Source organism: Haliotis rubra, unplaced genomic scaffold (assembly GCF_003918875.1).
Source record: "Haliotis rubra isolate DU_JTF1 unplaced genomic scaffold, ASM391887v1 Scf13, whole genome shotgun sequence".
NCBI lineage: Eukaryota > Metazoa > Mollusca > Gastropoda > Lepetellida > Haliotidae > Haliotis > Haliotis rubra.
In genome coordinates, this window is record NW_025765225.1 from 1,789,602 (window position 1) to 1,861,690 (window position 72,089).

Here is a 72,089-nt window from a genome sequence, read left to right on the forward strand (position 1 = left end):
TAATTTGGCCAAATCCGGGTTACAGTTTCCTGAAGTTGATTTATTTAAATTTCAACCAACCCCTAAAGATTATGAAAATGTTTTATCGAAATCTGTTACAAGGAGTTGGCAACAGTTGTGGGATACAGGTACTACCGGCCGACATATGTACAAACTTAGACCATCACTAAAATCTGGTCATAAAATTCGTCGTCGTAAAAGGCGTGATGAGGTTATTCTTTCACGTCTAAGACTTGGACACTGTGGGCTAAATGCCTACAGGAGTATTATAGATAAGACGGTCTCTTCTAAATGTGGCCATTGCAATTTGGAGACGCCTGAAAACATCGAACATTATCTAATTACATGCCCTGGGCATAACAACATAAGACAAAATCTCAGAAGTGCTGTACTTGAGGTTGATGATGTATTCTCATTAGAAACAGTTTTGGGCCCCAATATCATGTATGGGTCTGTGCAACGGGCAGTTTTAGATTTTGTCTCGTCATCTGGAAAATATGATGTAATCTAGACAGGCTCTCGAATGGCTTAGATAGATTTAGTTCTGTGGTTTTAAATCATTTTAACACTCTGTCATCTGAACCTACTGCTTTTTTATTGAATGAGTATTTCATGTTTCAGAAATGGAAGTGATTACTTAAGGTTTTTAATCCGTAACACGAGGCAGAGGTTATTCCATATATGTATACATCTATCCAAATTAATAGTGTTGTCGTTTCTTCTATCTTAGCTAAACAATTCCTTTTGGCGATGAAATTACATATGATTGTTTATTAAATCAAGTCAATGTGTTGGGCGCAAATAGGCCTCTTATTGGCCCACGTCGCCCTAAAACTATAAAACCAACCAACCATCGACATACTCAGCCCTATGTTCTGTTGATAACTAGTGACCCGGATACACGACGCACCTAGATTAGACAGGTGACAGTTGAACAGCGGCTTAATAATGGGGCTCTCTTTCCCAGCACTCCTGGTCCTGTTGGTCAGTGTGACCAGGTAAATACTTACAAAAATGTATCTAAGTAGCTATGGTATTGCCATTCTATCGACTAATGCCCTTCGCGGTCGACTAAACTCTATTCTATTGACTAATGCTGACGACTGAAACCTTGTATTTCTGTCTTGTCGACAGGTCACGTTGGACACCTTGATATATCTATTCTTTAGGGGCGGTGGGGTAGTCTAGTGGTTAAAGCGTTCGCTCGTCACGCCGAAGACCCGGTTCGATTCCCCACATGGGTACAATGTGTGAAGCCCATTTCTGGTGTCCCCCACCGTGATATTACTGGAATATTGCTAAAAGCGGCATAAAACTAAACTCACTCAATAGATTATGCGTATGTGGATAGTCCAGGTATTAATGTTCTATGGACCAAATCGACATCTTCGTAGCCAGCTGGTTACATATGCCACATCATAATGCACTCATTTTACCAGAGTCGGTCTTATTTGCTTATCATAGGACCCCACTATGCCCTCATTTCAGAAAAAAATACAGCTCTGGATTACACATGTTCATTTGCAGTTCACAAATACAAGACATATCTTGTCACCAGATGCATAGACAATATTAGCAAAGTGTGTCGTAAAACCCTTTACCTCGGGCGTGTGATATAAGCACTTTTTCTGAACGTTACACAATTATAGTGTTTTGAGCAACTATGCATCTCACCCATGTTTAAGGTTACATAGAAGTAGTTAAGGTTATTGTCCACATTTGCATAAAACGGATCGTGTTTCCAAATTCAGCAGATTGGATTTTCTCATCGATAGCACTATTGATAAAGTCAAAGATGAGCAAGATAAGTCATGAAGCCAAAATGTGTCTTTTTTCGTAAGTAGAATACTGTGTCTCGAAGCTATATTTTACATACATTGTACGCTCTTTATAAACATTATGAAAAGAAAGGAGCTTATGACACTACCCTCACCCAAACTAGCAAAGTCAACAAAACTCGACTTAAGCATACCCTGACCTACCGCCATTGAAAAAATTAGAATTATTCCAGCTATATGGCAGCGGTCTGTAAATAATCGAGTCTGGACCACACAATCCAGTGATCAACATCATGAGCATCGATCTACGCAATTGGGATACGATGGCATGTGTTAACCCGACCCGATCCCGCTAGTCGCCTCTTACGACAAGCATGGGATACGGCAAATCAATTCGCACCCGGATATTCTCGGGCTGCTTCGTAAATGAACAACACACAAAAACACACCAATAATGGTAATTGAAAATTAAGTGGATAGTACCTGCATCGTTCCGTAACAACCTTTACCATGAAATTAATGGGATGACGTGTCTCTTCTTTCGATGAACCTTCAGCAGCAGCAGCTCTTACCCACGACCATTACAACCTGAAGAAACAACTGATCACTTCCTAGCTGGGGCCCTACTCAGTTACTCTGTCAACCTGACTGGCTGCAAGGTGGTGTCTCAGACATCCCCTCCCATCAAGACCAACGACTTTGGAGACGACATCAGACACGGCCGCTACGTCATGCACGGCCCCCTTAACAACCTCACGTTCTGGAGACAGCGTTTTGTGGATGACAAACACTCCACAAGAAGTGGTGGGTAGCATGTTCTGAATTAGCATTATGCATTTCTTCTGCCTTTATTAAGTTATCATAAACATGTTTATGTCGCAGACAATCTCAAAGAGATTCAAATTGGTATGGCAATAATATAATTTGAAGGTTATTTTAACAATGCTCGAGTTTATTCTTGTTTTCATAATCTGTTCTAAGGCCCCACGTCCCGCCTCACTGGCATCCAGATGGACGCCACTGGCTACGCTTACGTCTACATACACGACTATGACCCGAAGACGTTGACCAGATTGGCTTATCTACACATGGAGTGTTGGGCCATGACAGGTATATTCGACATTGCGTATCATAACGTCTTAAGTTCTTTTGTTGTAATGAGAAGACAGACAGATGTTTATTCACGTACAGGAGCCACCAGCCTATTATAGAGATACAGAGCATGATCAACACTGTTTCACATGAAACGAACAAGACTTAATAGTACAATGACGGTATTTGGATAGAAGCAACGCAATCAATCAATACAAGATGTAGCTATACGACAGATATTTCTTCGAAAGTGGAATTACGCTTCTTCAAACGAGAAACACGTAATTTGCAAGGTATTTACAGATATTACGTTTTTTACTGGAAAATAATGAAAGCATTTGTCAAGAGTTGGAAAGGTGATAATATTGAGGAAGCATGGAGCACAATTGTTGCAAGAAGTGGGCACAAAACAAAAGTGGTATTAATCCTCAGTTGTTGGGATAATACGCATTGGGCATAAACGTTCATATCTTGGTACTTGGTACTATCTGCTCGTTTCTAAAACAAGACTGTCTTTTAATTTAAATTTAATAAAATTATAATTTGAAGTATTTGAGCAGCTGAGCTGGATATTGGCGCTATGCAGATATTAGCATAATAAACAAGTGGCTTCCACAGCTTCGTTTGTCCAACAGGACGGTCCGAAATCCCCGCGATTGGCCAGACGACCTATCAGACGTCGGTTGTTATTCCAAGAGCACGAAGCAGCACGACGGGCTTGATGTCAAGCTCGACGCCACTTGAATTTAACAGCATGGGGAAGGGCGCACTCGTCGGACGAAAGTCTATTACTTTTGTTCATGACAAAATTGTGTTTGGCGCCGCAGAAACACTGCATATGTACAACAGAATAGCTTGGAGCAAGTACCGTTAGGCGGGGGTTCATTGATGGTGAGGTTCTTCTCACATGACTGTAAAGTTGACCTTATGACGATCAGACAAAATCTGAATGGACAACCGTTCATCACTGACATCCTGGACAGGGTTGTTGTGCCACATTTCTATAAACATCCTCTGAAACACAAAGCCAGCCTTCATGGACGACATTGCTAGGCCACATCTTCCACGTACCGTTGGTGATTTCATGCGTAATTTAAAGGCGAGAGCAACTCGACCTTGGCCCGCCAAGAGTTCAGGTCTCAATCCCAGAGGACATGCTGAAAACGCCAACGAAATACTCCAGTACAAAATCTTGCTATTGAAACAGGCCCTCCATCAGGAATTGAACGCAATTCCTGAACGTCAATTTCAACGTCCATTACAGTCAATGAGGAGTCAGATATTATTGCATTTGGCAGAGGTTACACCAGATACTGAAGTTGTGCTCAGTTATTGATACTTATGTCATTTCTTGAGGGTTATGTGTCAGAATCTTGTCGAAAACGACCGCCCTTATTAATGTCATACGGCCATAGTTATCAACACTTCAAAATGAGTCATGCTTTTCTTTTATAAATAAACTATAGTTTTTCGTTCTTTCTGCGTTCGTATTTTGCTATTTAATTATTCCTTGAGGGTTAATTGTCACCAGATAGTAAGTTCAATTAAGGTTTGGATAAGTTCTTTTGTTATGATTAATTGAAACATATTGATACCATGACAAGCATGGCGTGTTGCGATACCTTTCTCCATGTGTATATTTCAGGGTTTACTCCAATTGCTCAAACGCCTAAAGGAAAACAATTACCCTTTGATGACATCAAAGCAGAGTTGCTGAAGGGATCTCTGCTCTCGTACAGCATCTACACCACATATTGCGAACCCAGGCCCAAGAACTATACCCACCTATATGTGGATGCTGGGCCTATTGATGGTGAGTATGTTCTGCAAAGTGATGGAAAGATTCTGTCATTTGTTAATGATGAGGATATTTCTTGGGACAACCGTAAAGCGACCTCCGGTTTATTACGATGGATGTTGTCAGTAGGACCTGAGTAGAATGGTAACTGTTTTCACTACAGCTGATGTCATCAATGAAAAGCGGTTATTATATCTGTGTGTTATTGTTACACGTTTCTGCATCCGTTCCGTCTCTGGGATTTTGTGAATTGCTGTGATGCCAAAGCAATAGCGTTTTTGTTTAAGAACCAAAACCTCAAATATTGCGGAAGGACTGAAAGTTCCGATCATATCCTAAGACATAATAGTGCATAAGCCCCATAGGTAAAATACACAGACACTTCTGCTCAGGTACTACCTGATAAGACCTGTTAAGATCCGGGTTTGAATTGGTCTTCAGCAACCGATGCTTGTCGTAAGAGGCGACTAACGGGATCGGGTGGTCAGGCTCGATGACTTGTTTAACACATGTCATCGTATCCCAACTGTATAGAGCGTACCTTACGATATTGATCACTGGCTTGTTTTGTCCAGACTCCATTATGGACTAGACAAACAAACAAACTACCTGATGGCTAACTGGATGTTAACGACGTTTCAGAGTATCGACTGGACCAGGACGGCAGCGTCGTTTTCACCTACCGGGTTGTGGACAGTGACTTATCAATGGATATCATAACAATCAAGATGACATCATCAGATGATATCACCTTAGAGAAATACACGTATTCACAAGTAAAGGGGAATCCGAGTCAGTTAGTTACAAAAACTTGCAAGTACACAATAGGAACATTTGGTTTTAGTGTGTATAAAATAACGTCCCCACAAACTTGATACAGGAAACGATATGTATGAGATTCCACAGTGTTGAATAAAACACTCTGTAAATGATCTGTCAATGTCTTTCTGTTTAGCAAGTATTTTAAATAGTTTATTTTATGTTAGTTTGTAGTTTGCCTAATATTGTTCAGTATTGAAATCATGTGCTGGTCATGTAGCCATTATTGTCTTACAGATTGATCAGTCTCATAAGGATGTATACAAGAAAGAGTATGTGAAGAAAGGACCACATATATATATATATATATATATATATCAACTGTGAGTAAGTGAGCTTGAGTGAGTGAGGGAGTGTGTGTGAGAGTAAGTGTGTGTGTGAGAGAGAGGAGAGAGTGTGTGTGAGTGAGAGAGAGAGAGACAGAGAGAGGGAGAGAGACGAGAGAGAGAGAGAGAGAGAGAGAGAGAGAGAGAGAGAGATTGAGGGAGATCAACAGACTAACCATTCCATATAAATGTAAAACGTCAAAGCCAGAGATAATCTGTCTCAGTTGCCTGCCAAAACAGATTCCATTGTACATGAAAGGTAAAAAAGCAATCACAATCCACAAGCGTGAGTAAACAGTGGAGACATGTTCTGTGATACTAATGTGAACACGATCAAAGTAATCTTGAGGACTATGTGACTATCAGATTGTGCGTAGTCATGGTGACCATACTTTCCAGCAATTTTGATGGTGTTGATTGTGTTTTCCTCTCAGATTGCAGGTAATAAGGTGTTTTTTCGTTTTAGTAAGAGTAAAATATGTTACAATTACCATTTTAAAACGCGTAATTTCGTTTACAAAGCATACACAACAACATATAGTATTTTCCTATCGACATAAGAAAGTGGGCGGTGCTTGATTAATGGCTATATGTATGTACACTAAGATCACTGCAATTCGTAATATCGCATTTCTAAACTCCTTGTGCATCGGCTTTGCTATACACATAAGCAAACAATACCTAAACACCAACACCAGAAAATAGGTTAGTAGGTCGTTGCAGAAATCAGATTAAAGCTGATCACCTGCTGTCGTACACGAAGAGGCTAACATGATCCCACCTTGTAGTTTTGCCATTCTTTTGTTAAGTATTCATTTGGGGTATGTTGAACGTTGTATAAGTGATCATGATGTGTTTTATCGCATTTTCGTTCATTCTAGTAGGTAATCATGCTCATTTGACTGAGGTATCGTTTGTTGGTTACTGGAGAGGGTTAGTAGATAGAACGTAAAGGAGTGGATAGGTGAAGAGTGGGTGTCACAAGATGGAAGATTTGCTGTGAGGAAGGGGTTAGGAGTTTGGCTGGGGTTTCTTGATGGAGAGGATGGAAGGGGCATAGAATACGATTAACTTAGTTGAACAAGCTGCTGAACTTTGCTGTCACTCTGATGAGTTGTCTTGCCCAGCTAACTGAGAGTGTTAGTTTAATTCCTGTTTTTTTAAAACTATTTCCATTGTTGTAGATGTCTTATTTTGATAAACCAAGTGAGTAAGTGAGTGAGTGAGTTAAAATTTAAAGTCCCATCGGCAGTATTTCAGTCATATGGTGACTATGAAAGTTGTAAATTTGTATATGTAACCATGAAATATAAACAAACTTATATGCTTACTTGTCTGCGAAGGACAGTAAAATAACTATAGGCTATAGCAGATTTATACTTAAAACTAGCATATAACCATAAAACACTGTTTCTCAGTTTAACGGTACAATTTTAAAATGGGTTATAGATTGCCAACAACTGAAGGTAGATCACCATAATAGGGACCATGGGGACTTAGAGTACATTTGCTTCCTGCATTGACTCTTGCTGGATTTACACCATCCCTTCAGTTGTAAGAAGATAAAGCAAGAGTGGATATGGTGCAGGCAACCAGAGGAACTAAAAAATCGGAGCAATATTGGATTCTATCTTGATCATTAGATTTTGCCACGAGTAAGGGGCGCAACTGTCCATAGCGAATACTGAAACCTTTATCTCCAATCAATCACTCACTTTAGAAGTCTTTAGTAGAACAGACATCTCTTGTACATCTGTTTCACCTAGTAGATGTGTGTCTGCCTGGGCGCCCAAGCTCTTAAATCCCGGGGAGTTCCTTGACTATTACACCAACGCCGCAGCTCTCAGCTACTTCGTGAACATCAAGCAATGTACCAAAGACATCTACAGCAACATTACAATGTATTCGTATGGGGACGTCATCACCAATGGCTACGTGATCAGTTACCCCACGGGGAAGTTCATCCTGACGTACAGCTCAGACAGAGAGGTAGATGGGAGGCACCTGAACCTATCTGGTTAGTTCTAACATACACCATAGACAAGAACCCTAAAACAATCTGAACACGCGTACACACGTCTCAGTCCTCACTAACAACTAATGAGTGAGTGAGTTTAGTTTTACGCCTCCTTTGGGTAGCAATGTGCCAGCAATATCACGGCGGAGAGCACCAGAACTGTGCTTTACACATTGTACCCATTTGGCGAATCGAATGCGAGTCTTCGGTGTGACTAGCAAACGCTTTAACCCCTAGGCTACCCCATCGCCCCAAACAACTACTAACTTAACGTGGACTGTGTGGTAATATGTATGTGAAATCGAATTTACATTTGGTTCTTTTCAGGTCCTGCTATCAGATCAACAGGCATTGCTCTTGGAGACTCAAGAGATGTGATTGTTGATATGAACGACCTCAACCCCGCTACCTGAAGTGTAATGGACCAATCAGAAGTTATCTGCAAAAACGACGGAAACGCCCAAGGGTGCTTATAAGTAACTATAGAGAAACTGTTCTGCGGATGGTACATGGATAGACATAACTATTACATACCTACATGTACCCGCGTAGATCCGGATCTTCAACAACCCATGATTATAGTAAGAGGCGACTAACGGGATTAGGTGTTAAGGCTGACTTTATTCATCGTATCCAGATTGCGTAACTAGATGTTCATGCTGTTGCTCACGGGAGTGTCTGGTCCAGGCACGAATATTTACAGACAACCGCCAAATAGCTGGAATATTGCTGAGTAGCGCGTTAAAAACAACAACAAAAAAGACATACATATATGTGTATGGACATTTGTTTCAACTAAAGCTGAATTTGGTAAAAACAGAATGCATAACTCTTCCTGACTATTCTTCAGTGGTTTCCAGTTGTTTGCTCAGACGCCCAAAGGAACTCTACTGACGACCTTGAACGATGTCCAGATGTCGCTTATGACTGGGGAGATTGTATATTACGTCTTTGATATCTATCATTGCTTACCAGTCGAACCGTTAGATGCTAAACAGTACTACGCTGGAAGAATCGTTGGTACGCAGAATAATTTAACCACATTTACATAAACACATGCAGACGTGTTTCCAAATACTTAACGGACTATTATGCATAAAAATACATTTTAATGGGTGGAAATTATTAACATAAATAACCAATGCTGTATGACCCTTCGTACATCATTATATTGTCGATATAGTTATCTTGCCCAGCTAATTGAGGAAGTGATAACAGAATATTCAGAATAGTTTTCGATGTCATCCATATATGTTTTCATTTAATTTGTGGACAGATACGTCTACTTCATAAGCTATTACCATGGACAGATATGACCAGTTACCCGTGCAGATCTGGGTTAGAATTTGTCTTCGGCAAACAATGCTTGTCATAAGATGCGATCAGGTGGTTAGGCTGGATGACTTGGTTAACGCATGTCATCGTATTCAAATTCAGTAGATCGATGCTCATGATGTCGATCACTGGATTGTCTGGTCTCGATTATTTACAGACCGCCGCCATGTAGCTGGAATATTGCGGAATGCGGCGTTACGCAACAGCCGATACTGCACACTCAGAGTGAGTGAGTGAGTTAAAATTTTACGTCACATCGGCAATGTTTCGGCCATATAGTGACGAGAAACATTTGGTTTAACTATCAGAAATATCTGTCGCAAAGGACAGTTAAACATAAGCAAGATTGCACACTCAGAACGTATATAGATACTGGCTCCTACAGGAATCCCTACAGTCGAGCGGGTAGCTGCTTCAGCCATTAAGGGAAGATATAATCACCTTATGTCCAGACTCAGTAATTAAACAATTACCGGATAAATCTGTGATTGAAACAGACGAGTACCGTGTTGAAATAGGCCTTTGCCTTGCTGAATATCACAATGTGGATGCTTTAAATAACAGTGCGACAAGACATCCTTCTTTGGAAGTATTTCAGAGAACTTCACGCGATATTATGGCTCCATATTGCAAAAATACCGCAATCATATCCTGTCGTGTGTGCCATGGTTATCCGAAACTGTGTCGCTTTCCTTCCGCAATAATCCTGTGTTAATTCAGTCATAGTATTTCCGCAGCATTTCAACACTAATTCCGCAACAACTGTGATTCTGCAGAAGTAAGATGATAATTCCGGAATCATGTGTACCGTACTGAAACGGGGGCCGTAGTCTTGATAATACTGTTGGATTTGTATGGACCTTTACAGAAGTTAAGTAATGATATATTAGTTAGTTTTGAACAGTTGGTTATGGCATTTAATGATATTTAAGTTATTCAGTCGTTTTATTTTCAGATTTCCGAATCAACAAGAAAGGTGCTAGGGTGTTTTCTGATCGTCTCCTTGGTCTCGGTTTTATTACAGTCTTCAATGTTGAGCTGACGTCCGAATCTGACATCACGATTGACATGTACATGTACTCCAGACAAACATCGGAGTCAACCCATTTGGCCAACAAAACGTGCACATATGGCGATACCTTCAAAATCTACAAACACTCTTTATAAATATAGTGTTGACACAAAGCCAATGGATTAATAAAATTACTCGTTTCCCTATTAGTTTGTCCCAACTTTTTTGTTACTTTGACTGTACTTGTGTTTCGATTATTGTCATTCGTTATTTTGAGAATTTGATTCAATTGCAAGAAGTACGTTTTGTTCCTTCCTTTAGAGCGAGTAAGTGAGTTTAGTTTTACTCCAATTTTACCAATATTCCACCAGAAATGCGCTTCACACATTGCATCCATTGGGGAATCGAACCCAGGTCTTCGGCGTGACTAGCGAACGCTTTAACCACTAGATTACCCCCACCGCTCCACCTCCTTAGATTAGGGTAATGTCCTGTGTACAAACCTCGGGGTTATTACACGCCCAATGTACCTATGTACCGTACGTATAATTGTATGAAACAACAACATGCCTTCATTTGAACATGCCTTCTTTTTGGACGTGGATCGCACTCCCTTTTTGGAACTGGCAACTATGTTAAAACAGCAATAACTCCAGACCATAGGATTTGCCTTCATTGTGTCAGTTGCTTATAACGAGAACATTCGACTGTATTACATATATTGACAGTGTATTGGTTTTCAATATTCACCAACCACAATGCAATGCTATGAAATGTCACCGTATGGTCAAAGTTACCCTGTACACAAACAATGATCCATATTCACCTTTGGACATATCAAATCGTCTTCTCATGACGAGTCACGAGTCACAGCAGGTTGTATAGAGTTCTCGATATAAACAACTCACTGCTCGAGAGGTCAAAGATACGACTGGTGTATACAGAAGCGGCTCATTATATCGGGTTGTCTGACACAAAGGACATTAAGGAAAAGTGTTGACATGAAAACCTTCCTGTTGGTGATCACCATTGGGCTGATGTATGTACAGAGTTGAGCATTAGACAATGTTGTATAATAGAAATATGTTTACTGAATTAGGAGCCATTGTTATTGACCAGGGCCTAGATTTTCGAAGCTCTCTTAGCGCTAAGATAGCTGTAAGTTAATGTTAATGTATGGCACTTACAACCTTTCTTAGCGCTAAGAGAGCTTCGAAAATCAATCTGGGCAATACCTGTGCCCGTATTTCGCAACTGATTCATGCATCATGCTTACGTCCCACCTCGTGCCCGTACACCGTTTCATAACTGTAAAGTGGTGAACGACTGAGTCAGTGCTTTGTCATTTGCTTTCGTCCCACATAGAGCTGATACACCGTTACATAACTGTAATATTGTTCTAAGCGGCATTCAAACTTTTAACAAGTCCGTTTGATTTCATTTGAGACCGATGAATTGCTCACTAACACAAAATCTAATAAATACAACAAAACCAAATTTTGCACAGTCAAATAAAATCGACAGACCAACTCTGATATTTTGTCTCATAATTTTGGTCACAGAAATAATACAAGTTGTTTAACAAACGATCATTATTTTGTTGTCACTTTTCGCTATTTCTTACGAGGGGGGACCACTTCCTGGTTGAACAGCTAGGTAATCAACAAGCATGTGTAGTGAAATTTCAATTTCACATGTGGTACCCTCACCTTTGGCTGTTCTACCAGCAAGTGGTCCCCTTCGTAAGAAGAGTTGGTCTGTCGATGTCATGTTACTGTGCAATATTTGGTTTTAAAATTCTTGTATTTATTAGATTTTATATGTTAGTGAAGTCCAAGTTCATCGGTCTCAAATCGTCATCAATTCCCGGGTTCGAATCCACACTTGTTAAAACTTGTGAAAAATTTCTTTGTCTATATATGATACACTGGAATTTCCTATATGTTATTAACCCAAAGTCCAAGGGTACTTAGGTACTTAGTGAGTGAGTGAGTGAGTTAAAATATAACGTCACAACGGCAATATTTCAGCCATATAGTGACGAGAACAAAGTTAGTATATATGATAAATACCTGTCACGAAGGACAGTACAACTTTAGCAACGTATCACAGAAGTCTAAAAAGTAAATCATTCAAAAAATGCAACTCGATATGACATATATTAACATTAAAACACGGTCTATGTACCACCAACAACCAAAGCTAGGCCACCTTGCCGGGCTTCATTGGAAGAAGGGTATTTAGTGTTATAACGCTTTCATTTATAAGAACCTTATTGTAAGGTTAGTGTCGGTTGCTGTAGGGAGGGCAGATTATGTTTACCTTTGTCCCGAACGTATTGTGTCATTCTTTTGAAATATTTCCCATCAATTTTTGTTCTAACGGCTGGATAGTATTATCTTTAACATTAAATCGAAACTGTTTGTTCTCTGGCGTTATATATGTACCACATTTCGTATTACACACATGTAATAAAGTTAGATCGTCGTAAATCATACGTAACAACATGAAATAGTTCGGGATAACGAGATTTCAGTTTATGATTTTTGAAAGAAGGAAACTTTCTCAACTAGCATTGCCTTAGCAGTAGATATATTTCACGCAGTTGATACAGAAACACGAGCCCTATAGAACGCTGTGGTGTCGTTGTGCTAGCGACAGCGTTGGCGTGAACCTCCATGTATTTACTCACTCGGGGCGGTGGTGTAGCATCACTCGTCACGCAGTTCGACCCGGGTTTGAATTGTAATTATGTGTTAGGCTAAATCTGGTGATCTCGGCAAGATACTGCTGAAATATTGCTATGTGCTCAATTCCCAAATTACCCACATTGCTCCATGACTTTTGGAGAATATTTAGGATCGGTGTGAATAGTTTCACATCGATCTTCTATGGATGAATCGCTGATTTTATGGCTATTTGAACGATATATGCTAATGAAAGATACAAACGGTTGATACGCTTTTTCCTTTTTTTAACAAGATTAGCCGGGTGCTCCTGCAAACCATCACAGCTATCATTTGGAGATGCTGTCAAGTTTCTCAAAGTCGGGGGTCAGATATCCTACGACTTGAATATCAGCAAATGCAGCAACAATCTTCCCAAGGATATCCCATCCTTCTCGTGGGGGGACAGGGTAGACGACGTCATCATCTTGGATGAGGGGACCGACTTCTCGGTAGAATTCTCTATCACCAGGAAGGTCAACGGCATAAGGTATAACCTGACAGGTAGGTCATTCAACAAATGTCGGACTTGTCCCGTTGAACCATGTCATCCTGCATGTGGGATTTAATCCAGAATTCAATCACACGTGATAAAGTCCAGTTTAGTCTAAAGTGAGTCAGTGAGTTAGTTTTACGCCGCACTCAGCAATATTCCAGCTATATGGCGGCGGTCTGTAATTAATCGAGTCTGGACCAGACAATCCAGTGTTCAACAGCATGAGCATCGATCTACGCAATTGTGAATCGATGACATGTGTCAACCAATCCAGCGAGCCTGACCATCCAATCCCGTTAGTCGCATCTTCCGACAAGCATGGGTTACTGAATATTCTAACCCGGAACTTCACGGGTCTTAAGGCTAAAGCATACAGATATATATATATATATGTAGGGCCAATGCACTGGGGTACACCGGCAGGCCCAGAGACAATACACTAATTATTGTCAACTACAAGAGATCATACGGATCTGGTCATACAGGCATATACATGTACATGTGTCTTACATGCTGATATTCTCTCCGCAATATTCTGTAAATAACCAAGTCTAGATCAATGCATACATATTCGGGTGGGTTGAATGCAAGCCAAATGAAATACTGTACATACACGTGTATGAGCCAATAACTGTTTTGTAGGTTGAATACAAAACCCACACACCCAACATATGTCTATCAAATCATGTAAGAGCCATTCTCACAAGATATTGTTGAAATGTATAACGATTTGCAGTTTACTCGGGGTCGACAGTAAATGACGATTTAGACACAACGCTGGTTTACTCAGAAATTGTCAGTATCAAAAGAACACAACGAAACATGTCACGATTTGTAGTGAGTGAGTGAGTTTAGTTTTACGCCGCTTTTAGCAATATACCAGCAATGTCATTGCGGGGGGACACCAGAAATGGGCTTCACACATTGTATCCATGTGGGGAATTGAACCCGGGTCTTCAGCTTGACGAGCGAACGCTTGAACCACTAGGCTACTCCACCGTCCCTTTGTCAGATGAAAGGGAAAGTAAACTTAACATAGCATATTTTAATACCTCAAATACAACCACGACACACGACACCACTATTAACTATAAATCATATAGTATGATTTAGAATTACAGACCAGGCCCTGATTTCTCAAAACAAACTTAAGTCTGAGTTTAGACTTAAGTTAGAGTTTTTCCTCAAAATTGAGAAAATGCATTTCCCAAAATGAACTGAAATTGATATTAAACTCAAACATAATAGACAATTTGAGTTTGGTGGATAGATTACCTAAGTTGTTTGTGGATTTTTATTTAAAATGCAGTTGAATAAACAACTCAGTTTGAAATTTGAGTAAAAACTTAAGTTTGTTTCGAGAAATCGGGGCTTGAAAAGTGTCGCAGATTGAGATAAACCACTCAGCTCAATATTATCCAAAACTTGCGTCAGCTTCATAAAACGATTTAACTTCATTTTATTTACCATTTCACTTCCGATCTTTTCTATTTTAACACGTTACCATTTATACGTTGACTTATATTGTATACATTTTACAGATTAACATGACTCTTTTATCAGTGTCATTAATGTTTTGAATGGCATGTAGAAGTCATTAACATAGCCAGTGACAATGTATTGATGTCGACTTCTGTATTAAAAGGAACACAACGTTTCGGAGTGTCTCCCTTCTTTTTCATCGTGTATTAAAGTAGAAGTCATCCAGAAACTTCCCTCACTTACCAATATAATTGCTCGCTACATTAGCTGTGTTTGTGTTCGGTTGTTCACCGACACACACTGTTATGGTTGACCTCTCCAGCGCGCAACCATCTCGTCAGAAAACAATGCCGCTATATAGAAAGGAAAGTGTTGGTGTTCAGAATAGACAGACGCTGGAATACTTCGAGTTAAAGAATGTTTTACCGGGACAGAAAACATAGGATTTTTTTAGAGAGTGGCACGGCACACAGGTGCCAGTTAAGACAGGGTACAGCAATACAGAAATATGACCATCTTTCTTTTTTGTAAAATGAAATGACAGTTTTTCTCTTTTCCACCTGTGATCAGATCGCCCTGTACGGTTCACTCAGGTATCCATCAGTAACGACCAGGTTTTTGTGGAGATCACGGACGTCAATGAAGATGTTCCCGACTTTCTTTCAACAGGCTCTATTCAGTGTGCAAATAAAGATGGGTGAGGCCTTTATTTTGAAAAGTATCACATGCTTGCTTGAGTCCCTTGAACATTCTGGAGATTCCCAGCAAGCGATGTCACAGAGAAGCCCCAAAACACTCGGTATCAAATGATTTCATTACATTGTACTTGGATAGGTAGGCCATCGGAGAGGCCTGATCTCTATCATTGTCTCTCTCTCTCTCTCTCTCTCTCTCTCTCTCTCTCTCTCTCTCTCTCTCTCTCTCTCTCTCTCTCTCTCTCTCTCTCTCACTCTGAGAGGATTTAATCACGTGTCCATTAATTTTTTAAATCTACACCATGGTTTGCAGTTACCTGCTCATTGTGTAACAAATACTGTTTCCAGCGGTGTTGTTGTCAACAAGTTGTCCACACCAGGGGGAGAGGTGACCACCCAGGAGGACCTCATCAACCACCTCCGCATGGGCTACGACTTGACCTACGTGCTTCAGTGGGATAAGTGCTCCCCGGGTAACACTACGACCAACAAGTGGTGGTCAGGGAGAATATCGGGTGAGGGAAGGGGATGTAAGCAGCAAGTATATGAATGCCAGGTTGGTTGGTTGGTTGTTGAACGCTGCATTCACCAATATTCTAGCTCTGTGGCGCCGCCCTGTAAATAATCGAGTCGGGACCAGACATTCCAGTGATCAACAGCATGAGGATCGATCTGCACAATTGGGATACGATGACATGTGTCAACCAAGTCGGCGAGCCTACTCGATCCTCTTATGGCAAGCATTTGGTTGCTGAGGTCCAATTCTAACCCGGATTTTCACGAGTGACAGGTAAATGAGAGCATCAAGATTGAATACAGGAAACGTGCGTACATGAGTGAACGAGGGAATTAAGGCGTTGTGAGTGAGTGAATGAGGGATAAGTGAGAACCAAGGAGTGTCTGAAGATTGAGTGAGTGGTACATGAGTGTGAGGGGAAACTGAGGAGAAAGTGGAGAAAGGAGACCGAGGAGAACGTGAACAATTGTGAATAAGGTGGTGGGTTTTGAAGAGTAAGAGATCATATTATGGATGACCATCAGTAATATGTGTTTTTCCTGGAACGTGTACATATTTCTTTCCAGGTTATCGGTTTGGCCACAACGGTGGCGTCAGCTTCACCCAAATTGTAGACAGTGCCCAAAAGGAATTCTTCATTGAAGTCAGTGTCATGAAGTCCAGTGTCAAGGTCCAGATGTTCAACATTGAAAGGTTACAAAGACAGCAGGGGTCGACGGAAACAAGGATGTGTGCATTAGGCCAGAGCTATCGTGTCTTTACACACCAAGACGCATAGTGCCCTTCAAACGATCAATAAATCCTGCCTGTATTTAGTTCTTGCTTCAGTTGTGTTATATATGATACACTTAATGAATGTGATGGTGGCTGATCTTCAGGGACCGAGCAGTAAATATTCCAACTGTGGAGGTGTTTTGGTTGCACATCTAGCACATGTTTGGGGAGCATTTGAGTCAATTCAATTTCCAGTATTTTAATTCTCTTTTCCCCAAACTAATGTCGAACAATGATGAAGTACAGCATGTGAAGCCCGCCCTTTGAATACACCACTACACACGATATAAAGCCAGATTCATTCACTCACTCAAGGAGGAAAACGCTTGGTGGTGATTAGGATTTTTGGTAGTAACTATTCATGCTGCTGATCGCGACCATTTCTGGAACAGATAAACCATAAGTAGATATGACAGTTATGCGAAACGGCCTAACACATTACTGAATGAGTGAGTTTAATTTTACGCCGCTTTTAGCAATATTCCAGCAATATCACGGCGGGGAATACCAAAATTGGACTCCACACATTGTACAAATGTGGGGAATCGAACACGCCGATCTCCTTAACCTCTAGGCTACATCACCGCCCCAATTAGTGAATGACCACACGCTTAATTCAGCATACTCATTTATTTTGCCCATTCCTTCCAATATTTGGGGCGGTAGGGTAGCCTAATGGTTAAAGCGTTTGCTCGTCACGCCGAAGGCCCGGGTTCGAATCCCCACATGGGTACAATGTGTGAAGCCCATTTCTGGTGTCCCACCGCCGTGATATTGCTGGAATATTGCTAAAAGCGGCGTAAAACCAACACTCAGTCAGTCAGTCAGTCAAAGCATATACAGTGAAGCGCTCATAAAATTATGGACATGTCAGGTGTATATTTATATCTGTAATACATTGTTCAGAGGTTTCCATTTGGAATTAAATTCCGTGATATTGCTGGAATATTGCTAAAAGCGGCGTAACGCCATACTCAATCACTCCTTCCATTATTTAAGGGATGTATTACGTTTTTGTGCACTTGTGAGTGAGTGAGTTAAGATTTTAAATCACATCGGCAGTATTTCAGCCATATAGTGACTAAATCAAGTTATAAATATATAAAACAATTTAAAGTAAATTATAAAATTCTGTCAACGAAGGACAGTAAAACAACTAGATTAGCACTTATCAAAGGATAACAGTCACACAGAACGGGTTAATGCGAATTAATACGAAATTTGTGACCGTTATGAAACGCATCAGAGATGTTTTTCTTTGGTCTGCATAAAATGCATTTGAATCAGGATGTCGGTGCTGAATCATTTTTAATCGATTCAGCCGGACAATGTTTTCACACTGTGGCATACACTATTCTTCCCTGTATATTTGTATTGCCATGTGTCGCGTGATAAATGTGCGTATTCGCGACCGGCACCATCTGAACAAACTCAAACACGTAGGTGATAGTGAAATTCAAGGTTCCTGCTTTCAAAATGAATGGCCATGCGGAACCACATTTCTTTACGGATTTTAGGAATATCGGAAGCAGCTAGGTCTTTTGTCAAAGGGAACTACAAGAGCAAACACAAATGTGTTATGAAAATAGATTTATTATATTATCAGAAAATTGCCCAAAATACGTGCAGGTCATGTGCCAATTGTCAAGGGCACAGTCAAGCTGTTCCCGTACAATGTTTTATTTTGTGATTCTCCTTATAAACGTACACAGAAGTAGTCTCATCCCTCTTCGACTTCCTGCAGTTATGGAAAAATAACATTCAGTTTTGATTTTGAAGTTGCATCGATTACTGAAGACTTTATGCAGATAGTTTGATACAGATTATGGCGCGGCGTTTAATCCGCAGCCACTATATATTTTTAAAGATTTCAAGTAACGAACTTACAAGGCACTGGTTTGAAGGTTCTCCACGATACAGCTAAATTGGCCCCGTAAATGTTGAAACATGTTTCATGGAAATCACTATGAAACTGTTTAATAATACACTAGATCGGTACATGTTTGTAAACGAACGAACTTTCATTGAGACGAAATAACACAATCTGCACTCAGTCTGGTAGTTTCCATAAATTCACATGGACACCATGCATAACAATTATCATGTAAGGGAGAAATTGTTAGGATCTGTTGATCAGAATGAACATATTCGTTATGTTTGATGCATAATATATCAATATTTGTCATATTGACCTCTTGTTGCGCTAATTGTATCTCTTTCAAACAGCCAGTGAATTTCCAGTTCAGAATCAACTGCAGCAAGAACATAGCATCATCACAATGGTTTATTTTGGATGTATTGACTTTCTTATAGTCAAGGTTGTCCAGGCCCCGGTTTCTCGAAACAAACTTGATCTCAGTTTTGACTTAAGTTAGAGTTTTTGCGTAAATTTGAGAAAACGCAAGAAAATGCATTTCAGAGAATGAACTTGAAATCGATATTAAATTCAAACATAGTAGACAATTTGAGTTTGGTGGATAGATTACTTAACTTGTTTGGGTTTTTAATTTTTTTAAATATAGTTGAGTTAAAAATTCAGGTGTTTCAAATTGTCAGTTTGGAATTGGAGTAAAAACTTAAGTCTGTTTCAAGAAATCGGCGCCTGACCTCGGATTTAGCATCATTTCTTAAAATTACAAATCTATTGTCCTCTCTCTCAGTCCCTGCTGTTTCATTTCGATGTGTTGCCGAGTTGCAAATGAGACTAAAGATGAGCTAAGCGAAATTAAATGACATACTTTGCTCAAGTTAAAGTGAATTTGGTTTTACGCCACTTTGACCAACATTCCAGTTCTATGAAGGCGTGTCAGTTTCATGTAGTAGGACTGTCTAAGTAATGCAGGTCTCAGACTTCCATGGTCATCGCGCTATTAAAACAATAAGCATAACCACGGGCAGCGTGGGATTTGAATCCACGATGTTTCTGGCGTGTAAAGGGGACGTGACTCTGTACAGCGAATTGCTATGCTTTATACCAGTGGTGCACCCGAACCCCGTTGAGGAATGAAAAGCTCAAATATGTTTTATAATATACAGATTCAGAAGCAACGCCCACCAGTTATTAATTGTAATGTAACCTTTACTAACCATTATTGGCCATTATTAACTATATAGCATACTGCTTTGCCTAAATTTAATTCCAAATGGAAACCTCTGAACAATGTATTACAGATATAATTATACACCTGACATGTCCATAATTTTATGAGCGCTTCACTGTATATGCTTTGACTGACTGACTGACTGAGTTTTGGTTTTACGCCGCTTTTAGCAATATTCCAGCAACATCACGACGTGGGACAACAGAAATGGGCTTCACACATTGTAACCATGTGGGGATTCGAACCCGGGTCTTCGGCGTGACGAGCCAACGCTTTAACCATTAGGCTACCCCACCGCCCCTGTATATGCTTTGAAAAACAATGATATGATATATGTATCTACACCTGCTGAAGTGAAATGAATAAAAAGAATGTGAAAACAAACAAACAATCTATATAGCATACTAAATCGTATCGATTCATCGTTTCGTCATAAAGAAGCGACGTCATAACGAAGTTCTCTTATTCACAAGTTTCAGAATTCCTCTTACCAGTGAGCACCTGGACCCTGCTGGACTACGGAAGCGCGTGTAAAATATTGATTAGATATCCGATTATTTTTTGGTGTTGGTGCAAGAACCACGCGATGGTTTATATGGTATTACAACTATCTCCGAAGTAAGGTTGTACACATTGTTCCGTATCTTATATGGGAGTATTAAACTTTATTTGGCGTACTTTATCGGGTTTCATTTAGAGACTCGTGAAGGACTGAATTTCGACCGTAAAGAGTTGATCTAATGCAAATAATTAGTGGCATTTTACTCATGTCATCAGCACCTGAATGCTTACCTCTATGCACATAAACCGTAGACACTTTCTGTGCGAAACACGAAACGAGATCCAATTTGTTCTGAATTTCATCAAATTACTTTGGATTAATTCGTTAAAGGACATTGTTAACCAACTGCCAAACCAAAGTGATCTTAACAGGTTAGCTGATCGGAATGAGGTGACATGAACTAAGAATAGAGTTAGGCGCAATAAACCCTAACCCGAACACAATAAACACGAACAAGCGAGACGAAAACAGTAACCCTAACTGCGCTCAGTACACAGCATTATTGTTCAGTAAAATATACAAATTTTGAAGCATTCATAATTCGATGCCAAAATGCTTCACCCGAGTAAGTACTTCCGTTTGATTGACAGAAACATATATTCGGGTGTATAGAGGACGTTTTTCCACAGATATTAACCGATATAGCCGTTCCATACTGTTGAGACCGTCCTTGTCAAATCGTTCACGGCTTGTTCTATAGACAGCCATTCTGAAAATAAAACGTATGAAACATTATTACCTGACACAAAATATAATCCAGTACATTTACATTCATTAGTTGTGTTTTACTAAGTACTGTTTATATAAATTCTTTTTGTAAGAAAGGATATTTGAAAATGATGGGCATATTTAAACATCTTCCATTTTCAGGAAATGATCCATTTGAGAGTGTTTTAATCAACATACAAATATAATCCAAACCCCGACATCCGCCACCCCCAGAATATCACCCTCCATTTAAAAGTTTATTGATGGCTTTAATTTCCACTATAGACGAACAAATAGTCTTTAGTCCTACTCGGTCTTTACATTGAAAATTCAAGGTCATAGTGATCTGTTGCAATTAAATCTGGAATTCACCATGAAGGATACAATAACATCCAAGCTTTCTTTCTGGTTACGTGTTGTTATTTATAACACAACTTATAAATGTGTGTAAACGTCAGTGCTTATATTCAATTGAGTGTTTTAACATACCTACATTTTTATTCCACGAGTTCCACAGATAAAGAAACCGGGACACACAGAGATTTGGTCATTCCAAAGGGAACTGCATGTATTCCCAAAAGGAGGATATTTCCATGAGAGCGAATTTGTAAGCTGTGCCTCACCATAAGAATAGCAACCAAGGATGTGAGAAGCAAATACAGATACAAGTGAAGACATCTGTACTTGAATGTGTGTTCACATATTGAAAATGTAACTGCATATTTTAAATGTAATTTGTTAGCAAAGAAACCTACTACTTGTCTGTATTGTTCACTGTCAACAATTTCCTAATACTGTGAGTGAGTCAGTTTAGTTTTACGCGGCACTCAGCAACATTCCAGCTATCATTACGGCGGTCTGTAAGTAATTGAGTCTGGACCAGACAATCCAGTCATCAACAGCATGAAGATCGATCTACGCAATTGGGATACGGCGGAATGTGTCAACAAAGTCAGCGAGCCTGACCACCCGATCCCGTTAGTCGCCTCGTACGACAAGCATGGGTTACTGAAGACCAAATCTAACCCGGATCTTCACGGGTCCCGGGTCTATATGGAACGAAAGTGGGTTCCAGTAGCTGAACGCAAATGAAATGTAAATAAATACAAACATGTTTTCTCATTTTGTTTGTATGAATATAAGCTAATTATCTTAGCAAAATGCCCACATTGGTCCTAAACACCATTTCATAAAGGCTTGACAATGCGCCTTGATACAAAGGACTGTTAACTTTGAATGAGATTGGGTAGAAAGCGGAAAGGTTCTTTGTCTTTCAGTAACCATGACAAGTCTCGAATGACGTTATATGCTGTAATGAAGCAGGCGTCTCCCAGTCGGGGGTTACTTGGGCTCTATTTCTTAATGGCAATATGACGCATTTTCTAAATGTTCAGTTATTTATTTAGCATTGTATCAGTAAGAGCAAGAATAAGCACTCATGCACAGGACGATGGAGTCGACTATGGACTATCATTTTTACTTTGATTTCATCGATCGAATTCGCCCGAGTGTGTTAGTATATGATGAAAGTCCCTTCTATGCCTTTTGGATCCTTTGACCTAACTAGGAAAATCGCTATTAGAGTTTGCCTAGCGAAATTTAAATTGCCCCTTCATTGTTAACATGTAATTTCATGACAGGGATGACTATATACAGTGAAGAAACAGACTATGGCCAATACGAATCTATTCACAGGACCAGTACAAGATAAATGAAAACTACGTGTATGTATCTTTACCAGGACAATTAGAAACAGATACAGAGAAGAATTAACAATTACATCTGCAGAAATGAACAAGTTGAAAATTGACACAATACAAATTCCGTCATTGTGTTGTAAAACTCACGTCGTTGAACTTCTCATGTTGGATGATTCATGTAATATTGAGATCGACCCGATTAAACCACCAGTCATAAATCCTCCCCCAAAAGCGATAATTGCTCCCCCAAGAGAGAAATTAAAGACCTCTTTAGCTGATATGGGTAGTCCAGATGTCATCATGAAAGTGGACAAGCCCACAGACTGGGTCAGTTCATTGGTGAAAATTGAAAAATCAATTGATCCTAAACATCTAAATAAGGTCATAGAACGTGAACACTTACACCTACTAACTATATCGCGGAAATTACAATCAGGATATCGGGACGAAAACGTACTCTAAGATTGAGGCAAACTCGGAAAGTGAAGCTGGACGAACTGCTCGCACTATTGTTTACACGGTTTTGCAGATTCTGTTTCCTCAGAATGCCGTTTGGGATCAAATCCGGTCAAGAGGTATTGCAGAAACAAATTTATCAGATATTTTAGGATCTTAAGTTTGAGAATGACACAGATGACATGTCGATATGGGACATCACACCGGAAGGGCATGACCAAAGGCTCTAAGAAGAGTATTTCTGCAATGTAAGGAAATCAACCTTACACAAAAGCAAGTGCAAGATTCCAGTACAAGAAATTATCAACCTGGGCCATAAAAAAATAAGCAATCAGCAAAATGCTGCCACAAGGAAAACAATGAGTGGAACAACTGTTTGGATTTGTCAGCTTCATTGCAAAAGATATTCGTAATCTGTACTGAGGTAAGAGAACCAATGACACCACCGTTGAAGAAAGAATATGAATTCCTCTGGTCTTTGGACCTGAAATCGCAATTTCTCGCGGAGGACCTGTTCCATTATTGAAGTTGCATGACATCACCAAACCGTTGGTAGTACCATGTGATGCATTCATGTTTGGCCCGGGAGCTGTCCTTCATCAGCCAATGTATTGCACATGCATCAAAGTTCAAGGACTGAAGCACAATAGCGATGTGCACAGATAGCTAAAAAGGACTACGGGCAGGTGTGTTCAGCTTAGAACAATTTCACCAGTACACCTGTGGTAGAGATATCAATGTAACATCAGACCACAAACCATCGGGATCCATACTGAAGAAGCCTCTGACCAAGACCACCTAGATTACTGAGGATCTTACTCAGGTTAGAGAAGTATATATATTGGTTCAACTTGATGCACAGACCAGGAAAGGAGATGGTACTGGGTGGCACACTCTCAAGGCCGCACATGCAGTGATGGTGAAAACCAAGAAGATTACATTACGTACTATGCACATACTCTCACTTGAAACCTGTCGGTTACAGATGCAAAATTAGCAAAGATGAGGATATGAACTTTCTGAAGTCAATCATTCGATATGGATAGCCTGATAACAAACCATCTGTTCTCAGTAGAGTTTTGACTCGTACACAATTTTAATGACCTTCCAGTATCTGTGCAGTATTAGTTAAGCACGTTGATTGGAGGGACTTTCTTTTAAGTTCTACATGGTTTTGGACGTCACGGTTATTTGAGGGGCTCTTTCTTGGTCTAACGGTCTGAAACCAACCCTGCAAAATATGCAAAAATATTCGCGACTTGTCCTACACATGAACAGGACTGTCACAATTTGTTGCCTAACACGTTTTTGTCCCACGTACATGACCTGGACAGTTTGTTTTTGTCGAAGTGTATTCAATGTAGCATATCGCCTTAAATATCTTTTTCAATGAATAGAACATTGCGTATACCAATGTCATTTTTCTTGCTTTGAAGAGTATATCAATATCATATCTATTGTTGTGCAAAGTGGACAGCGCCAACTCTACTTACTCTTGGCTTGTGTGATGGGGATCTTTCTTATGCGTCAAATTAGTGTAACGAGGATATTTGCTGTGTTCATACGGCATTTTCTTCTTCGACAATCTGTAAATGATTATATATACATACAAAATAAGTATTCATACCATAGTGTGTTCGATATTGCAACTGATTTATTTCTTCTCAAGCACTGTTTTGTACATGGGTATGATTTAATAACGTATTCCTTTATGCAACAGCTCTACCTTCAACCGTTGCATACAAAGTCAGTGATATAACTGCAAGACCTTTATAATATACGATTATATCTCATTACATATGTTTATTAAATTCTTAGATTCACAAATGCCATGAACAATTCAATCTGATGTTGACAAAGACCAAATAGAGGTATCCTTTACGAGCTGGATTCAACAAATTTGCTTGCCCGACAGAAAACAACACTGGACTCAGACGTCGGGAAATGGGTTATTTCCACCCCTGAATAGGCATGCTCCAGGCTTGCCAGTCTACTGTGGCTGTTGCACGTGCCATGAGATGCAGTATACGGACAAATCACAACCTGAAGACACGTGAACATCAAACGGGTACGACAGGTCAGGACGGCCATGTGTGACGTCATATGCCGAGGACAATCAAATTTGGCTGCGTCATTTGCGTAATCATTTTACGGCCAGAAAGTTATTCAGAATCACGCTGTATAGGGGTCGCGCAACTGCCCAGACAATACGAAACAGCTTGCGCGCTGCTTATCTTCGAATTTGTGCCAAGAGTACACAGGTAAACCGTAATGAACGTCTACGCTCTTCACAATTGCACACGAAATGTCCGTACTTCACCGTAATACCAAATCCTGACCTAGTGTACACTCATCGCGTCAATAAACCACCAGATGTATCCACCCGCAACACATTTGTTTTCTACAGTACAACCAGAATTATTGAGAATTTAAAGATTGTATTTTTTTTTTCACTCATTACTCACGTATTAAATGTGATTATTAGCAGAACATAACTTCAGATTCAAAGACAGGTGAACAGTTAGTATTTTGTCAAGTCACCATGGGCAGCAATGCATGCCTTAATGCGGCGGGGCATACTACTGATCAAAGAAGTTAGAAAGTCGTGGTCCACACTGTCCCAATATCGGACCACCTCTTCTTTCATTTCAGCAATATTTGTCAGATTTTTCTTATTGACACTTTCCTTCATAAGTCCCCAAACATTTTCTATTGGATTAAGGTCAGGGCTATAGCTTGGCCAATCTAATAATGTCAGATTTTGGGTCCGAAACCAGGCCTGTGAATGCTTTGAACGATGTTTTGGGTCGTTGTCCGGCTGGAAAATCCAAAAATGTCCATAGGACACATGAGCAGATGGAAGTAAATGTCCTTCGAGAATATCTGTGTACCGCTCACTGTTCATATTCCCTTCAAATACACAGAGGGGCGTTGCCCCTAACACAGATATGCCACCCCACACGTTAAATTTCGGACTGTACTTTGGGCGTTGATACAAAGGTTTCTCAGCTTGTTTGGTCCAGAATTTCAGTGTATTAGGAAACAGCCACACAGAACTTTCATCTGAGAAAATCACATTGTCCCAGTTAAAATTTCTATGCTGTAAGCACCAGTTCAACCTTCGCTCCTTTTGTTCAGGTTTCATGATCGGTGATGGAATTCCTCGACTTTTCTGCCAACCCATTGCATGCAGCTCAGTTCTAATTGTCTCCTTACAGACAGCCACAGTTCCTCTATCAATCATATCCAGCCTTAAGTTTTCTAAACTCCTTCGTTTGTTTTTAGAAAGAAGAATACTAAGCCGCCTCCTGTCACTGACAGTCAATTTTCTGGGCCTACCTGCGCCTCCCTGGTGCTCAATGCCATATCCATTTGCAATATTTTTCAAAACACGATAAACAGTAGACAAAGGGATGCCTGTTCTACTTGAAATCACCTTAGCTGATCTGACGTCCTTGTTATAATACTCTAAAATCAACTTCCTCTTCTCTAAATCATCCATACTGAGGATCACTGAAAATGTCGTCTGCTAGCAAGTAAACAAAGGGGTATAACTCTTCACAAACTAATGAAAACGGATTAACGGAGTTGTCTCTCTTGAATGAAACCAAGCACTTGATAGCTAGTCAAGGTAGTAGTATATACAATGATGGTACGGGACCAGGTCCCCCCAAGGACTCAATTTACAAAACTGAGCCCTTGGGGGAGGCACAAATCCCGTACCATCATTGTATACACTACTATTGAGTTGCATGCAAAATTCGAAAATCGGTCGAATAGTTTCTGAAATATTGACTTTTAAGTGAGCATGGGGTCGGTCGGGAAAAATCAAGGGCTTTTATAAGAATCTCATTTTCGCTTGGGCTACCCATTTTTTCAGCAACCACAAACCCCATATTCGACCCGATACCAAGACAGGTATGCAAAAAACTGGCACCACACAGACTGTTTCCATAGCCGACAGCAAATAGTCTAGTCTTACCCCAATTGTATAGTTTTCTAGACAGACCCTCCGACAGCTCGCCTAGTATTTTTGCAGATGCACAGTCGCGGGTTTGGGGTTGCAAAAGACGAATGGAGTCGTAGACTTATCTAGGCCCGTTTCCGTATTCCAACTGCCGGAAAGTAAGGTGCACGCCCGGATGAAAAAAAACCCCGCATGGTTCGTATACCCTACTACAATACTTTTTTCCGAATAGGCTGCATTCCACACATTGACTTCTCAATAAAGTGTTAGTTTTTGCTACGATTGTACAGCAAATCGTAGCAAAAAGTAGCACTGTCCTGGGATTGTGCGGTAATTTCTTTCCCCACTGGATTTCCTGGATTTGCAGTGGGATGGAGGAAAAACCGGCCTTCCCAGGAAAAAATGGGATAGGATTGGGATTTCCATATAGACATATAGGAAGTATGAAAAATATAGGAAAAATTTCAACATGCCTCCGAAAAAAGAACTGTCGCAAGACCAAGTCCAAGAAACACGTGCACTTCCAGGTGTGCTGTCGGCAGCCGAGACCAAAAAGCATTTCGTGAAATGACTAAACATTCACGAAATGACTAAGAAGTTTTTCCATTTCCCAGGCAGAAAGAATGGTGAAGAGAATCCGAGTTGAACTGAAGGCAGGACAGGTGGGTGACAATGTTGTTGTGCCCATCCCACTGGTGGACCGTGGAAGGGGAGATCCAACAGACAGAGTAGTAGACAGAGATGACAATGACATGTATTCGAAGACTGCAATCCTCAAGGGAAAATATTCCCGTTGCCAGTTCGATCTCTGTACCCAGAAGCTGCTGACAGAGACAGATGTGGACACAGAGTAACATGTTTCTCTGAGAGAATCTGTGACGCAGTCATCTATGTGTGATGGACAGGCGTTTGTGACGTCTGGCTGCTGAAGACAAAGCAAGTGTCAAAACAAACAAGTGTAAATGCTTCAAAGCCAAGCTGAAGTGCAATAGTCGCTGCAACAACAGTTTTAACTGTTCAACGAAGAAGTGGTTTGAAATTGTGATCCAAGTGATGTTCAAGTTATGGTCCCATTAGTTATATGTGACATAACATCTAATTTCGTGAATTATATGTCAATATAGCTTGTTATCAAAACTTTCTTGTCTGTTATTAGTCACTTGTATCTTCACAACATCATTTCATTCATTTCGTGAAATGACTTAACCTCTAAATCTGGAAATTTTAGTTATTTTGCAAAATGACTGATTTCACAATAAGTGGAGCTGACTGTAACATATATACTGAGAGTACACCATGTTCCAGTAAAAAGATCAAATCTATATCATGTCCTTGGTATCTTTACAGATTAAAATATTTTATGCAGCAAAGAGAATTCGGGTGATCATAGCACAGTCAGACTGGTTAAGTTCGTCGTCATTTCGGGGTCATTTCCCCATTTACACGCAGCCCAGATAGTGAATGGGACTTCTCACAGGAAGAACTGCCTACGAGCGTGTCATGAGGGCTGTGCTATGGATGGAGAACCTGGCATTCTCCTGATCAGCAGCAAGAGATCAGGAGGTACCAAACAATGGCTAGTCGGACAACAATATGCTTGGCATGCAAGCGAGACATTTCAAAGGCGAGATACGCATATTTGCCATGTTTTTCCTGAATCTTGTCAATCACATTGCTGTCAAAAGGGACAGAAAAATCTGTGATATAAATAATTCTATGGCTTGTATAAAAAGGACTTGGATGTGTCCGAAGCTGTATATGGGGATATTCCCAAGAATTTTATCATTGTCATTTTCCATGACACACCCTACATAATCTGGTTTGTACTGTGGATGGACTTCAGAGTTAAAGCTACAAGCATGGCGAAGACGGTAATAAAAGGACCGAGCAACGTCATCATGTTGCATAAGATTCTGTGTCTGTGCCAATGCTTGGCATCCACTTAGAAGATGCTGGACGGTCTCATTAAATTCATTACGCAATCAACATTTCATATTTACATTTTGAGGTAACATCACACGTTGACGGTTATGAGTGGGACGTGACTGGTCCTGAGCAACAAATAGAAAGTCTTCTGTTTCACTTTTCGGGTAAGCCAACTTCATCCACGCTGTTGCTCAGTCTTTTCTACGACGTACACTCGGTGCAGCGGTCGTTCACCGAGTCTTCCCTTCAAACACTGAGCCTGTCCTTCACTTGGTTGACACTCATTTCTGTACCGTCCAGCAGTACAGAACCGTCAACAAAATCAATATTGACGTTGAAATTTTGTCCAACAGCCTTGGCTCTTATTAGATAGCTGTGGGATGCTTTGTTTTCATCAAGAGTTTTGATATGCTTCACAAGGATCATTAGACAAATAAATGTGTGCAAAAGTGCACAATAAAATTATGTAATGTATAAATGCGAAGAGTCTCCACGTTAATCGAACCACTCCCTCCCTATTAGAGTTAATAAACATAAACGATATAGGGAAGAGCGATGGTGGTAGGCTTTATTGTCTGACATGATTCTTCTTGTGAGGGTGTCAGTACTCTTGATTCGCCCAATCAACAATTCCAAAAGAATATGTGAGGACACATTCTCTTCCCACAGAGGTTACTTGTCATATCTTCCTACGAACCCCTGTTCTAATACGGCCCTTTCATGGTGCGAGTGTTCAGGATTCGTGATTGGTTGCAATCAGATTTAGTTGTGCAATCAGCGACGTTGTTTCAAATGTGATCAATCGCAAGGCCTCGGTAATTTCCGTATGCTTCGGGGAAACTAAAATCTCTTCCCCTGCGCGATGCGCAAACGTTTCTTCTAGACAGAACTCAGTTGTGTAATGGCGGATCAATGGCGTCTCCATCGCCCTCGTTGACAACGGACAAGCTAGCCATTAAATGTTTTGTGTGTCACATATGTCCCCGTCAGAGGAGGGATATTTGTGGCCCCATATTTACTTGCATTAGTCCAGTTAGATCTAAGTCGATGTAACACGTGTTCTGATTGGATAGAAAGAACGGAGATAATTTGTGTTGCGATTTTTTGCCGCTAGGGGATTTTACGGGAACCGGGAAAGATGGCCGTATTAGAACAGAGGTTCGTAGGAAGATATGATAAGTAACCTCTGTGGGAAGAGAATGGTGAGGAGTCAAGCTGCCAAACACGGTCACCCATCCAAGTACTCTCCGCGCCCAACGTTGTTTAACATCACCACATTATATGGGCACTCTGGGTTTTTCTGTAACCTTCATCCCTACATATGTATAGGCCTTCCACAAGACGGTCAATAAATCCTCAACCAAGTAAATTAACTGATCCTTCTTCTTCTATCTTGCCACGTTTCAGATGAAGAGTATTGTATTTGTCGAATCCGAGGGACATATTGTCAATGTGATAAAAGCTTTACTGAAATAAATATTAGGTTCAGTTTTAACTGAAACCTGACAGATGGAGAAAATGATTGTCAAGCTGATAGCTGTCTATAAGTCAAATAGACATAATGACCTTTGTCTCTGCTTATAAGGCACTGTCTATCATAGCAAGAAATAAATTAAAATGGTATTTTATCGTGTATATTGATGTAGTTGTTTTCCAATTTCTCATTGTCATTGACCACGTTTGCTATCGCGACAAAAGATGTTCATACAAAAACATTTCTGACGATGTAAGAAATAGCAAATACAGCAAAGTGCGCGTTGTACACAGCATTTGGATTTGCGTCGGCAAATGATATAACCAGTTCTAATCGTACCCAGTGTGAACGTTTCGGGGGGGTAGTAAAAAACTGAACGATTCTTTTCAAGGAGTGACCGCCTCTGTGGTGTAGTGGTTAGAGCGTCCGCCCGGGGAGCGGAAGGTCGCGGGTTCGATCCCCGACCACGTCATACCAAAAGACGTTAAAATATGGTACTTGTTGGTCCCTGCCTAGCGCTCGGCATTAATGGGTACAACAAGGACTGGTCGGCTCGGAGTCAGTATAATGTGTCTGAGTGGGGTATTCATGCTTCACTGCGGCATGGTATCTCAGTGGGCTAGCACTATAAAACCAGCTTCAGTCTGGGCTAGTACAAGCAGTCGCACATACGCATACACACGCATGCACGTCGTCATATGAGCGAAATATTCTCAAGCATGACGTAAACCCAATTTCACCTCACCTCACCTATTTAAGGAGTACTGCAGTGTTCACAGCGATTCATATACTGGACAACAACAGTTAGGGATATATGTAAATTTTGAAATTATGAATAATGATCTATTTATTCATTGACACTCTGATAAAATATCAATCATTAAAATACCAATATCCCTAACTTATTTTGTCCAGTATATTAATGGTGAAACAATTGTGATTTGTCAGTCAACCTAAACTTGGTGACACAGATAGGAAAACTACTGAACAGGTCCCTTACTGACATTTATAAAAATAGTATATTCCTGAATTGCACTTGTCGTATGGTGTTTAAAAACAGATACAGATACATATTATTGGTGAAAAGTCCTACCTGTGAAACAAGTCATCATCTTCACCTCCCCACATGAAGAACAAGTTAGAGTAACCGTTGATGGTCGAGAAATATGTCTTATTGAAAGTGACCACACCACCAAAGTGATTTCTGTACAATGTCCTGGAATCACATATGTGAGTAATGCTTAAAGCACTGCATGCGAGTAGTCTAGTCACATGGCAGTTTATCAGATTGTAGTTGGGGTGAGTGACCTGACTTGGAATACTCAGTTCAGGTTCAGACAGTTAAACCGTGGCCTTATACATCAGATTACCCAACCACCGAAACACGTTAGATACAAGAACATTTTGCTTTTTCAATATTTGAAAGTTTCATTCTGGCTAGGCTCAAAAAGTATCTGTCCTATCAATATAATATATGAAAGATGAAATGCATCAAACACCAACGCATAAACACACCAATCAATCATGAAAGTACACTGTCACCATTACAATGTTCGCTCATCTTAATTATCATTTCTGGCTTATCCTTGCAACCAAACGTTGCCTGCTGTATAATGGGCATATGTTCTCTATACTTAATAAAATCTGTCCGTCTGTAATGCTGTAATGTTTTCTCCGTGTAAAAACCTTGTAACAAATGTTATGTGTGATACCAACAACACTGGATGATAGTTATGACAACGAATGGTCGACCCCCCTGATCCTGTCTTGAAAGTGACAAGATGAACAGTGATCCTACAAAATTTTCCTGATTCAATTTAATTGGGCACTATATTTTTTGCAGAAAGGATGGCAAAGAGTTGACTACCTGTAATTCTTAAAGGCAAGTTTTTGAGAGTGATGCAAAGCCTTCTCCCCACAGAAGTAGGTATTCCGCTCACTCTCAGGCACCAAGTCGACATCATGGAAGGTGAAACAGTCAAAATGACACAGAGCCTTGGCTTCAAGGTAACCAATGTTTTTAATCATTCCTCTGTTAAAAGGAGTACCATTTTCCTGAAAATATAACACGTATTATTCGTTGCTTGTCAGTAGAGTACCTCATAACAAAAACAAAAAGATCAGAATCATTCAGGTCTATTCCCCCGCCACATATTTCATTTCTAAATATCTTAAAACGGAAAATTGAGTAGTGGGATTCATTATGAAGTCGAACATTGTTTGTGGTATATGACAGTGGGTTAGCGAGCACATGTCGTTAGCTGTGAGGTTTGCAGTCAACTCACCTGCTCCACCACAAAAATGGCATACTCCGCTTGTTGCTTCTGAAGCACTCTGTGGAGGTTGTTGAGGAGGATCTTCAGGTTCACCTCTCTGTCTCTATATGGAATTATTATGGCAAGTCGCTGTGGGAAAGCACATCCGGCGGGCTGGTGGTATCCCCAGGGAAAGTGTTGCGGGTGCATTCAAGGTTCTCTCAAGATCAAGCCATGGAAGTGATTCGTTTATTATTCGTCGTGTCTCTCCTGAATTATGAAAAGTATTGTAACATTCTTTGATCAGAGGTAGCCATGGCTCGTATCTTAACCCAAAATATTAGTGACCCAAATACATGAAGACTATCACACATCAGACAGATCTCGTACATTTGGAAATATAGATGTTTCAGAAATGATTATTGATCTAATATATATTTTAATTCATATAATGATATAGGCAATCTCACCCGAGTGTCCTTTGATATCAAATATATCACCACGAGTTGATAAAGTAACAAATATCCGAGGTTTGCCGGGGATAGTTTTACTTTTATCAACGAGTGTTGATATATTTGATATCAGAAGACACCAGGGTGAGATTCTATTTATCATAAGAATAAACTCTTCATAGTTTTCAATGAAAAAATGTACATCTCTGAACACAGTACTGCCATTAGACTGCAATGCAGCGATGTCATAGCATTGTGACGTCATCGTACACGTGTTACACCTGCTATCAACCTGATAAATATAATCCTACACATGTTACACCTGCTATCAACCTGATAAATATAATCCTACACGGGTTACATCTGCCATCAACCTGATAAATATAATCCTACACATGTTACACCTGCTACCAGCCTGATAAATATAATCCTACACATGTTACACCTGCTACCAACCTGATAAATATAATCCTACACTTGTTACACCTGCTACCAACCTGATAAATATAATCCTACACGTGTTACACCTGCTATCAACCTGAAAAATATAATCCTACACATGTTACACCTGCTACCAACCTGATAAATATAATCCTACACGTGTTACACCTGCTATCAACCTGATAAATATAATCCTACACATGTTACACCTGCTACCAACCTGATAAATATAATCCTACACGTGTTACACCTGCTATCAACCTGATAAATATAATCCTACACATGTTACACCTGCTACCAACCTGATAAATATAATCCTACACGTGTTACACCTGCTATTAACCTGATAAATATAATCCTACACGTGTTACACCTGCTACCAACCTGATAAATATAATCCTACACGTGTTACATCTGCTATCAACCTGATAAATATAATCCTACACGTGTTACACCTGCTACCAACCTGATAAATATAATCCTACACGTGTTACATCTGCTATCAACCTGACAAAGAGGAATGCGATAATCCCGAAAATGTGGTTCCAGAAATGTCATCTACCTGAATCTTCTGTATATGCGCCAAGACAAATGTCGGCACATATTGGTAACACAGAAGCCCTTATGATCAGTACATATTACATTGTCTTTTGTAAGAAACGCCCGCGTTTCTGTGGTACCATCCTTTCTATTAAATGGAATAAGTGAATCCTGTTTGAAATGGATGATATAGCACAGTCAGCTAATTCAAGTATAAATAAACGATTTTTGTCCTGGTAAAGGAACAATTCAAAGATTCAATCAAAGATTCAATGCATGATGAAAAATAAAATTCCTTAGGATTGGGTGTGAAAAGATCTGACATACAAAATTCTGACATCTATAATACCACCGTTTTGTTATATGAATCCTAGTTCACAAGGATACCAAACTCTAGTGGTGAGGCAGAGCTTACGAGTATGACGCTATCATTTCATTCAGCTCATTTTCTGGGTAAAATGTGACTATAACAGCTTGTTACAAAGGCTCGCCGAGGTGGGGTTATGATAATAAACAGTCATCGGGGTTACAAATGAGCTGACTCTTATGCCAGCTCTAACAGGGTTCACCACAATTCTCTTTGTATAATGGTGAATAATCATTCCAAGTTTGCACCTTTGAAAAGAAATTGAAATTAAAGTAAGAAACAAAAAGACAACTCACTAAGGTTGTTCTGCTGACATGGAAGAAGACTTTGAGAATGAACAGGGAAAACGCATGACTGCTCAGTTTCTCGTCTCAGGTCTCCCTCCGAAATACTTATTTCCTTTCCAAAAGGGTTGAAACGTGCTTGTTCGTCGCCCCTTGTCTTGTGGCTGACAAAGTTGTGATTCTTTAAATGCTGGTAGTGGTATACAGCAAAAACCAGAAGGTTCATAAAACATACAACCAAAAGACCTTTGAATTGTCTCTTCATCATTGTCAACAATCTTCTCAATTTCAAGCCGCCCAACTTGTTGAAAGGTGTTCTCAAACAGCCTATACAGATGATATTTGACGTACGATTATGTATCGAGTTTCCGCATATCTACTCACAGCTACTGGTATTTTCTTGACACACATATGGTCGTCAGGATGGTGTTTCTCTGTTTGTAGTCGTCCTTTGTCTGTAACCAAACCTGAAAGTGCAAGAAGATGTTTAGTGCACAGGACCAATTACAGTAAATAGCATTTGTTTGAAACGTCTATGGGCCGGTGGTATGTATCTTTGCAAAAAACAGGTCTCAAAAGCTGCAGCCGTGGCAAATGTGTGGCAGTTCAATCGAACAGAAGCAAACATTGAACTAAAACAGTAGGTTGTGAACGAACGAGGTCTGAGATCTCGCAAAGGTCTATTTCTGATCAGAACTGCCAAAGGGGTTGGGGGTGGGGAGGTAATAAAAGCCAGTGTGGAGAGATGATATCAAAATCAATATTAGCAATATCAATATCTGAGTTCATGTGCAGGAACCTTCTTGGGTTTCGTATAAAACAGTTCATCTCAAAGTGGCTAAAACATTGGGAGTCATTGGTAGCATTGGAACTTAATTTAGTGATGTATTGAAGAGACAATATAATGTGGCGTTGTTTTATAGTTGATTTATTTGGCTCCACAAAGAGGCTATCAACAGGAGAAGTCCGAAAAGCATTAAGGCATAACATGAGTCCTTGGTGGTGTATTGTGTCCAGATTACTCTTGCAGGCTCCTGCAGAGGCAGTGGAACCATAGTCCAATTTAGAACGTATCAGCGACCTATACAAGTGGAGAAGTGTTGTTTAAAAAATATCCCAAACGTTTGGCTTTGTTACAAATCTCAACTCGATTGCCATCTATAAACGATCCTTTTGATGTTTATATTTTCGACAAACATAGGAGAAAGTGTCCTGTTGTCTAAATATGATCGAAAATATTGGTGTCTGTGTGTGTGTGCGTGCGTGCGTGCGTGTGTGTGCGTGTTTGTGTGCGTGCGCACAACAAACACACTTATTCATAAGCATGTTGTCCCATGCCATTCCCCCTTTTGACTTGGACAGCATTTACGGGTGAATGTCGTTTCTGGTCAATGACTTGTCATTGAATGAGTGAATAAGTGAGCGAGTTTATATGTATCGGCAATATCTCAGCCATATCATGACGAACAATTTAAAAAATAGAGATGAATACATTTTGAAAGTCTGTCGAGGATGGACAGTAAAACTACCAAAGTATCACAGATTGTAGGTATTAACTAATGAATAAGTGGGAGAAATCTTTCCCATCCACTAGAGTTCAACAAGAGTATGAAAAAAGCAACGGAAATGGAAAATTGACAAGTATATCCAAAAAGACATTAAAACATTAAAAATGTGGCTATGTAGCCATTTGGCGTTACCGACACATTATCTTTTAAACTCATGTTCTTTATCTTAATAGCGAAATATATCCCATGTTAAAAAAATTATTAGGCGTGATATAACATCAACATTTATATGAAAACTGGGAAATATGGTTAATAGCGCCATTTCAAAATCTGCGTGAGTTGGAAGCAGCTTTCCACAAAGAATGGCGACAGTTTCCTCTGCCACAGTACGCGGACTGATGGGGGCTATCCGACGTAGGGTACAGGCAGTTATCCAAGCACCAGCTGCAGGAGGGAACACTAAATGTTGATTGTCAGGGGAGGAAATAACCCATTGCCCGACGCCCGAGTCCAGTGTATTTTTCTGTCGGGCAAGCAAATTTGTATATCACACTGTACCGGTGTCCAGTTGATATTCCAATGTTAATTATGTTGTTTATTTTTAAAAATCAACAAGAAAACGGCCGGTATAGTGGGAAAATGATCAGGGCAAGTGATTTTACATGTGCCACTGTACCGGAGGACACTAACAATTTTAAAGTTATTTCCACCCCTGATTGTACATCAGTCCTAGGTTACATATATACGTTTTTTGTCTCATCACATACACGCCATGTTGCCTGGTCGTCTCTCAAGCACCATTCGTGTAACAGGTATCATTTTCAGCCTAAACAGATGCTTTTTGTAGTGCCTTATCCATTATTAAAACGTTGAAGGGAACTATCCTTTTTGTGTAGTCATGACGTGATCTTACAGAACAAAACATGCAGCTTTACCAACGTACTGTGCGTGCACGCCAGCCGAAACATACAGCTTACCGTGGGTGCTTAACGTGTTTCTAGGTGTATAGTGCCGTAGCACATATATAAACACAAAAACCACACGAGTGGTTCTTCGACATGTTCCCTCTAATGTGAACGGCTGTAGGTGAATTCGTAGACCAGACTGGTTCGTAGACATGGAAATCCAGTGGATTCGTAGGCGGATTGAGTGGTGGATTCGTAGACGTTAGTAAAATGGGAAAAGTTCAACCTCAATGATGATGAAAATCGATATTATGACTTTAATGTAACCGAAAGGTGTTTGCATTTAATCAGTATGGGTAAAAGTTACTAGTAGAAATCATCATACCTTGATCGGCACTTTCTACCGTGCTGATAAGAGTAATCGTTACTGGGATCTTATTGATATGTCAATTGGAAACGCATCTGATTTAGACATAGATATGGTAATTACGGGGGATTTTAATATTGATTATCTTAGTAATAAAAAACAGCGTCGCATAAATGTTGTTTGTTTAAACCAAAAGATATGTATTAGGTAAGATATGTATTATGTATGGCCATTTTCATTGACTTTAGTAAAGCATTTGATATGGTTTGGCAAAACGGCCTCATACAAAAACTCCAAAAATATGCCATTAACGGCAGAATTCTAAATTTCATCCACTCTTTCCTTAATAATAGACAGATAATCCTCAAATCTCACAACACCCTTTCGGACCCCCATCCCCTAGAACATGGGACCCCCCAGGGCAGCATATTATCACCAACACTTTTTAATTTCATGATCAAAGACATATTCCCAGATAAATGGCCTGAAATTTCAAAAGCCAAATTTGCCGACGATATTTCTTTCTGGACTTCCTCCACTTCTGTCAAACAAGTTTCTACAAAATGCCAAAAAATGCTTAACCATATTCAAAATTGGGCCCAACAGTGGGGGTTCCTCATTAATGTTAAAAAAACCGTGGGCATACTATTCAAAACACAACGAATGCAAAATTATACACCGAAACTGCACCTAAATAACCAAAAAATTGAATTCAAAAAGGAAGCAAAATTCTTAGGAGTAACTTTCGACCAACATATGACATGGACACCCCACATTCATAACCTGGTCAATTCTTGTCAAAAAGATCTCAACTTAATGAGAGCCATCAGCGGCACAAACTGGGGCGCCGACAAACACACACTTATCAACATATACAAAACGCTTATACTGCCTAAACTGGACTACGCCGCCCCGATTCTCCACTCCCTCTCCTCCTGTAACCTCCAAAAAATAAACTCCATCCAATATAAAGCCCTAAAATTAGCCCTAGGCACGAGGACTGGTACCTCCTTAAACACATTACTTCTACTCTCAGGCACCACTTCATTCACACAAAGAATCAACCAAACAACACTCACTTACTGGGCTGGGGCCCAACATAACCCACTATTTAAACTCGTCACACATAAATACAGCAATATAAAGAAATCAACACTTAAGAAATTCAAATTAAATCCCTTAAGAGCTCCATGCCTCACCCACCTCCATAAACTTCTACAGGCACAACAGCTAAACGATATACAACATACACATACAAGCTACATTCACGACATACCCCCACCCACCACAGACACCACCCTAGACAACATTCTCCAGCAGTTACCAAAAAACACCAACAAACCCACCATAACAAACATCACAAACAACTATATCAACAATAACCACCCTACACACCCCCATATATATACAGACGCTTCAATCAACCCAAACAAAACAACTGGTATAGGCATACATGTCCAACAACCAACCCTACTCCCCCCCCCCCCCAATAACAACCAACGTGCACTATACAAACCACACCTTAATACATACAGCAGAACTAACAGCTATCCTCACCGCACTGCACCTAATACCTACCCTCCCACAAACTAACTTCCTAATTCTCTCCGACTCACTAAACTCCATTAGGCAAATACATAACAAGTACTCCAAATCTCGCCCTGATCTCATTCATAATATCACAATCCAAACAAACTCACTTAAACGAGCAAATAAAAACATAACTTTCACCTGGATACCAGGCCATTCAAACATAATAGGAAACGACACAGCAGATACAGCAGCCAAATTAGCAACAACACACAAATCACCAAATATAAACTTTCATACATCCAAAACAGAAACTAAACAAATATTCTTCATACTGACTTTCAACACAACATAAACAACAACAAATCAACATGGGTTACTTCCATAATAAAATCACTCAAATACGTTTCAAACACCCCTAACTCTGAAACCAACCGTCCGATTTCGACTAATATTTACCTGTACATGTAGGCTGTAAGTTCTGATCATATCTGCCGATTTCAGTAATGTATCTTCAAACACAACAGAGGGTCAAATGACTATATTTTCCACACTACAGTTGCTATCGGTGCACGATGAAAGTAAGCAGTATGTGTCCCAAACGTTTGCTGATGTTGTATGCTGCATGTGGATAGTAACACCGTTTGGTACATATGTTGTTCATGCTTGTTCGAGGTAAATGAAATAGCATGTATCAAATGTACAGTAAATAATAATAACAAGAACAAGAAGTTAATTGGAAAGTACAGAAACAATGTGATGATAAAGGCTTACATGTAGAAGCCAGTGACAATGGATTACATTTAAAAGCCAGTGGGATGTACAGAGCAGGAGAGGTTGGACATGTTTATACAAGTTATCCAAGCAGTTAGGGTTGGTTGATGAGTTCGTCGTATGCTGAGGGGATGAAATAATCTTGATCAGGGGTCGGTGTCGTTTGACGTGGATGGCATAAGTTGATATCCGTTTGGTAAAGCCAGATTGTTTGCCAAGATTGTGTATTCTGTCCAGTTGATTTGGCGATTGAAGATGGTCTGAATGTCTTCTGAGATAGCTGATTTGTTGTCGAATTTGTTTGTTGATGCCTGGTGCTCTTTCTCTCTGGTGTTTACTGGCCTAGATGTTTTGTCAATGTAAGAATCTACATCGAAAGTGTCATTATCCACACAATACTACACAATCCTTTGTATCAAACCCATCTAACCCTGGACCATATGAATTCAAAGTTAACGAAAGACGAATTTCCCATTACTGGCAGTGATATGATCCCTATTCACAGTAGCCATTACTACTTTCAACATCTACATCACAGGTACAAGTGGCTAGATTGTATCAAACCAAAGGAGCCCTCATCGCTGCTCGAAATTATATTATTGTACTGTCTTCTTTAATTACACTATTTCCTTTTACATGCTAGTTTTATGTTCATATGTGTAATACTCGACAGCTTTAACTCTTCACAATGTTTTCATTTTTGTATTGTATAAATTGTTTTTGTCACGATATGGCTGAGATATTGCCGATGTGACGTTAAATATTAACTCACTCACTCACTCTATGACCACTGTTCATCACCTATCAACACTACTTAACTGTTAAATGTTGGCTTCTAACAGCACTAATTAACTAGATTTGGCTTCCATTCAGTGCTAATTAACTCTTAAGTGCTGGCTCCTATTTGTTCCATTGTTTTGCCTGCATCTTTGTTATCTTATTACTTTTGTTGTTGTTACATGTACATATATATGCTATTTGTCTCATATCATTCATTTACCTGATGAAGGGAGTAGGGATTTACTCCGAAACGTTGTGTTCCTCAAAATAAAGAAGTTAACATCCATAAATAATTCTCTTTCCAATGTTACACTGATTGATTTTTGCTGAAGTATTAACTTGTGTATAATGACGTATGTCCATTTTCGGAAGTGTCTTGTATAAATCATTTATATATACATGTACATGTATGTTCTTATGTAAATTATAGCTTTAGGTAATCATCTTGACTACAGTAATTGTATATACATCTCTCTCTCTCTCGCTCCCTCCCCTCTCTCTATCTCTTTGGGGCCTACAAGAGTAATTTTAAAGAAACCAGAAACAATCCACCATCAAGGACTCAGATTGAGCTTGGGTGCATTTCGAACAGCCCCTTTTGATAACCTGAATGCTGCATTAGATTGTTCCTCCAGTACAAAACAAAAGTATGTTCCAATCCTGTTATGACTCTGTTTTAAGAACACTTTTATGGGAAACCAAAGCTCTATATCATGACTATATCAAGTTATATATTTACTATTATAGGTAAATTAGAAAAAGAAAACAGCTAGATTATCACAGGTATAAATTTAAAACTAGTAATTAAACCTAAAACAGTTCAACTAAAGTAAACGATACAATATAAAAACAGACTATATATCACCAACAACTGAAGGTTCATCACCATACTAGGGACCATGGGGATTTTCAGTACCTTTGCTACCTGCATGGACCCTGGCTGGATTTACATCATCCCTTCAGCCGTTTTCGATTGTAGTCAGATGTAGCCATAATTTAAAATTTAAAAGATGCTACGTATTAAAAATTTGGCAAGTGTAAATTTACTGAATGTTTTTGGGCCTTATGTATCCTCTCAGCTGGACACTATTTTACAGTACTTCAACCCCCTTTGAGGTTACAGCCACTAATAATCGCAGTTGCTAATGCATTCTATCATTTATGATAAAGCAATATTTATCTATTTACAAAACATATTGTTCAAAATGAATCTAATAACTCTATTTCTTTACAAAACATAATTATTAAATGATAATTTATATTGAAAAAAGATCCTTGATTGTTTTGACACTGACATATTTATCCCTTGTGATGGAAAAATCATGCTTGACCGAGATTCTTTAATCACAAGAGATGCAAAATGGAGGATCTTCACCTTTCAATAAACACTCATGCGTATAATATTATCTTGTGTGGCCAATGCGACATCGACACATAATGAATTCTTCAAACCTGGACCTACAACTCAAGTATTTATAACCGATAGTTGGCTTCATTCGATGTAATTTAATGATACCTACTTGGGGTTTATAATTTACACAATAACTAACGAGTCGCCAGCCTTGGTGACAGAATTACATAATTAATATAACGAGTTGGTTATTCTTTTTATTACCCACATCAGTTTTCAATCTAGAACGTCCCTATTATTCTGATCAGATTTCAGTTGCTGGTGATCTATAGCCCGTTTATATATTGTACTATTGTCTATAGTGATACATTTTTGTGATAGCGTTCTAGTTTTAAATTAAGAGATGTCATAACCGGGTAGTTTACTGTCCTTCGATGACAGGAGTTTACGTTCCAAATTTATTGATTTAATATTGATAAAAATAAATTGTTCACGATAAATAAATATCAGCGATGTGCCGCTAAATATTAACGCACTCACACGTTCTAAGAAAAGGTCAAATGAAAACAACAGTTTCACATTATGGAAACCCGCGATGTGGGGAACTCCCATATTCTTACGCATGTGATGCGGCTTCATTCCCAAGAATATCATCTCACTACCGTTATCTTAAACTGGTATATTACGCGAGTCTACATTTTCCCTTAGAAATATATGTTTTTCGCAACTAACTTAACTGTATAGTGTGTTTAATAGTAATACATATGTGTTTTCTGTCCTTGAATTCATGAATTTTGTAAACAAGAAGTGGAAACAATGAGAGCCAAACTAGTTTGCATCAAGAAATGTATCAAGATAGTTTTTCAGTCAGAATCAGAGCTTGAATCGTGACCTGGGAAAATGCGTCGACGCTTTGGATCGACACCTGCTACATGTGATTTGTCTGGCTCTTGAACCATGCCTCACATTGCGTGGGGGTTCCCCTAGTGCCTGTGGCCAGGGGGCGGTGGGGTAGCCTAATGGTTAAAGCGTTGGCTCGTCACGCCCAAGACCCGGGTTCGAATCCCCACATGGGCACAATGTGTGAAGCCCATTTCTGGTGTCCCCCGCCGTGATGTTGCTGGAATATTGCCTAAAGCGGCGTAAAACCAAACTCAGTCAGTCAGTCAGTCAGCCTGTGGACAGACAGAATAGATCATCAGGATTGCAAAAGTTGTTTGATCGAAGGAAGCGTATTTTTTAACACGGATCATTCGGCTGAGCCCACGCTCTGCCTGTGACAAGATGAACACCTACGGGAGTGACACCTGTGCGGGTCTTGGACTGGCGCTCACTGTACTCAAGGTACTCAGTGTCCGTGGAATCATGTTGTAGTGTGATACAGACAGACAGACATATTTATTCAGTAATGTGGGCCTAACGGCTTTTCTAAGATGCCTAGCGGTTAGAACAATCGGAAAAAAACATCATTATCAGACAATAAAGGTATAGTTTCTTGATGACGTAACAATTGAATGACGTTATCCCGTCACTGCGCCATTCTAGTGTGCCCCCTCGTAATCGAACCATTTTACATTACGTCACAATGCATGTCAGTTGTCATCGCCTCGTACGGCCTCCTACAGTACACTACTCCGTTGCATCCCGTTTCTTGGTTTGTAGTTGCTTCACGCAGCTAACATCACTGGTGGAAACATTACGTTTATGTTTTACGACGGTTAAAATGTGTCAATTCGACTAACAAGTTTTATTAGCGTTTTTGACTACTCAGCTTCATCTGGATGTACTGATCTAAACTTACGTTGGTAGTAGAAATGCGACGTTCATATTGCCCCATATGGTTTACGTTAATGACAGATGTAATTAAAATAATTCAGATAATATATTTAATCCGAACGTAAACATTTTTTTTTCTTTCTGGTAACGTTTGTCTTAACGTAGGGGGGCAGACACATAAATAAGACAGCGCGCCAGTTAGCCCTGATCGCGGATTCTTAATTTAGATCACCGACACCGTCGTTTGTTTTCTGCCTTAAATTAATCGTAATTATCCTTAGAAAGTATTAAATTTGGTCTCTTAGAAAAGAAATACAGTTCGCTCTACCACCATGTATAGTGTAATAAAGCACACTTTCGCCCTGAACTATTATAACGTTAAAGCACTCGGACGCAAGCGTCCTCGTACTTTAACTATAATAGTTCAGGGCGAAAGTGTGTTTTATTGCACTATACATGGTGGTAGAGCGAACTGTATTTCTTAATTAATATAATTGAAAGATACAATATTTTACAATGCCACGTGATAATTTCATGTATGTTATCTAAAGAGATGTTTCCAAAACAGAGCGACTGATTTAATAACATTAGAATCTTTAGAGTGCAATACTTCTAACATGCTTTGTTCACATTGAGGCATGGCATTCATCTGTGGCAAGTACTTTTGCCGAATTTCATTATAGGTTGTACATTGCGTAAAAACATGGTATTCCTCTTCAATCGCTCCAAAATTACAATTTATACAGATACAACTAGTTATACCATTGTCTTTATTTTTCCTGTAAGTAACAATTCTAAAATTATGTAGGGATATTCTAAATTTACAAACTGCTCTTAGAAGAGACTTATTATTCAGTTGTAAGATATAACATTCAGGCTCCAAAACTGCTTTCAGCTTACAGTAGTGCGTTAAATAATGCGAGTTACTAATAAAACCATGCCAAGTTTGTTTGTACATGTCAATCAATCTTTCTCTAAACTTCAGAATAAACACATTTGCATCACCAACCTTTTGTGATATCCAGACACATTAGCCTGTTCTAAACAAGATAGTTGTAATATTGGACACCCAATTACATTTTCATTTAAATTTTTAAGTTATACATACCATTGATATGGATAACGATTAACATTCATTTACAACAACTTAATGCAATACTTAATACATCGTATCTGAGTTGATACAAACATGTCACACCCACCAGTCTCACCAAGTATAGCCGTGTTGGATGCAGACTTTCCCACCCTTAAATATCGTTTTAAAATATGCACTTGCTCTATTACATGATGATAATTACTGCCCCATATTTCACTTGCGTGTAATAAAACAAGAATAATTTTCATATCAAATATTTTGCAGGCTGTAATAAATGAGATAAATCTATTCTTACTAAATATATGAAATACAGAGAACATTGCTTTAGATGCCTGTGCAGCAAGAGTCTTCCAAGCGTTTGACCATAAAAGGTGAGGAGAATATTTAACCCTAAGTACTTATAGTTAGTAACACATTTTAGCTGTTTATCACCAAAGTACCATTTCTCGTTTCTCAATATACCACCGTTTCTAAATACTATTATATTTGGATTTTTTTCTGTATTCACCTCAAGACTCCATTTTTTTACAAAAAAAACATTTAATACATTCAGTTGTCTGTGTAAACCTGCTACTGTAAATGAAAACATTGTGACATCATCTGCAAACAATAGCATCATTATATCTTCAATAGTTTGGCTTATAAATATTCCATGATCACCTTTATTATACAAATCAATTACAAGTTCATTTATCAAAAAATGCGAATAGCACAGGGCTTAAACCACAACCTTGGCGAACACCACATGAAGTTTCAAATTGTTGTGTGATGCCCTCTTTAGATTTTATACAAGCTTTAACTGATGAATACAAACTCTTCAATATTTTATACATTTTGCGATGACAACCTTTTATAACTAACATATAGAGCTTTTTTTCCCCTATTAATGTAATCAAAGGTTTTTCTAAAATCGACGAATGCCACGTAAAATCTACCCCCTTTTCAACAGAGATATTTGCTGCACAACCACTGTAGGATAAAAATATTGTCTACCATAGAATAATCCGGACGGAAACCTGCTTGAGATTCCGAAATCAGATTATTAACATCCAAACAAATTCTTATTCGTGTTTCTAAAACAGACGTAAAACTTTACCAGTAACATTTAACAGCGAGATTCCTCTATAATTATCCGGATTTGATCAGCTTCCAGACTTAAACAAAGGAACAATCATTCCAATATTCCATACTTCGGGAAAGTGACCTGTATCTAATATCTTATTAAGCAATAAATGTAAGTATTTAAAAGCAGTTGTTGTGTCAGCCAACATAAGAAATTCTGCTGGAATACCATCTTCGCCCGGAGCCTTATTTCGTTTCAGCATACCAATACTTTCTTCAATTTCTTTTTCTGTGATTTGACCCGATATGAGATCATCAGTAAAGGGCAAATTTTTCCAATGATCACAGGAATGAGAATGTAAATAATCGGATACAGTTTCATCAAAGGCATCATTTTCACTTCCTGGTTCAGGACAGAGTAGTGATGTAAAATATGACAACTAGATATCTGGAGAAATACCACTTTGTACTTTCTTACCACATATAAGGGATTTCAACGTCTTCAAAAAGTTGATCTGTTTGATTGGCATTTAGAAGTTGGTGACTAATAAGAAAGGAAGATTCTTATGGATAACAACTTCTTTTATTATAAACTGACGTGCAAAAGAAAGTACACAGGTGTAATTGTTGTTGCAATCCCAAATATGCGTTCTAACTAATAAAATTATTGAAAAACATTGATTGTATAGTACGCAACCATCATGTTTCATTTGCCAAAATGCAACCAAAAACATTTGTACGTGTTTTGCACGACTTTTTTTGCAAAATTGTGATTATTGTCCCGTGCACCAGCACTTTTCTGACAGAGAGTATAAAACCTGTTTGTCGTGAAGACTGAACAATCACTTGACAGAAATCTCACGAGGAAATGCCAAGATTGACGTCATCGCAACGAGAACGGGCCAAAGGAATGACACAAATGGGTGCTTTCAACAGCGATATTGCAAGGACATTGGGTTGCACAAGACAAACCATAATTCGGCTATTTAATCGTATCAGTACGACAGGCCAGACATGTGATCGACCAAGAAGTGGACGTTCCAGAGTCACAGCATCCCAAGAGAATCGCTATCTGCGGGTTATTCACCTACGCAACTGGATGTTGACGGTGACGTCATCAGCAGCCACATCATTGGGTCATCGCGTAAGCCGATTCACAGTGACAAGACGACTTCGTCCTGCTGGCAAATATGGGCCTACCGACCGCTGCGTGGAATGGCCTTGACCTTCCAGCATCGTAGGAACCGTCTGCAGTGGTCATCACTACATCGCTGTTTATTGTTACAATGTCATTTTGCTGATAAAACACGTGTATTGCAGTGTGCTTTAACATACATTTTCCATTTCATCAAAAGGTTTTGTTATTTTTATCTTATTGGAAGAAACAAAACCTGTGTACTTTCTTTTGCACATCAGTTTATATGATGCGACGCTTCGGTATGGATTCTTATACCGTTGTCAAGCAAGAGTGAAGTACTACAGCAGAACAGACTTATATACATCAACAGGGATTAACTAATAACAACATGTAGGTATGAATCAAGGGGATTAACAACAAGGCACGGTGGTGGCTCTAATCTGTTGTTTTTATCAGTTCATTGTATGCAGAAGGGATGAGATATCCCTGGTCTCTGTTGATTGAGGGTTTCTGTTGATTGAGGGTTTGTGTCTCCGGATTTGAACTGCTTCTGCAAGTTTTCTTTTGGTGAAGTCCTGGTGGTTTTTCGATAATATATAGATGCCACATGAAAACGAACTTTATGTTCTCTGTAATATTTTTGGCAGAGTGATTGGAGGGTAACTATGTATATTATCCACTGCCGAGTAATTACTTATGAAACCAGCATGAAATTCATGGATTATAAAATTAACTTCTATTCAAGTTCTAATTCTGACTTCCAAAATAGATGGGAGGACCTTACCCAGGATATTGAACAGAGCTATGCCTCAATGGGTATGGGGATCAGATGATCCTCCTTTTTTAAACAAAGTAATTATCATATGATTTCAAAATATTGAACCAGAATAGATGCCTTTTCAATAAATCCAGGAGGTATACCATCTGAACCTGATGACTGAACACCATTTAATGTGCGAAAATCTCTCCTCCAGTAATTAATTACGTGAGATAAAACAACTGAATTGTTGCATCTTCTGTACCATGATTTGTAGTGAATTTGGCAACAGTATCGTCAAATATAGATTGTTCATCTAAATTTCCTGGATTTTATACACCTGCTCTTCATTAACGTTCCATCGGAATTTCACACCAGATACTGTCATTGACTCTCATGCACGCTTTGTTTCATCAATATTGTTCACAAAATAAAACTGAAGCCTGCACGCGACAGGGAGGTGATCTGATTCATTTTGGGATTCTACGACTAAGTCAGATATATACTGAGTGAGTGAGTGAGTGAGTTAACATTTGATGTCACTTTGGCAATATTTCAGCCATATCGTCACTCAATCAAGTTATAGATTAATAAAAAGGAAAGAAAAATATTAATAAAAATAAAGGAAAATTATAAAAACCTGTCAACGAAGGACAGTAAAACAACTAGATTATCACAGATAGAAATTGAAAACTAGTAACCAGTACTTACATAGTTTTGACAAAATAGAACTTTATGAAACAATGCATAAAGATAGTTCGCTCGTTCTCATGCTTTGCTTCTGAAGGCGATTAAAAACGTAGGGAGATTGCTGTATATATTCATCACTGAATTTCTGACCGTCTCACAAGGAATTATAACGCGTGGGTGAACCGTGTATTTTCCAATGTTTCACTGTCTACACGTAGCAAAACTATCAATATGGGATTTGTGTATATTTTACCGGAACATCCCCCATTACACAGCAACAACGCACAAGGCTTTATGTAGAGTGTAGGGTATTCACATTGTTAACTGGTTGCAGAGAGGAATTTCTTGTTGACGACGAGTCTGATGTTGTCCTACTTCAGCTCGGTGGCATGTATGCGACTTACAACTTTCGTGAATCGCAAGACCGTGAAACAAATCGATTTGCTGTGTCTGTTGGACTTGTGAGTGTGAGGTATTCACATTGTTAACGGCCGTATTTCAGGGGATTTAACTGGAGCGTTCACATGTATTACTCATTACGGTACAAGTCTAATAGATTATACCATTGTATCTTCTAGTCTGTTTCAGTATATATCTGGTACGTAAGTCCCCAAACATTCAAGGTAAATTAAAAGTTTTCACTTTTTTAATCGTAGAATATGTGTGATTTTAATATATGGCTAGATTTGTCTATATTGCTAGATTTTGTAAATAATTACCCAAAGAACAGTGTCACACATTCCCCAATCAATGCGTGCACTGACAATGGTAAGTATGGTTTACTTACCAATATATCCAACTCCAAAACTCAGACAATTACCTGTTTCACAATATGCCCTGATTACAATGAATGTCTTCCGTTTGGACCAATAAACTGCCGTTTAACATGAACGTTGGGGTATACCCTCCTCCGAGAAAACACTTCATCAGTTGAATGAAATGTGGCATGAACACATGTTAGGTTGATGATATGGCCCGTTACCCTGTGCATTGTGCACAGTGTGGATGTTATATAACTAAATTCACATGCACAACTGAACGAGAATTTGATAGAAACCTCTTTATGCTGGATGGTGTGTTTTTTCAGCCAAATTGTAATATATGGCGCATGTACTGCGTCGCCGTGTATACAGTTGGGTGATTTATTTGTGCTGTTAAAATGAATCATCGTGGTGTCATGTTTTAAATATAATATATTTTACTTGATTGCACTGTGCCAAGAAGTTGTAGTTATAAAACATTATTCGTAACATATTTATGTTTGTCCCTGCATTACCCCTGTAGCACGTTATTTCTCAGTAAACTACAGATCTTGTACTTTTGTTGGTTTGAGTCCCATCCGCGATGCGAACCCACACTCCTAGAGTCAGGCATCTAATCGCCAGCACACCAAGTCAACCATCTAACCCACTTTGCCACGGCAGGTTCCACAAAAATGGAAGTTGGGCAATTGGTAGTCTAGACCACGACCAAAAACTATGAATACACAATACTATTTACAAAGTGGTCAAATGTATATTTGGGATAATACTTTCTTTGTGTACGTATTGTTACTTATGTGCCCTCTCAAATGTACAATAATTTAAAAGTACGTTCAACCCCGTATACAGCCACTAGCATCTCGGCTGCTAATTTAATCTACCGTTAATAAAATATAACTATCTATATACAGAACATATTAATCAAATTTGTGCACCAATCCAATTTTTTTTAAAAACAAGGATTACAAACGAACTCACGTTAACGGGCGTGGTGGGCAGCTGTCTGAGGTGTCAGGATAGTGATCCAGCGAACTTGAGATGCGGGATCGAGCTCACCTGTGACTGGGTGTAAAAACCTTGGAGTCAACTTTTTGTGCAGACTCTTTCGGTGTTGTACAGTACACAAGCCTGTGCACTTAAAAGAATCCACGAATCCGTTGGTAAATGACCAGATTGTGGCGACATGAATGCGTACAAACACATAGTTGCGGGTACAGCAACGTGCACTAAACATGGACAAAGTACTGTGACAATGTGTCCCAGTCCAACCAGCTGTGAATGGGTACTTCGTAAGGATGGGAAAGCTACATTAACTCGGTGCGCCTAGTGGCTGCAAGAATTGTATGCTCCACGGGGATTTGAGATTGGCAATACGATGCGCCGTTTTAAATTGACATTCAATGATCGAGGGGGAAAAGCGCCTTTGATCAGCCGAGCTGGATATCGGCGCAATAATAATAATAAAGAGATCCTTTTATGGATTTTACACTGAAACATTTATTTAATATGATGGAAAACTCAACACAGTCAAGCAGGACATGCTTGACCGTGATTTATTCTGATGTGCTCCTTGACTCTTAACCTCGTCAGTGACTGTTTCTTGAAACTAAAGCAGAGCATCAGAACAGATGCAAACTTTGATTACCATAAAGTCATGCTTGTAAGTGGTCACTGACAATGGACCTTGAGTTGTCTGTCAAGCATGCAATTTGTTGTACTGTGTGAAGACTTGTTTCAGATACTGGAGTTCGGAGGTAAGATGTTGCTTGGCGGAGCAGAAGCATCATGACCCCTCCAAACCCGAGTAAAGGAGCATCAGACCTCAGTATTAAAACTTGATTCAACACCAGCCCTATCAGATCACATCCAAGACAATCCCGACCACAGGATCCAGTGGACAGAGCCTAAACCCTAACAGCCAACCTCAAAGTCTTAAACTCAGGACACTCCAAGAAGCTATCTACATCAAAAGACTCAAGCCATCAAACGACCGTGACAAAGGTTATTCCATACTTCCTGCATACTACCAACTCATGAAAGACCCTCATGATCGATAATACCGCCAATACATGTCAAGCTGATTTACGCCTTATTTCCAAGCGTATGATAAACAAATTGCTGGTAATTGGATGTAGTCCCTTCCAATCCTGTTTGTCGTGAGATTATGGTCTCACAATTCTATCTTTGCCCCCGATACCTGACCTTATCAGCTAAAAATCCTTCTACCACTGGTCATATTCAACAGGAAGTCCTTCTTACTACTTACCTTGTGTGTGTCTCTTGCGATGAGGTTTTCACCATCAAGCATATTCTGCTTGACTGTGTGGACTTATCGTCTGCAAGGGACTCACGCTATGTTGCAACCGATCTGTTCTCCCGCGTAAACGCTCACCTGATAGTGAACTACCTGAGGGAAGTTGATCTGTATCATAAATTGTAACTGTGTAATGTGACTAACAAATTGCCTGCCTTTAAATTTAGTGCTATGCCTTTTTCTGTCTTTAAATGACAATGTAATGAATATATGTTTCTGCAATAACACTCATTTTGACTCTGTACCTACCATGTTTATTAAAGCAGACTTGTTCTCGTCACCATATGGCTGGAATAAGGGATGGCCTAAAAGTGGGGCCGGGCCGGGCCAAGGCGGGCCAAATCTATTATTGGCTAATAAACCCATTAACGAAAACCATGCCTACAATTAATCAATGCAACATACACTCATGATAATAATGATCAATCGGAAGCCACAAACGCGTACCATAATAACTTTATTACGAGTAAATCGGCTAAAACCCAGGAAGACGAGAAGCCTGTGAACTGGCTGACCGAGGTTACGTCTAAAAGTGGAATCGTTAAACGAGACGGGATTTAATACGTATAAATACTTCAGCCAATTCCGATACACATTTCCGTCGGCCCGAAAATGTTTTAACATCTATATCCAATCACATACCACCCCATAAATTCACTATTCATCGTATTTAAAGCATGACCACATTTAAATGATACGAACTCTTCCCCACACTCTCAACATTATCTCGGCCACAATTTTCCGCTCGGCTTGGCTCGAGCCGTCAAAAGCAACTTAAACGTAACGCACGTATCTTGAATTGTGTTTAAATCCATAGACTGGTATTATATCTACCTGAATGTCGCTTCGTAATGTTATAAAATGAAACATATAAAGAAAACTGCTCCGTTAAAGTGAAGCCCTTGTCTCTCCCCAAACACAACATAGCCTCAATCAAAAGTGTTTAGTCTCTGTTCAGCCCGGCTTGGCCCGTGCTGTCAAAAACAACTTAAACCTCACACATGTATCCTGATGTGTGTTTAAATCCACAGATTAGGGTTATATCTACCTACATAGCTCTTCACGGAGTCTCAAAGCGTAGTATTTGAAGCAAACACCTTGCTCAAAGTGAAGCCCTATTTTCTATACATTCTCAACAAAGACACAGTATCACAAGCTTTCGGTCCGGCTTGGCCCGGGCTCTCAAACGCACCTTATACCTCACAGATGTATCTTGAAATGTGTTTAAATCCATAGATTAGTATTATATCTACCTAAATATCAATGTGTGATGTTACAAAATGCAACATGTAAAGATAACTGGTTCGTTAAAGTGAAGCCCTTTTCTCTCTCCATTCTCAACATAGCCTCAATCAAAAGTGTTTAGTCTCTGTTCAGCCCGACTTGGCCCGGGCTCTCAAAAACACCTTAAACTTCACACATGTATCTTGAAATGTGTTTATATCCATAGATTAGTGTTATATCTACCTAAATATCACTTCACAGAGTCTCAAAGCGTAGTATTTGAAGCAAAAACGTTGCTGAAAGTGAAGCTATCTTTTCTACATATTCTCAACAAACAGTATCACAAGCGTTCGGTACGCCTTGGCCCGGGCTGTCAAAAACAACTTAAACCCCACACATGTATTCTGGTTTGTGTTTGAATCCATAGATTAGCAATATATCTACCTAAATATCAATGTGTGATGTTACAAAATGACACATGTAAAGATAACTGGTTCGTTAAAGTTAGCCCTTTTCTCTCTCCATTCACAATATAGTCTCAATCAAAAGTGTTTAGTCTCTGTTCAGCCCGACTTGGCCCGGGCTGTCAAAAACACCTTAAACCTCACACATGTATCTTGAAATGTGTTTATATCCATAGACTGGTATTATATCTACCTAAATATCACTTTGTAATGTTATCAAATGCAACATGTAAAGATAACTGGTTCGTTAAAGTGAAGCCCTTTTCTCTCTCCATTATCAACACAGCCTCAATCAAAAGTGTTTAGTCTCTGTTTAGCCCGACTTGGCCCGGGCTCTCAAAAACACCTTAAACCTCACACATGTATCTTGAAATGTGTTTATATCCATAGATTAGTATTATATCTACCTACGTAGCACTTCACAGAGTCTCAAAGCGCAGTATTTGAAGCAAACACCTTGCTCAAAGTGAAACCCTATTTTCTATACATTCTCAACAAAGACACTGTACCACAAGCTTTCGGTCCAGCTTTGCCCGGGCTCTCAAACGCACCTTATACCTCACAGATGTATCTTGAAATGTGTTTAAATCCATAGATTGGTATTATATCAACCTAAATATCAATGTGTGATGTTACAAAATGCCACATATAAAGATAACTGCTCCGTTAAAGTGAAGCCCTTTTCTCTCTCCATTCACAATATAGTCTCAATCAAAAGTGTTAAGTCTCCATTAACTATACATTTTCAATCAAACTATGCATTTGTGAAGGCAGGAAGAGTATCGACCCAAATGTGCAGGTTTCGTTTTAATATTCTGCAATCCATTTTTAGTATTACCCGGTGGCCCGGCCCGACTTTTCTTGGCCCGACTTTTAGGCCATCCCCTGGAATAATGCCGATGTGACGTAAAGCCCAACTCAATATCAACTTACCTTGTGATTCTTTCGATTTGTAAGTCCACACCAAAACACAATTAATGCCATTCTTGAAAGATTTTTAACAGTTTGTTAAGATGGTCTCGACGTAGAGACTGTCAACAAGAGAAGTCTTCCCCTAAAAAATACCCAACCCTACACGGGAAACGAATGGTATTTAACTTTAATAGTGATATAAAAAACATCATTGTTTCTATTATAGAAAGTAAAACGTTTGTTACATGGTGAGGTCCATCTAACAAATTTAAATTCATACTATTCACACCTAAGGATCAAGTCATTGATTCAACAGAAAACTGTGATATGGGTTCTAATTTAGTTTTATATATCTAAGCTTATTGTAAGCATGGATCCTAGGTTTCAGTATGTCATTGCATTTTGTGGATCACATACTTGCTATTGACAGGTGTTGTGTACTTGTCAATGACTCCTTCCATGATTTGCATAATGGTTGATTGGCGCCATGAAAACCATTTTTATGGTTACTCATGTATCAAGTGCATAAGGTTAGATTAAAGTGGCTGTTTGGCTAAAGAGAGGTTACCATATCATTATTTATCTAGTTTAAAGGGATACAATTTCAAATTATATATCTATGTTTAAGTAAATTTGGGAATTTGATCCTTAGCAAAGTGTGAGAAGTATAGCTTCAATTGTTATCTGAATTCTTGACATAGTGCAAGTCTAATGCTGAATAAATCCATACGTGATATGTAGCGTGAAAGGCACGCCAAACTATACGTTAAGAGCACCTAATGTTCATAGCTTGTGTATGGTGAGAAACCGTGAAGGTCCGGGTTAGGATTGATCTTTAGTAACTCATGCTTGCCGTAAGAGGTGACTAACGGGATCGGGTGGTCAGGCTCGCTGACTTGGTTGACACATGTCATCGTTTCCCAATTGCGTAGATCGATGCTCATGCTGTTGATCACTGGACTTTCTGGTCCATACTATTTACAGACCATATAGCTGGGATATTACTGAGTGCAAGATTAAACTAAACTCACTCACTCACTTAAGTTTCATTGCTGAAGGATTGACATTAGACAACTGTTCGTTGTACAAATCTTTGTTTTACAACTGATAAATAATCCTCCCTATGTCACTGAATACATTTAACCTACAATACAATTCTTAACACCAGGAGGTCCTAACCTCTTCATACCCCACAGAATACAGTCACAAGAAGCTTACACCAGTATTCCATTGTACTGTCTGTGGAATAAGAGCGGCTAACGGCATGTGAGTAACCTATGTGTCACATGATGTCAAATAAGTGGCATATATAGTATTCATGGACATAAGATGGTGTTTTTTATGTTTGCAGTTCGAAAGTAAAGTTCAGCTTTAAAATGTTGAGTAAACACGAGAACACATGTAGGTTTTTTTTCTTATTCAGTAATATATATGACAAATGCTAAATCATTTCATCACTGTACAACCACTTGACACCCTACTTGAGATATTCAGTGACCATCAGTCCTCAACTGCTTACTATTTCCTGTCTTTAATTCCGGTCAGACACGTCTCTCCCTACATAACGGAAGCTGATCATTTGTGACTATACATTCAACATTATCAACAGCCATTCCATGTACACATGATTACAGTCTGACCTTTACTGGTCAACTTGAACCGGCTAACTTTGAGAGCACAGGAAGCCACACACAGGAAGCTGAACACATCAACCCTGCCAGGTCCGCACCAACTGTCACCTACTTGAATATATCTGTACACGCATAAGCATAAGTGATACAAATGACAGCATTAAATACTTAACATGGTGGTGAGTTTTAATGGCTGGATGAAGGTGTTTTTAACAAACATAACACCTTACACTATTTCATCCAATCACAGCTGTCACATGTCTCTTCAGTTACGGCCCGGCTCAGCGAGCAGGTTAACGCTATGCAGCACCTCCATAGGCCGCAATGGTGGAAATCCTTTGTCGCACTTTCGCGCACTCGTTACGATTTTTGCGCACGAAAAACTTATATGAATTACTTCTTTGTACATATACGTACACGTGCGCCCGATTTTCGTTATCAAAATATCCACAAATATATATTTACAAGCCATCAAACATCTCAGTCGATCGCTCACATATGAGCGGGGCCATTTTGAATCACGTGACATGTGACGCGAAGGGGACATCCCTCCCAAAAATAGTAACACACGTGTTCCTTACCACGTTGCTTGTTGACAACACATTTTCATACATTTTAGGCAATTAAAACGATTGTATGGAGATTTTCGTTTCCAATCTAGACTGACTGACCACCCCTGCTTTTTCAACAGCTGTTTTCAAAGGAATTGCTGGTGAGTTTTCAATGCTTCATATAATATAAGATTATTGCTGTCACCTTCACAGTTCCATGGGTGTCTCTGTACTACTCCTGAATATTTGCCGTTCCACCATTGCGGCCTATGGAGGTGCTGCATAGCGTTCGGTTTATGGACGCGAAGTCGACCTTTTGAAATTTCGCTATGGACACGAAGTCGACCTGCGGCTAACTTTGATGTCGAAAGTGTTGTAAGAGTCACGCTAATCCACCAGTGGGTGTTGTTTTAAGATTGTCGATAACTTTGGCGTGCAAAAGGCGTGAACATAGTTCACCCACGTAGTTCACACAAAATGTCATCAATGTCATAAATGTTATCATATGAGAGTGATTTTTACAATGATGAACACATTTCATTCAATTTGGATATATATAAGGAAAGAACGTGAGGTAGTTTACATTCAGTTTCGAAATGGCAAATGCTCAGTTGAATCAGCGATTTCTTTCTACATCTCGTGGTGCCAGATACCTGTGTGTTGGTGGCTTTATGTACCGTGTGAATAAGAGGAAGAGAGATTGGATATCTTGGAAGTGCACAGAAAAGAACTGTAACTCAACTGCGTCAACCGTCAATAACATAGTGACGAAGGTGAAAGGTGTCCATAGTCATCCCAATGTCGAAGTAGACATGAAGGTAAGCATTTTCTCAATGCCTAATATCAATATGTTACAAAGGAAAATATAAATGTAAAATAAATATATCTGATCTGAACCATGTTTTGCATAATTTACATTTGATATTTGTTCACAGGTGAAGGAAACCCGCACCAACAACCATTTAGAAGGGTGGTACTCTCGTCTCAAGAGATTGGTGGGGAAGGCGCACCCCAATATCTTTGAAATGATCAAGTTTCTTGCAAAGGAGCAGACTCACACTGAAGTCCGCCTGTTGCAGTTCGGCGGTGGACAAAAACGTCCCTTGAAGAAAAAGAAGTGCAGGGATTTGGAACGTCGCCTGGACGTCCTAACACATGATCTTAGGAATGGCCTCATCAACACCAGAGATGCTGCATCTCACCTGCTTCATGTGGGATGATTTCGAATCAGAAATAAAATGGACGAAATATAATACTTTTCTCCTGTTGTCTGTGCTTTCAACCGCATAATCCGGATTATCACCTTGTGTAAACACTGGATTATCTCTGTCTTTTTTAATCCCTTGTTGATTGGAATAATGTCAAATGGACAGGACGTCGACCTTTTTTCTTACCTGAACCGTGACATGTCACCCAAAGGTCGACGTCCTGTGCAGACACCTAGCGTTCATGTCGGTGAACGCTATGTATCTTAGCTAGTGCATAGACAGCTCCCCATTCACGCAATAATCATATACGGGCCCACATGGCGCATGAATTTTAACAGCTACAGCCGTTTATTGTTGACAGATATGTAAAATACATACTCAGAACTTCGGAGTTGTACCTTGTGTACCAAATGACAGCGTATTTTAAACTGACTAGTGATTTGATTTAACAAAATGCGCTCTGATCTAACTTTTGACCTTATAAATAGCAGCTAAATTCCCCCTCCTAGTGTGATATTAAATCTACGTTGAAAAGAGATTTTGTTGTGTGAACACTCGAGTCGGCAAACTCATAAAATAATTGAAAATTAATCACAGACCACTAAGGTGAACCTGAAGGCCATACACACCTGGGCCGGAAAGGGGACTCCCGAAGGAGGGTGGTATTCAACAATCGATTAGGTCACACAAAGGTCACACCTATGTGTGATTAAAAAAGAGAATGGCGGATATTCTGCTAAACACACACACACACACACACACACACACACACACACACACACACACACACACACACACACACACTTACAACACACGTGTTGTAAACCATTTGGATCCGTTAACTGCGGAATGTTAAAGAATAATAGGACTGCATATCCTAACAGGGACTATTGTGGCGATCCTTTTCATTACGGTTCAGCTTCATGAGCAAGCAACAAGAAAAGCGACACAAACACTACCCAAATTGTATGTCTCTAACGTCTGATGTTTACGAGTTACAACTCGCTCACATTTTAAATTACAAAATGACATGTAGGCCAAGACTGCTATAAAGGGTTTAAAAACAAGATATTCATTGTGTAGGTATGTTTACGAAACACCCACATATCCTCTAAGATCTCAGAGGGGATGCTGAAAACACCTGAATGTTTACCACGCATAGATAGATTGCACTTTTTACATTGTCACTGCATATATGAGAAAAATAGACTTATAAATTGTGATTGAAAGATTGGGGAGAATGACACTGATATTACATGTTTTGTAAACGCTTGCTGACTGTATTAGTAATTTAAATGTGATTTTTCATAAAGTAAACGAAATAGAGACGCAAAGAAAATACAATTTATGTGTGGATATATATCAGGGTAAAACGCTAACCGTAAATGCCATTCGTTTGAACGCTAACTGTAAATGCCGTTCGTGAGCTGGTGCTGGGCATTGAATGTTCCTGTCACAAACCAGAACAACAGAACAAGGATTACAAGAACAATTTATTTAAACCCCTCTATGTATATACCCTCATATTTGTCACAACAATCGCACCGCACTCGCACACACACACACACACCTATTTCATGACAAATATATTTTGATGCTTCCTTTTTAATAACTTATATAACTAACACAATTTTAGTTAATCATTAAGACGCAATTTCAGTTCACTGTCTGCAGCGGTCTCCAATTCACCAGCCCAGTGCAATAATCGTCGTGATAGCATAGCACTTCAGTAAAGCGACAGTCCATCATTTCCCCCTTTGACCACTCAGTTCATCCAATTGACCACCACCGTCATCTCAGTCCATCCGACTTGAGACCTCTACTGCACGTGTGGTCCCTGCAATCACCTGTGTGACCCCAGCTAGCAGCAGCGGAGTGACTACAACACAACTATATTCATATACTTTCTAAAATGTTCTTGAATTACATACTATAAAACTTTGTTCGGCATTACTAACGTTTTATTCACGTTAAAGTGGTGATATCCAGGTTTCTCTTATACAATAACAAACATGAGTGTATCTGAACGTTAACTAGAAAGTGATTTTATTCGTAAAAACAGATGTCTCCCCCTTCCCAAAAATTCACAGTTTGGGACCTCAAACAACTCATTTGATTCCTTCAATTTCAAAATCTCTAAGTATGGAAATACGAATTATTGATAGTATGTAATTATGTTTGTTTAAGTCTTAAGTATACAACATTTGGTGAAGATGGGTGAAGTGGTTTTAGAGTTATGGTCCGAACACAAACCCTACCTTTCAAAAAGGCCAAGTCCAAATTTGTTGCCATTGAAACAGAAAAAATAAAATAAAATTGTAAGTTAAAACCCCCAAAAGGCACATAGAGATCTACATGATATGGAGGGGCAGTATAGCAAATTTGGTCAAATATTTTCCGAATTATGCTCCGGAAACGAACTTTACCTTTCAAAAAGGGTGAGTGAGTTAAGATTTTGATATTTCAGCCATATCTTGACTAAAAACAAGTTATAATTTCATAATAAATATATTTAAACCATCCCTTCAGCTATTAGCAATTTCAGAGCCACAAATTTAAATATAGTTTCTACAGAAGGGTATGCAATTAGTTTTTCACTTAGAAAATTTAAAACCGTTTTCAAGACACCATTTATTTATTTGTTTAAACATAATTTCAATTGCCGTTCAATATTATTCATATATTTACCACGTCAAGAAATATTAAAATCATCCACAAAAAAGTGATCCACCGATTGAATCATTTAAAACCTTGGATAAACTGTTGATCTTGATACTAAATAAGGTGACAGACAAAATACTGTCTAGTGGGACTCCCTGATCCTGAGTGTAATGGTCAGACAGGGTTGAACCTACTCGGATTTGAAATTGACTGTCTGTTAAAAACTGTGAGATAAAAAGAGGTGAACGACCCCTCAAACCGAAGTCAAGAAAATCCTTCAAAATGCCATGCTTCCAGGTGGTATCGTATGCTTTCTCGAGATCAAAGAATGGTACTACGTTTCTACTTAAAAACAGTATCCCACTTCTTCTGCATGAGATCACGAATGGTACGATCGAATGATAGCTTTGTAATCAGAGTAAGGAATGAGAAGTGGTGTCACAGATTTGTGTCACAGATTTGTGTCACAGCTCAGTATATAACTCAATTAAACTGATTAAATGTGGATGTTTGCAAGAGAGATTATTTATAGCCTGAAGGCAAGAAAGAGAGTCTGAAAATATTATTTATAGTTTATATTTAGGATGATGTTTAATATATTTAAGCGCTGTTAATATGGCATTTGCTTCTGCTGTGAAAATAAAACTATCACCTGGTAGGATTCTAAACGTACCAAATGATCAATCGTACGATTTTCCTGAAACCACATGGAATATTTGTTATAAGGTTATTTGTTTCAAGATACCTATAATCTATTGTTAACCACTCGTTTCATGGTTTTACAGACACAACTCGTTAAAGAGATTGGTAATTAGACTGGTCAGTATGATGCCGGCCAGGTTTTGGAATAGGGATTCCAATGGCAATACGATACGAAGTTGGGGAATTCCCTGAAGTCCATATTGTATCAAAAATATTTAGAAGTGTTTCCAAACATGATTCGGGTAAATGCTTCAAGAGCTGATAATGTATGTTATCAGCTCTTGTTGCTGTACCTTGAGGTTGCTCAAGGGTGGTATGTAGCTCGTGTAACGAAAAAAGATTCGTTACAGTCCGCACCATTGTGCGAGTTGAAATTATTCTTTTCTTCTCCTGTTGTTTGTGGTATTTCTGAAACTCAGGGACATAACTGGATGGTGACGAATGCTTGGCGGGGGTTTCACCATGTTTATTCGCAATGTCAGCTTTACCAGTCATGTTCTCATCATCATTCGGATGGTGAACAGCAGATTTGGAACCTTTGTCATTTATTCTTTGAACCATGCTCCACACCTTTGAAATCGGTGTCTGGAAATGTATCTTGGAAACATAGTTTCTCCAAGACTGACGCTTATTTTGTTTGAACGCACGTCGAACCTTGGCATTTAAAATGTTAACTTTATCTAACTTGTGAACTATAGGATGTGGTCGAAAATATGTTTCAGATTTCTTCCTTCACTTTCTGGCCTGTTTACATTCATTGTTAAACCATGGTTTAAATAAAACAGCTATTCAGTTCTAGAGTGTTTTATGTCACTAACTAATTGAAAGGCTCGATTTTGTCACGTGACATAGAGATAGGACACTCTGCACCTAAGACCTTATCTAGATGTCACATGGAAATGGTGAGTATTATTAGGGCTCCTTGCCTCTAGGCAGGAGACCTATTGTAATCGTTCCGATTATTATTATTATTATTTATTAATCCGCCAATTTTTGTACCAAACATAACTCCTAAACCAATGCTCCGAATCGCTTACAAAAAATCACACAGATGCGCACCGATGTGTATATTTTCCACTTGAAAATCTCTAGGCTCTTGGCCCAATAGCAAAGGGGAGATAAATCAAAATTAATTAAAAAAATTCAACGTTTGACAGCAAATATCTTATGAACTAATTGTTCCAACACTTCCAAATTTCTTGTACAGATGCACAATCAAATTCCCAACAATTTTGCTTGGACGGGTCAAGTCGCTAAAACGTACCGTTTGGCAGTTATTTTTGTTTTCAGTTTTTGGCCATGTTTTTCAGCACTTTTCTGAGTAGTTTGCTCCCAAAATGTGCAATGTCCTGGTGATTCCAGAACACTAATGGTTTTGAACGTACACCCAAGAACAACTAAGATACAGCCTTTTAAAGAGGGAACGCTTTCGTCTCCGGAACTACTTAAAAGGTACATGACCCCCGTGACCCCGGCTGTATTTGGAAGATCCGCTCGCCTGTCAAAACACGTGTTCTGGCTCCGTTTTGGACGATGATATCTAGCCCTCAGATACAATAGATAGAAAGTAAAGCCAAGGAGACCTCATCGTTGCCTGCAACTATATTTCACATTTATGATTAACATTTTATTTAAAAACTTAGTATGTTGTAAGTACCATACAGAGTATTTCCTCTACAAAGTGTGTGCAGTAAATGCGTGCTAGATTGTTGATCTTGGTACATTATACAAAAAAATTAAATATATAGAGATTTGCAATGTGCAAGTAATTATTGAGTGTGTGAATTTCAAAGTATGAGACTGGTTGGTTGAAAGTGCACAGCTATTTCACAGAAGTAAGTAATAATTGGGAACCATTCAATTTTAAAATGAAATTGCGACATCATGGTTTTTTCCCTCTTCTTCAGTTCTCCCGGCAGCCGAAGAATCTGTGTGAGTGTTGATGCAGGATGGCAGAAGCGGGGCAGTGGAAAAAAGCTATGACAGCCTGTCTGGTAATTCATTCTAATTGTAGTTGCTTGTTTATACTTATGCACAATACAAGACTATTAGGTATATCTCTCTGTGTAATGATGTAAATGTATCAATATTTTTTCTTGAAAGTGAAAAGTGGTACCTTCTCTGGCATCATTTCAGATGAAAAAGGTTTTGAGATCTGGGTTTTGTGTTTATGTGTTTTCAATTAGTTAGATTTCAATAGTACAGATGTTCACAGCATGATTAAAGTAACCATTCTCACATTATTTTGTATGTTTGTGATTTATTAAACTCTCAGTTATATTAGTTCTATTTCCTTGTTTTACTTTATCCTTCATACCAGTATGTTGACTGATACAAGACATGTAACAGTGTTATTGATGGGTTTGTGTTTTGGTCAGATAATATCAAGACACTAGAGCTAAACTTGTTAAAATAAATATATCATATTCAAGCAGAAAATTGAAATAAATAAACAGACATTTATATGTTTCAGGACACTGCTCAATGATCGGGAACAAAACTGGCAAAGTTCTTGGCTATTCGATCCGCTAAAAGAGTTGCCGAATCTGTCATCAAGCAAATAAAGCTAAAAGGACTCCTGAAGAGCATGACTGCAGAAAGAACTGGGACGGTTCCAGTAAAGGTATGGAACCTGACATGGTATCTGAGATGGTAGTTAAAGCTAAGGAAGAGGATGTACATGTGAACTCAATCATAGGAGATGATGATGCTATAGCCAGATTAAGGGCAAATGTAGACAAGGACATTGTTAAACAGTCTGACAAAAATCATGTGAGGAAAGGCTTAGGTAATAAACTGTATCAGCTGCAGAAAAACCACAAGACACTGAGCACCAAAGTAATCAGGTATCTACAAAAATGTTTCAACTACATGATCAGCCAAAACAAAGGAAACCAAGATGGAATAAGCAGAGGATTAACTGCACTATCATGTCACCCATTTGGTGATCACAGTAAGTGTGATGACACTTGGTGCAGATTTATGAAGTCGTCAAGTTCAAGCTTCAGGTCTCTTCCTTATGGTAAAGCTCTGTCAGATTTAACTTTACAAGTGGACCTAAAAGCTTTGCTTGACAACTATGCTATACACAGTCTTGGAAGCACACAATCCAATGAAAGTTTTAACAAGAATGTGTCTAGCAAGGCACCAAAATCTAGACATTATTCTGGCTCCTCAAGTCTTCACTTCAGGGTCGCTGCTTCCGTTGCACAAAAGAATGTGGGCCACAACTACATTATAGCTGTAAGAAATATGTATTCTGTTCTATGGTTCCATTTCAGTTGATATGAAATCATATAGAAGTTGAATTAGAAATGTATTCTGTTCTACAGTTCCAGTTCAGTTTTGTTAAAATCATTTAGAAGTTGAATTTGAAATGTGTCTTGTTCTATAGTTCCAGTTCAGTTTATTTGAAGTCCTTAAGAAGGGGAATGTGGCTAAAGATTAAAGATAAAGTAAAGGTGATTTAAGTTTGAATTGAAAAGTTATGGCCCATGATTGTTGACAATATACTGTTAATTCTTTAATGGTTACAGGGATGATGAGTTCCCTCTTAAATTACTTTGTTCTGTTTTATGCTATTTTATCCTGGTCTCAGATATGCAAAATAAATATTAAAAAATCATTCTTATTCTTTAGTGGCTTAAAAGAATTCTTATGTTAATCAATGGTTTTATGTGTAACACTCTAAGTGCCTTAAAGTTATAAAGAAAAATTCATGACCATTTACTCATAATTGATAATCCACCTCTACAGGTTAACAGTACTCTTGGACTGTCACCTGGGACCTATACCAGACAGCATTTCACACTGAAAGATCTTCAGCATCGCAAACGAAAGGCTATTGCATCAACAATTAAAGCTAAACAGCGTAGATTACATGTCAAGGTTATGAGGTATGTCAGCTTTTAACTTTGACCTCTAGTAGAAAATTAAATATATCATATTCTACCATGATAGAGAAGGATACAAGAACTTGGTCAGTCTTGAAAGACATTGTTAATGATGTAATGCTCTGAGGCCCTATATTCCGTAATGAAGAACGAAGTAGTCTACAGATATGTAACCATCATACTCATTGGACTATTGACCAACATAATAGTTTTTCATAAATCTGTTTCAGAAGTCAGAAGCTAACAGTTCAAGAAGTCAGAGAAGGTATGACATACTCTGCCATGGTTGACATGTCTGAGGACACTGACACCGATGACCTTGTTAGTATTCCTCCACCACTTCCTGTACCTGTCAAGGGGCCTCTTCAGCTTAACAACACCACAGAGATATTCTTTGATCTTGAAACTACTGGCTTAGGTATGTAAAAATAAAAGTGAAATGGAAATAGAGATTATCACACGAATCAGGTTTGGGATGGTAAATACCTAGCATTAGGAATAAATACTATTTACTATCCCAAAATACACTTGTGCGATAACATCTTTATCGTACCATGTCATTCTTCTTTTCTATTACCACTAAATGGCCTGCAACATTATGTAGCTGATAGAAAATTCCCTGAAATGTGCACATTAATGCATTTCAGAGAAACACAGGTGAATGATAGATTATAGAAGCAGGAGCCCATTTGGAGATATTACGAATGTTTTAAATGTTAATAGATGCTATGTTTTACCATGTTTAATAATTTTGATACACTTTGCTTGGCGTTTCAAATATTCAATAGAGTGACTTCATAATGATTTTGAAAAGAAGTTGAGGCATTTGATCTCTCTAATTTGCATCGATACCCGCATATGACCCCAACGGATATCAAAAATATCTGTTGACTTTTATCCTGACGAGGACACTATGCATTGTAAAATATATTTGAATATTAAGATCTTGAATTTACTACCCTGCAAAAGTTAAGACTCACAATGCATTTATACATGAATGTTTAAAACTCTGCGCTAAATATATATATTTGATCTAAATATCTAATATAAGTGTTCTGCCATTATTTGTGTAATCAATAATACAATAGTAATACAGTGTGTGTGTGTGTGTGTGTGTGTGTGTGTGTGTGTGTGTGTGTGTGTGTGTGTGTGTGTGTGTGTGTGTGTGTGTGTGTGTGTGTGTGTGTGTGTGTGTGTGTGTGTGTGTGTGTGTGTGTGTGTGTGTGTGTGTGTGTGTGTGTGTGTGTGTGCAACAAACAAACACACTCACTCATAAGCATGTTGTCCCATGCCATTCCCCCTTTTGACTTGGACAGCATTTACGGGTGAATGTCGTTTCTGGTCAATGACTTGTCATTGAATGAGTGAGTGAGTGAGCGAGTTAGTATGTATCGGCAATATTTCAGCCATATCATGACGAACAATTTAAAAATAGAGATGAATACATTTTGAAAATCTGTCGAGGATGGACAGTAAAACTACCAAAGTATCACAGATGGTAGGTATTAACTAATGAATAAGTGGGACAAATCTTTCCCATCCACTAGAGTTCAACAAGAGTATGAAAAAAGCAACGGAAATGGAAAATTGACAAGTATATCCAAAAAGACATTTAAACATTACAAATGTGGCTATGTAGCCATTTGGCGTTACCGACACATTATCTTTTAAACTCATGTTCTATATCTACATAGCGAAATATATCCCATGTTAAAAAATTTATTAGGCGTGATATAACATCAACATTTTTAAGAAAACTGGGAAATATGGTTAATAGCGCCATTTCAAAATCTGCGTGAGTTGGAAGCAGCTTTTCACAAAGAATGGCGACAGTTCCTCTGCCACAGTACGCCGACTGATGGGGGCTATCCGACGTAGGGTACAGGCAGTTATCCAAGCACCAGGTGCAGGAGGGAACACTAAATGTTGATTGTACATCAGTCCTAGGTTACAAATATACGTTTTTGTCTCATCACATACACGCCATGTTGCCTGGTCGTCTCTCAAGCACCATTCGTGTAACAGGTATCATTTTCAGCCTAAACAGATGCTTATTGTACTGCCTTATCCATTATTAAAACGTTGAAGGAAACTATCCTTTTTGTGGTTTTTGTAGTCATGACGTGATCTTACAGAACAAAACATGCAGCTTTACCAACGTACTGTGCGTGCACACCAGCCGAAACATACAGCTTACCGTGGGTGCTTAACGTGTTTCTAGATGTATAGCGTGCCGTAGCACATATATAAACACAAAAACCACACGAGTGATTCTTCGACATGTTCCCTCTAATGTGAACAAGGTTAACATCAGGAAGAATATATTCTTCTGACAAGCTGTTTATAGTCCTAAGCCTGACAACTGCAGGTGGATTTTGCGAAATCCTTTGAAAGAAAGTGGCCACAGTGCGGAGAGTTTCTGGAATTTTGGGTATCCAGAATCAAATTGTGACGTGTTAACTTCATGAAAGTACACGATCTGTTTTTGGTGAATTTATGAAATCCTAGACATTTTATAGATTGCCTAAGTGAATCATATTTCTCACGCACGCACGCACGCACTCACATACACGCCCTAAGTGCGACAAATTGCATGTTGTTTGTCTCGAAGAACTTGATGACGATAAAATGATGTGGAACGATTTTGTTGAATGCCACAACAAACATAAAACTATGAAATTTGAAAGCGACTAAAGTTATAGCAATGATATCAGACCTTGTTCGAGAATGTATCCATCAATATCCACACAAAGAAACGATATGTACATCTGCAGTTGACAAAGAAACCTTTCAGAATTAGAATACTTTTCTAGTTCGTTGACTCGTCATGCTGTATATTGCATCACATCCCTTGTATCTCATTGTCTATTGCATCACATCTGATCTATCATATTGTATAATGCACCACAACCAACATATCATGTTGTATATTGCATACACCTCAGACATACTATGTCGTATATAGCGCCACATCCAACATACCATGTTGTACATGACTGACTGACTGACTGACTGAGTGAGTTTGGTTTTACGTCGCTTTTAGCAATATTCCAGCAACATCACGGCGTGGGACACCAGAAATGGGCTTCACACATTGTGCCCATGTGGGGATTCGAACCCGGGTCTTCGGCGTGACGAGCCAACGCTTTAACCATTAGCTAGGCTACCCCACCGCCCCTGTTGTACATAGACCCACACCCAACATATCATGTTGTATATAGAGCAACATCCGACATACCATGTTGTATATAGAGTCACGTCCGTCACTTGTTGTACATAGTGTCTTATCTGACATATATTGTATATAGGTCTTATTGTTCGAGGAATGTATCCATCAATATCCACACAAAGGAACGATATGTGCATCTGCAGTTGACAAAGAAACCTTTCAGAATTAGAATACTTTTCTAGTTCGTTGACTCCTCACTGTACCCTTTACACTTGAGGAAAATAGGATAATATCATCTGCACATAATATCAATTACAATTGTGTACCATGGGTACAATTCTTCCTAATTTGGATGGCTTATTCAATTATGAAGATTGTCTAACTCCCAAATGGAGTCGATTCTGTGGATATGTTAATCTTAAGTTTAAGTTCTTATTTCTTTTTCGCAACTGCTGTATTCTATATGAGTCTAGTAAAACTGTTTGATGTTATGAGTGACTATGGTGGTACAGTGGCATACATTCAGGTAGCTGCACGCAACACCATGGCCGCCATGTTATTCTGTTCACATAACAAACATTTGGGTACATGATACCAACACTGTTCACTATCGTAAATTCATTTACTGTTAACCTCTTTTAATATAATGGTTGGGTTCCAATGTTAAGTGATGGAACTACTATCACAGTTTTCTTTTCACTGTTCAGATTCTGAAGTGGGGCGGTGGGGTAGCCTAATAGTTAAAGCGTTGGCTCGTCACGCCGAAGACCCGGGTTCGAATCCCCACATGGGTACATTGTGTGAAGCTCATTTCTGGTGTCCCCCACCGTGATATTGCTGGAATATTGCTAAAAGCAGCGTAAAACCAAACTCACTAACTCACTCCGATTCTGAAGTTAACATGACTATGACACCATGCTTCTTACGACAGCTACTTGAAACAGGCAATGCCCTCAATGGTTCAACCATTCATAAGGTTGTATGAAACAATCACCGCGGACAGGAGACTAAATATAAACTGTCGATACCTAACTACCGAAAGGAGCAACCATTTGAAACCTCCCTGGTGGTACACTGACACGAGCTTGCTGTACATTATCACGATATTGTTTTGTACCATTTGCCAGGATGTCAGTGTGTTAAACACTGAGGTGTTTTGACGCATGTCTCGCAGTTTCAAAAGACGAACGCAGCTTTCATTCATTTTCACAGACTGTTCGTCATGGTGTAACCATGTGTTTCGTCACATACGTGTTCACAAAGGAATAAGAAAAGATTTTTGACCATCTTGTCGTAACAATGCTATCAGCTCCAGGGTGATCGCTGATGGCCTGAGATAGACAGTACACAGCAATGAATACAAATACACAACAAGTTAGCTATTCCCAGTTGTCCCTCAGTGGATCATATCTGAATAAAATAATGAACACTTTATGCCCTATATCAGCTTACCAACTGGCGGCATTTACAGTCTGATTTACTCAACATCAAAGTCTAATCTTGTAAGAAGGCCAATGTCCAATATACAGAGAAAGTGCCTATGTGCATAAAACTGTGTAATATGTACACGTATCATCTATTTTCTGTGCGTCTCCAGGCGACATTAGGTGAATTTCGCTAACGTTATCAATAATCACATGTGCAAGTCATATAATATTATCAAATCATTTACCTCAAACTTCCAATCCTGGTTTGTATGTGCGCATACTCTCTATCCGTTGTAAACATTCGAATTGTTCAGCAGCATCTGTGAGAACTGGGTGCTGAAGCTTTGAATCAACGACGTTCCCTAAACACACCTGCACATCTTATAGACAACCCTCTAAAAGCCTTATGCATACTGACGCTTGGGACTATTTCTCAGCCTTTTCATCACAGGGTAATGCTTGTGTTGTGATGATGAACCGCTATGAATAGGACCGCCATAATAGCCAGCAAAATACAATCAGATAGTGATGCTCTACATTACATAGGTTGAAACTCTGCATGGTTGGTTGGCCATGGCATTATGACATGGCCGCGCTGAGAAGTTATAGTTGAATACATTCAGTGACTGGAAAATATATCTCCTTCCCGTCTTCTCTCTTCTCCTCCTCAAGTCGACCTTACCTTGACCACATTAAAACAGTCTGAAACCAATGTATTACAATACACACAGGAATCTAATCAATTAAGAAACAATTATAATACATACAAATCTTTATTTACAGATGGGTCCAAGGGTGGTGGCTCAGTTGCTTGTGCCACTGTCCTTGGATCCAGAACAATATCTTCTAGATTACCGGACAACAGTTCTATTTTCACAGCAGAAGCAAATGCAATACTAACAGCTGTTGATTATATCAATAGACACCCTACATATAAACAATAAACTTGTATAACCTTTTCAGACTCCCTTTCTTGCCTTCAGGTTATTCAAAATCTGTCTTCTTAACATCCACTTTTAATTGAAATCATTGAACTATATAATGATCTTGCAACTGGTCAATACGTACGACATCGTCTTTGTTGGTTACCCAGTCATGTCGGAATCAATGGTAACACAATGGCTTATGCTGAAAGCAGCGCACAACAAATCTGTGACGCCACTTCTTATCCCATACTCAGATTATAAAGCTGTGATTAGATCTTACATACGTGCTCTGATGCAGAAGAAGTGAGTTGAGTTTTACGCCGCACTCAGCAATATTCCAGCCATATGGCGGCGGTCTGTAAATAATCAAGTCTAAACCAGACAATCCAGGGATCAACATCATGAGCATCGATCTACGCAAATGGGATACGATGACATGTGTCAACCAAGTCAGCGAGAATGACCACCCGATCCCGTTACTCGCCTCTTACGACAAGCATGGGTTGCTGAAGGCCAATTGTGACCAGGGCCTTCACTGGTAATAATATTTATAATTAACACCGTAAATGAGCATGTGTCAAGACGTACATCTCACTGGTGAAAATCTGATGTCAAGTGCAAGGTGAATGAGTGAGCCTGACCATCCCATCCCGTTAGTCGCCTCTTACGACAAGCATGGGTTACTAAAGATCAGTTCTAGCCCGGACCTTAACAGGTCTGCAGAAGAAGTGGGACACCCCAAGTAACCCTATATTGGTTATACCTACATGAGTTGTCAGTCCTGGTTTGAGGAAGCCATTATACGACGTTGCCGTATTGGCCACACAACATATACACATGAATATTTATTGAAAGGCGAGGATCCTCCGTTTTGTATCCCTTGTGATGAAAGAATCACGGTCAAGCATGTCCTGCTTGACTGTGTTGATTTTTCCATCACAAGGGATAAATATTTCAGTGTAAAAACGGTTAAAGATCACTTAAATAATGTTAAGAGTCATTTAATTATTGAGTTTATTTAAGAAATAGACTTAATTGATAAATTCTGATTGATTTGTTTTGTAGTTTGATATATTTTTTATAATTGGTAGTTTGAATCAGCAACTGAGATTGTTAGTGGCTATACCTTCGAAGGGGATTGAAGTAGTGTATGTTGTAGACAGGGGGGTATATCAGAAAGTGACGTCATTGAACACCTGGCTGACCTCATTTCACAGGGGGCAATGACCGCGCACCCCGTGGGAAAACGGATCCGGCGTGACATCCTAGCATCACATCATGACATCACGCCATTATTTTGGACCAATGAGCATAGAGCAACTATCGAACTCACTCCGGTGTGACTCAGACTGATTGGGGGTCAATGACCGCGTGCCCCGTGGGAAACGGATGACACATCATAGCATCACACC

The 72,089-nt window shown here is 39.2% G+C and overlaps 5 protein-coding genes and 2 long non-coding RNA genes across 9 annotated transcripts; 5 read left to right on the forward strand and 2 right to left on the reverse strand.

Annotated features, from left to right (window-relative positions):
* Positions 1-874: 874 nt before the first annotated feature.
* Positions 875-5,559, forward strand: LOC124267106. Of its 2 annotated transcripts, none has more exons than XM_046701960.1 (5): positions 875-998; positions 2,335-2,582; positions 2,760-2,888; positions 4,516-4,683; positions 5,311-5,559. In XM_046701960.1, the coding sequence occupies exons 1-5, from the start codon at positions 949-951 to the stop codon at positions 5,541-5,543; spliced, it is 828 nt and encodes a 275-aa protein (XP_046557916.1). In that variant the 5' UTR covers positions 875-948; the 3' UTR covers positions 5,544-5,559. The 2 variants fall into 2 exon arrangements, with proteins under 2 accessions (XP_046557916.1, XP_046557918.1); XM_046701962.1 differs by having other exon boundaries at positions 878-998; positions 2,338-2,582.
* Positions 5,560-6,564: 1,005 nt separating this feature from the next.
* On the forward strand, positions 6,565-8,243 carry LOC124267219. The gene is made up of 3 exons (XM_046702136.1): positions 6,565-6,634; positions 7,583-7,830; positions 8,158-8,243. Exons 1-3 carry the CDS (start codon positions 6,585-6,587, stop codon positions 8,241-8,243), a joined length of 384 nt encoding a protein of 127 aa, XP_046558092.1. The 5' UTR covers positions 6,565-6,584.
* On the forward strand, positions 8,243-10,236 carry LOC124267109. Of its 2 annotated transcripts, none has more exons than XR_006895951.1 (4): positions 8,243-8,296; positions 8,681-8,850; positions 9,107-9,168; positions 10,121-10,236. It is a non-coding gene; the product is annotated as an uncharacterized LOC124267109 (long non-coding RNA). The 2 variants fall into 2 exon arrangements; XR_006895952.1 differs by having other exon boundaries at positions 8,244-8,306.
* Positions 10,237-11,114: 878 nt separating this feature from the next.
* LOC124267107 lies at positions 11,115-16,910 on the forward strand. The gene is made up of 5 exons (XM_046701963.1): positions 11,115-11,216; positions 13,160-13,407; positions 15,452-15,578; positions 15,925-16,091; positions 16,660-16,910. The coding sequence occupies exons 1-5, from the start codon at positions 11,179-11,181 to the stop codon at positions 16,869-16,871; spliced, it is 792 nt and encodes a 263-aa protein (XP_046557919.1). The 5' UTR covers positions 11,115-11,178; the 3' UTR covers positions 16,872-16,910.
* Positions 16,911-21,028: 4,118 nt separating this feature from the next.
* Positions 21,029-31,960, reverse strand: LOC124267108. The gene is made up of 3 exons (XR_006895950.1): positions 31,855-31,960; positions 24,888-24,980; positions 21,029-21,239 (listed from the first exon to the last, which is right to left on the reverse strand). It is a non-coding gene; the product is annotated as an uncharacterized LOC124267108 (long non-coding RNA).
* Positions 31,961-32,624: 664 nt separating this feature from the next.
* Positions 32,625-33,202, reverse strand: LOC124267220 (beta-1,4-N-acetylgalactosaminyltransferase bre-4-like; the record flags this gene model as incomplete). The annotated part of the gene is made up of 2 exons (XM_046702137.1): positions 32,625-32,816; positions 33,047-33,202. Coding segments are annotated over 2 exons (348 nt in total), but the record flags the coding sequence as incomplete, so codon positions are not given.
* A 29,922-nt stretch (positions 33,203-63,124) lies between these two features.
* Positions 63,125-65,174, forward strand: LOC124267221. Its single transcript, XM_046702138.1, is given in 4 exon segments — positions 63,125-63,233; positions 63,235-63,256; positions 63,736-64,505; positions 65,019-65,174. Coding segments are annotated over 4 exon segments (1,035 nt in total). The 5' UTR covers positions 63,125-63,146.
* The last annotated feature ends 6,915 nt before the right edge of the window (positions 65,175-72,089 follow it).

Coding starts and splice junctions, on each gene's coding strand:
- LOC124267219 (XM_046702136.1), top strand. CDS start 6,585: ATGATCCCACCTTGTAGTTTTGCCATTCTTTTGTTAAGTATTCATTTG. Junction 6,635..7,582: donor TTGTTAAGTATTCATTTGGG/GTATGTTGAACG, acceptor TTCACCTAGTAG/ATGTGTGTCTGCCTGGGCGC. Junction 7,831..8,157: donor GAGGCACCTGAACCTATCTG/GTTAGTTCTAAC, acceptor GGTTCTTTTCAG/GTCCTGCTATCAGATCAACA.
- LOC124267106 (XM_046701960.1), top strand. CDS start 949: ATGGGGCTCTCTTTCCCAGCACTCCTGGTCCTGTTGGTCAGTGTGACC. Junction 2,583..2,759: donor CAAACACTCCACAAGAAGTG/GTGGGTAGCATG, acceptor ATCTGTTCTAAG/GCCCCACGTCCCGCCTCACT. Junction 4,684..5,310: donor GGATGCTGGGCCTATTGATG/GTGAGTATGTTC, acceptor ACGACGTTTCAG/AGTATCGACTGGACCAGGAC.
- LOC124267107 (XM_046701963.1), top strand. CDS start 11,179: ATGAAAACCTTCCTGTTGGTGATCACCATTGGGCTGAT. Junction 15,579..15,924: donor CAGTGTGCAAATAAAGATGG/GTGAGGCCTTTA, acceptor TACTGTTTCCAG/CGGTGTTGTTGTCAACAAGT. Junction 16,092..16,659: donor GTGGTCAGGGAGAATATCGG/GTGAGGGAAGGG, acceptor ATTTCTTTCCAG/GTTATCGGTTTGGCCACAAC.